We start from the raw sequence: 67,606 nt of genomic DNA on the forward strand, positions 1-67,606 counted from the left end.
TCCAAACCCGAGGCCGTTCTGCCTGTTCTCAGAAGTTGGGTCCGCTTCAAACGGGAAAACAGTGAAGCAGAGCCCGAGTGCTGAGTGGGACTGTCAGAAACATGAGTAAAGATTCTGGATTTTATTGTTAAAATGGGAAAGATTCTAGCACAGGCATGACATAACCACATAAACAGTTCTTGGAGACAATCTCAGGGAGCAATGAAAATAGCCGCTTGCTTTTGTGAGCACCGGCGTGGTGGCCTTGTTCTGGGCTCTCTGTGTGGGTGTGCGTCCTTTGTTAGATCCATTTTATAGAAGAGAATTCTGGTTTTTTTTTTTTTTTTTTTTTTTTTTTTTTTTGATAGGCAGAGTGGACAGTGAGAGAGAGAGACAGAGAGAAAGGTCTTCCTTTGCCGTTGGTTCACCCTCCAATGGCCGCCGCGGCCGGCGCACCGCGCTGATCCAGTGGCAGGAGCCAGGAGCCAGGTGCTTTTCCTGGTCTCCCATGGGGTGCAGGGCCCAAGCACCTGGGCCATCCTCCACTGCACTCCCTGGCCACAGCAGAGGGCTGGCCTGGAAGAGGGGCAACCGGGACAGAATCCGGCGCCCCGACCGGGACTAGAACCCGGTGTGCCTGCGCCGCTAGGCAGAGGATTAGCCTAGTGAGCCGCGGCGCCGGCCCAGAAGAGAATTCTGAGAGGGGCTGGCGCTGTGGCGTAGAGGGCCAAGGCTCCACCTGCTGTGCTTGCATCCCATGTGGGTGCTGGTTCGAGTCCCGGCTGCTCCACTTCTGATTCAGCTCCCTGTTGATGGCCTGGGAAAGCAGCAGAAGATGGCCCAAGTGCTTGGGCCCCTGCACCCGTGTGGGAGACCTGGAAGAAGCTCCTGGCTCCTGGCTTTGAATCTGCCCAGCTCCAGCTGTTGTGGCCATCTGGGAAGTGAACCAGCAGATGGAAGACCTCTCTCTCCGTCTCTCCGTCTCTCTCTTTAACTCTGCCTCTCAAATAAGAGAACACTGAGGCTCCAAGAGTGAATTTATCCTGTGCATGAAGGGAGGAGGGAGCTGGTTTCAGCCGGGACTGACACCGTGTCCTTCCCTACTGTTGCTCTGCCCCTGTGTTCCGGGAAGAGCTTGAGCAAAACAGGTGTGAACAGACCACGTGGGAAGCTGCTGACTTCTGAGAGAGAGAGAGATGGGCACTTGGGCTGGGTGCTGCCGAGACTGGGCTTGGGTTCGTGGCCCGGAGGTGCCCAGGAGGTGCAGTCCTTCATGTTGGAAGGATGTCGACTCTGAAACATCTGCCTAGGTTGTTTCAGGCTCATCTTCCACTGTGAAATCTAGAGAAAGAACTAACAATAAAGAACATCTGTTTGTAGGTCTTGGGGTATCTCCAAAGAGGGAGCTGGAGGCTCCTAAAAGCCAAAGAGGAAGCAAACCGAGATGGGGGTTTGCGGCCAAATGTTTGCTGGTTCTGAAAGTAAAAGCAGCAGAAGACAGAGAGCCGAGCAGAAGTGGGCTGGAGAATCGCAACAGAGAACTAGGAAATCTGAAAGCAGACCATGGGCAATCCTGGCCTCGGGAAACGTAGTGACTGAAATCGGGAGGCAGCGGGTGCAGGTAACAGCAGGCGGTAGCCGGCCGGAGGGAGATCTCAGACCACCCTGGATCAGAAGTCACTGTTGTGAGAGGGCACGGAGACCGTGGGGGGAAGGGCCCGAGACGTGTGTGGCCCAGGGGAGACGGCCGGACACGTGACATGTGTGTGACTGGAATCCCCTGAGGAGATTCCTGGAACCTGTAAAAGAGGAGGCCACGGGTTGGACACTCGGCAGGCAGCTCACGCCTGACACTCACAGCTTCCCCCAGCTCAGCCAATGAGGATTCCAGGCTTACAACACAGCAGTGGGATCTTCAACTCCTCCCTTTTCCTCAGCACCGTGCGTGGGTTTTCTTAGAAAGCCTTCCGGAAGTCCTCACTGCTCGCACCTGCACCACCTGACACTGCCCTGACCCGAGACCACTGCTCGCCGCGGCGCGGACACTGGCGCACCTGCTGGGAGTATCCCAGGAGTCCCCTGCTCACCCTTCTTGCTTCTAACCTTGCCCCTCTCCACGGGGTAGTGCTGTTGTCTTGCTCAAAACATAGCCATTCGCCCAAGCGCTAGGGCTAAACCCAGCAGCGCCAGCGCCAGCGCCAGCGCCAGCAGTGGCCTGCAGCCCGAGGCATGCTGCCCCGCCCACCCCTGTGCTGTGCCAGCTGCAGGTCCCTGGTGGGTGGGCGGATCCCGATGAGAGAGAGCAGCCGGGCAGCCTAAGGCTGTGCCTTTAGGAAACCGGTCCCTCGAGAGCCCCACTTTTATTTAACAAAAGAAGGAGGAGTTGACGAAAGGTCCCGCAGTGAGTGACGGAAAAGATGATGCGGCAGCGAGGGACACCAGCCGGGAGCTGACAGCGGTAGCTTTCAGAAACCACAGCCTCAAAGGCGGCAGCTTTGGGAAGAGCCGGCCTCGTCCTCGGCGCAGAGCGCTCCAGCGGGAGGACTGTGGTCAAGGCACAGTGCAGGCTGGGCAGGCCGGGCCCTGAGGAGCCGGGCGGGCAGGACCCGGATGCCTTCCGGGGAGGGAAGGAGGGCGATACGCTCGCAGCCCTCAGAGGGGAAGCCCGGGGGTAAAGTGGCAGTACAGTCCGGCCCATGCGACACGGCTCACGGCTGGTGACAGGTGCCGATTGCCACGCAATGGCCGTGGTAGAATCATCAGCCGCTCTGTGCCACCTCTCCCAAGGCCTCCGGGCTGCTCAAGGCTCTGTCTTCTGCCCTTACCCCACCCCATGGCTTTCCGTAGGCTGCGTGCCCTCCCACCCTCTCCTCGCTCCCTCCAGTCCAGCTGGTCCTGGGACTCGCAAGCAGGCACCTTCCTGGGGACCTTTGCGCCCGGAATGTCCCATCCCGAATGCACAGGCCCTCCTCCCCTCCTGCAGGCTGGCCGCCCACTTCCTCCCTCACTGAGGCCCTCCTGGACTCCTGTCCAACATCGCTCACTCCCTCCAGATTGTAAACCACCTCTTGCTGCCTTCCTGTCTCTTCAGTGGGTGCCGCTCACCTTGCACGCATGTCAACAATGTGTTTTGCTCTCTGTCTCACTGACTAGGACACATCTCTGTGATGCTGTGGAACCAAGCATAAAAAGCTATATAAAGGCCGGCGCCGTGGCTCACTAGGCTGATCCTCCACCTGTGGCGCCGGTACTCCAGGTTCTAGTCCTGGTTGCTCCTCTTCCAGTCCAGCTCTCTGCTGTGTCCCGGGAAGGCAGTGGAGGATGGCCCAAGTGCTTGGGCCCTGCACCCGCATGGGAGACCAGGAGGAAGCATCTGGCTCCTGGCTTCGGATCCACATAGCGCGCCGGCTGTGGTGATCATTTAGGGGGTGAACCAACAGAAGGAAGGCCTTTCTCTCTCTCTCTCTCTCTCTCTCTCTCTCTCTCTCTAACTCTGCCTGTCAAAATAAATAAATAAATGAATAAAAATTTTTAAAAAGCTATATAAAACTATATTGGAAAGAAAACAGTGAAAGATTAAAAAATATGTATTTTAATACTGAAAAGGAAGGATGGGCATTTGGATCCGCGGTCAGACCTCTTCTTGGTACACCCCCTCCCATACTGGAGTGCCTGGGTATGGGTCTCAGCTCCACTCCCAACTTCGGTTTCCTGCTAGTGCACACTCTGGGAGGCAGTGAGCCATGCTCAGAAGTTGGGTTCCTGCCACCCATTTGGGAGACCTGGATTGAGGTCGGGGCTCCCGGCTTTGGCCTGGCCCCGCCCTGGCTGTTGCATGCATGTGGGGAGTGATCCAGCAGATGCAAGATCTCCCCACCCCTCCCCCACCTTTCCCATAAAAAATAAAATATTTCAGCACAACTTATGAGTTCCAGACTTTTGGAAAAGTTAAAAAATGAGGTGAAAAGATCATATCAAGATGGCCGCTAAGGTGAAAAGTTCATGCCAAGATGGCTGCTGAGGTGAAAAGGTCACGCCAAGATGGCCACTGACAACAGAAACTGCCTGGCAACAGGCCGTGATTGGATGGCTTCGGAAACCACATGACAACAGAGGAAACCACATGACAACGGAGCCTGAATGACGGCAGGCCATGATTGGATGGTTTTAGAAACTGCCTGGCAACAAGAGCCTGACTGGCAACAGGCTGTGATTGGATGGCTTTGGAAACTGCCTGGCAACAGGCTGTGATTGGTTGGGGCATAGAGCGCCCCTTGACCAGATTGGCTGGTCTTGGCTATATAAGCTGCTGTAGCCACTGAAATAAACGAGTCTGCAGGCTGCTCGCCTCAGGCCTGCTTTCACCTGACTCCTGTGGTCTGTGTGGTGACTCTGCGCCTCTTGCCCCCACCACGCTCCTCCTCTCAGAAATGAATCCACTGCAACATTGTTGAGAAATCAACTGCAAAATAAGCAAGAGTGGTTCATATTCGATGCAATCAAAGTCAGAGGAAAAGTTTATGGCTTTGAACAGACTTTTTCAAGAAAATGTGCAATTTGGGAGAATAATTGCTGAGTGTGCAACTTGTGGGCTGGGCGTGGAAAAAGGAAGCAAGGGAGGGGGAGGGCGAATCATTGTCAAGACGTTTGTAGAAAATGGAGAAGAAAGGAAGTCACCCAGACACTTGGAGGTGAGGAAAGACAATTTTATACTAAGCATCTGTTGTCATTGTCGCATCGGACTTGTCATCGGTGGAGAAACTCGCTTTAACCTGCATGCCAACTGTGAGAGAGCTGAGTGCGATGTGAGGGATTGGGCAGGGTCAGGGGGCTGTCTGTGTCCCAGGATGTACCAGCAGGTGCCGGGCAGGGTCAGGGCCATGTCTGTATCTGCAGAATCAGATTGCCAGCCACATTTGCTCACCTGAGGACACGCTGCGGGGATGAATGAGACGGATTACAGTTGCACGTTTCTTCCCCTCTGCCCAGCTGTTGGAGCTCCACGCCTGGAAGAGCCCTGGCGGCCTCTCCCCCCTGCCCACCCTGTCCCCTTCCAGCTGGAGCAGCCCTGATCCAGCCCTTCCTCTGAGCACTGCTGTCCTAGGTACTGTCTCTGCCAAAGCCCAAGTGGGCTCCAGGCACCTCGGCTGCCCCTCCTTGTTCCCCGGGGGGCCCATGTGTTACAGGCTTGGTCCCCCAGGGCGGTACAATCTTTAGGAGGTGTGGCCTGGGGGAGGAGGGTGGTCCTTGAGTTATGGGGGGCACCTCCCGTAGAAGGGAGCTCTTGGGAAGAGGGTAGTCATGAGCTTGACTTTGGGGCCAGTGTGCCTCTGCCTCCTGGCTCCCACGTGATCCGTCCCCTGCACATGGGCCACCGCTGCATCCACCGCCCTCAGCCAAGGACATGGCGGTGGGGCCACCTGGTCTTGCACTTGAGCCTCCAAAACTGAACTGAGCAAACCCTCCCTCCTTACAAAGTTAGTTGCCTCGGGCACTTGCTGCAGCACTGAAAAGCTGGCTTATGCCACGTGTCTCCCCTGAAATCCCTCCAGTGACCTCACAGTATACTTAGAATAAACCCAAACCCACCACGAGGCCCAGAGCCCCCGGGGGCTCCCACCAGCTCTCCATGGGCCCTCAAGCTCAGCGGTCTCCCGCCGTTCTCTGAAGCTGCTGGTCCCTGCCTGCCTCGTTGCCTTTCCACCTGCTGTGTCTCCTACCGCGGGTGCTGTCACCTCCAGCTACCACAGCAGGCTGTAGGTGTCGGTTCCACGTCACCTCAGCCAGGGAGTCTGTCCCAGACCACTGTACTTATTTTTATAGAGTTACTTGTTTTACCCGAAAGGCAGTTACACAGAGAGGAGAGAGTGTGAGAGATTGATCTTCCTTCCACTGGTTCGTTCTCCAAGTGGATCCAATGGCCAGGGCTGGGCCAGACCAAAGCCAGGAGCCAGGAACTCCCTCCAGGTCTCCCACCTGGGTAGCAGGGGCCCAAGCACTTGGGCCATCTTCTGCCGCGTTTCCAGGTGCATTAGCAGGGAGCTGGATCAGAAGTGGAGCAGCCAGACTTAAGCCGGCGCTCACATGGGATGCTGGTGTCACAGTGCAGCAGCTTAACCCACAGTGCCACAGCTGCAGGCCCATCCCAGAGCATCCCCTCCAGTGCTGTGAGGCCCAGTCCTTCAGCAGGACTGCCTCTTCCCTTTTTTTTTTTTTAATTTTAAAGATTTATTTATTATTTGAAAGAGTTATAGAGAGGGGGAGAGAGAGAGAGGGAGGTGTCTTCCATCCATTGGCTCACTCCCCAAATGGTCACAATGGTCAGAGCTGGTCTGAGTTGAAGCCAGAAGCCAGAAGCATCTTCCGGGTCTCCCACGCAGGTGCAGGAGCCCAAAGACTTGGGCCATCTTCTGCTTCCCCAGGCCATAGCAGAGCTGGATCGGAAGTGGAGCAGCCAGGACTCGAACCAGCGCCCATGTGGGATGCCAGCACTGCAGGTGGTGGCTTTTCCTGCTATACCACAGCGCCGACCCCGAGGACTGTCTCTTCCTTCTAAACGTGCACCCGCTATACCACAGCGCCAGCCCTGAGGACTGTCTCTTCCTTCTAAACGTGCACCCCCTCCCATGCCTCTGCCTTTTGACTTGCACACTTTCGGTCTCCCGTGCTGGCCAGCAGCCTTGGCTGTCTGGGCACTGCTGTATCACTGGTCCTGAGAACAGCACATGACACGGTGGGTGCCCAGTAAATGCTTGTCGAACAATGACACGTGAGGGTTCAATAAATCAGGGCGCAGGCGCTGTGCAGCAGCTGTGGTTGCTGTGCCTGTATTGACAGCTTGAGGGCGCTGCTGAACAAGCAGCAGGCACACCGGGTCCACGTGGGCGTGCAGTCAGCTGTGCACACACACACCTTCATGGGAAGGACTTTCTGGGAGGAAATTTGGAATGTTCACTGCGTTAACGTCCAGCCTCGGGGGCTCCTTCATTGCTTGTGAGCCTCTTGCATTTGGACTTGTTTAGTGTGTGTGATTCTTACAACGAGGAAACAAAACTGAGGAACAAAGATCGCCACCTGTAAGGACCGGGGAGCGCCTGCTGGCTTGGGTGGGAAAGGGGGGAGTGCCTTAGGCGGCCGCGCACCTGTGAGTCTGCGCCCCTTGACCTCGTGTCCCACTTCCCCCTCCGCCGCACCCCTGCTAAGCACCTGTCCACTCTGATTCCGTGTATTCGCCTCTTTCCTAGGTTCCAGATACAAGCCAGTGCCGGCGTGGTCTCCTCGCAGCTGCCGACCCGGGACACCGCCCGGATCCACAGGTGCGAAGCAGAGGCCACGCCTCCTGGGGCTGTGGGAGTTTGGAGTGTAGCCTGGGCTCCCTCTTGTGGCACGGTGGAGAAACTCCCTTCTGAACCCCGTGTTTTCCCGCGAACAAGTCCATGTCTGCATTCAATAAGTACTTGGCTCCAGTGGGAATCCATCCCTAACCAGCCAGCCATCCCTGCCCTCCAGCGAGAGGACCCGAGCCAGGGGCAGGACACAGCAGCCCCTTACCCACAGTCCCCCCTCCCCACCGCAGTTACCCGCAGTCAACCGTGGTCTGAGAGTTTACATGTAAAATCTCAGAAATCAGCAAGTTGGAAGTTTTTAAATGAAACTTTCTATTTTTTTTAAAAAAATAAACTAATTTGAGAGACAAAAACAGAGATGGAGATCTTCCACCTGCTGGTTCACTCTCCCCAGATCCTTGGAACAGCTGGAGGTGGGGGCAGGGAGGGAGACAGAAGCTGGGAGTCTGGAACTCCATCAGGTCTCCCATGCGGGTGCAGGGGCCCAAGACTTGGGCCATCTTCTGCTGCTTTCTCAGCCGCATTAGCAGGGAACTGGATTGGAAGTGGAGCAGCTGGGACTTGAACGGTGCCTTTATGGGATGCTGGTGCTGCCAGCAGTGGCTTAACCCACTGCACCAAAACCCTGGTCCCAGTGTGGTATTTTGAGAGACCACAGCCATGCATCTTCTCTGTGGTGTATTTTTTTTTTTTAGATTTTATTTATTTATTTGAGATGTAGAATTAAAGACAGTGAGAGGGAGAGACAGAGAGATAGGTCTTCCTTCTGTTGGTTCACTCCCCAAATGGCCACAATGGCCGGAGCTGTGCTGATCCGAAGCCAGGAGCCAGGAGCTTCTTCCGGGTCTCCCATGTGGGTGCAGGGGCCCAAGGACTTGGGCTATCTTCTACTGCTTTCCCAGGACATAGCAGGGTGCTGGATGGAAGAGAAGCAGCTGGGACTCGAACTGGGGCCCACACGGGATGCTGGTGCGGCAGGCGGAGGAATAACCCACTGCGCCACAGCACCGGCCCCTATGATGTATTGTTACAATTATTCCACTTTTTCATTGTTAATCTCTTATGGTGGCTGATTTACAAACTTAACTTCATCACGGATTTGTGTGTGTAGAAAAACCCACAGCAGATACAGGGTTCCGTTCTCCACACTGTTCCAAGCATCTACAGGGGGTTCTTAGAGTGCACCCCCTGTGGGTAAGGGGCGGTGACTGTAAGAACATTCACCAGGGCTGGCGCTGTGGCATAGTGGGTAAAGCCACCGCTTTCAATGCCAGCATCCCACGTGGGCGCCGGTTCAAGTTCCGGCTGCTCCACTTCCAATCCAGCTCTCTGCTATGGCCTGGGAGAGCAGCAGCAGATGGCCCAAGTCCTTGGACCCCTGCACCCACATGGGAGACCTGGAAGAGGCTCCTGGCTCCTGGCTTTGGATCTGTGCTGCTCCAGCTGTTGTGGCCATCTGGGGAGTGAACCAGAAGATGGAAGACCTCTCTCTCTCTCTGCTTCTCCTTCTCTCTCTGTGTAACTTTGCCTTTCAAATAAATAAATCAATGTAAAAAAATTCACCATCCACCAACAAGACTTGGAACAATGAGAAGGCAGAGCAGGGGTCCAGGGCTTCTGGAGGGGGCAGAGGTCAGCCCAGGACAGCAGAGTGGCAGGTGCAGAGTGGGGGCTGCGGCAGGTGAGCTCAGAGAAGAGCGAGCGGGGGCCATGGTCCCACCCCTGAGCGGGCTGGCAGGCGGCATGCATGACCCCTGCTGAGCACGCCACACTGGGGACCATCTTCCTCCTGCCGGACAGCTGAGCTGCTTCTCCTGTTAGCCTTCAATGCCCCCGCCCTCTCAGGCCAGGGTCCCTCCTCCTGCTCCAGGCCTGCACCCACTGACCCCCAAACGCCTGCCCTAGCACCCTCCAAGGCTCCTCACACCCCCAGGGTGTGGTTTGGTGGCCCGAGTTGTGCAGTACACAACCTACACAGCTGTGCACAGCGGTCTGTGCTCATCTTCTGTTTTCCTGCTGAGTTCTGTGCTGCCTGTATCTGAACCCCACTCCCTGTAGGCTCTTTCCGGATGAGGTGGGGTCCCTGTTTCCTATCTGTCCTGGTACCCAGGGAGGGGCTGAAACCCGGGGGCCCCACTGGGCTCTACTTAGTAAAGTAGGCAGAGTGCCCTGCTGCAGGCTTGAGTGGGCTTCTCTCAAAGGCCTCGTAATCGCTGCCCAGCTCCGCTGGGGCATCAGGCACGGTGAGGGGAGCACAGCACGCAGCCTGGGCTGGGAGATGGCCCTGCAGTCGGGGGCAGCGGCAGTGATGGAAGGCCCCCCAGACGGCATCTGGAGGCAGGTAGGGGCACGCTCCCAGCATCCTGGTGCTAGAGGCCCCGGGTGTTGCCAAGCCTCCCACAACACACAGCTCCTCCTGCCCACCAGGAAAAAGAAAAAGTCACCCAGCCCCAATGGCAGAGGCACCAAGGCTGAGAAAGTTTTTTTTTTTTTAATAAAACTTTGTTTTAGAGCAGTTTAAGGTCACAGCAACACTGAGCGAAAGGAACAGAAATCCCCCACAGGTGCCCCCCCCCCGTGATCGGTGCCACCCCCACCCCCAAGGGGCACGGTTGTCGTAATCCATCAGTTTGCATGCACGCGACCGTCCCTGGGGCTCACACTTGGTCTCCAGTGGTCGGGGGGCTTGGCAGGTGTGTGGGGACAGCGGCCTCCGCACGCCGCCTGCCCATCCCCCGAGCCGTGGTCCAGGATCCCCGCCCGCGTCGGCTGGGTCTGCTGTTCACACTGGAGACTGAGGGGAAGGAGCTGGGCCCGGCTCGGGGAGGCAGCCGTGGGAGGGAAGTGGTGAGTGCCTGGGGGTAGGAGTGACCTGCAGAGGCTCTGTCCCGAGTCCCAGCTCAGGGGCTTGCACACAGCTCATGCCACAGTCAGGAGGCGACAGCTGGACTGGGCATATGGTGCCACTCACTGGGATGGACAGGAACCCGAGGCTGTGGTGCAGCGGCGGCCACCAGGACCTTGTCCTGAACCTGTTTGATCTGGTTTGATCCTGTTTGATCATTGTCTGAAGCCCAGCGGCACCCTGTGCCTCTGGCCTACTTAGGACCCCCCTCCGTGACCCAGCAATCCCGCCACCGAGTGTGTGTCTGGAGAAGTGGCAGCGCTGAAGTCAGAGGGACTCCTGTGCTCCGGGTCCCCCCCGACAGTCCCAGCGGCTGGGGCACAAGATGTGGGGCGCACACACTGTGGGGTGTTACTGAGCCGTGAAAAGGGATGGTAAATGACACGGCCAGGCACAGAAAGCCGTCGAAAAAGGCGCTCACGTGGAAGCGGCGCGAAGTGGTCGGCAGAGGCAGAGGCAGGGCGGCTGTGGCCGGGGCGGATGTTGGTCAACACATGTACCATCAGGTCAGAGGGAAGCAAATTCCAGAACCGGCAGACACAGATGCGGCAAACAGACAGTGGCTCCGGCTGACTTTGGCAGAACAAAGGGATCAATGGCGAGGCCTTGGGCAGCTCTCAGGGTCTCAGGAAAGGGCGAGAACCAAGCTCGAGCCCAGGAGGCACGGGAGGGGACCCAGAGCCGGATTCAGGCCATGGCGCAGCCCCTGGGCGCGAGCACTGCCCCCTACGTCTTGGCGGTGGTGTCTCTAGGAGGAAGAATCCACACTGGGAGGGGACGCTAAGGTCCAAGTGTGACGACACGGAATTATTGCAGAGGGCTTGCAAAGTGCAATCAAAAGATACATTTATTTTGACGCACAACAAATTTGAAATCCAGGCTGGCGCCGCGGCTCACTAGGCTAGTCCTCCGCCTTGCGGCACCGGCACACTGGGTTCTAGTCCCGGTCGGGGCGCCGGATTCTGTCCCGGTTGCCCCTCCTCCAGGCCAGCTCTCTGCTTTGGCCAGGGAGTGCAGTGGAGGATGGCCCAAGTGCTTGGGCCCTGCACCCCATGGGAGACCAGGAGAAGCACCTGGCTCCTGCCTTCGGATCAGCACGGTGTGCTGGCCACAGTGCGCCGGCCGCGGCAGCCATTGGAGGGTGAACCAACAGCAAAGGAAGACCTTTCTCTCTGTCTCTCTCTCTCTCACTGTCCACTCTGCCTGTCAAAAAAAAAATCCATGCCTAGTTTTTTTCCTGATACTCGTTTGCTCTGAGCTTTCCGAAGCTCCCTGGTGTGACAGGTGGAACTCAGGACCTGTGCCAACCCCTGGCTCAAAGGACAAGGAGAGAAAGCACAGTGGCCTCCAGGGCAGGGGGCAGAGGACCCCTGCATCCTGTATCAGAGTCTCTGGGTTCGAGTCCCAGCTCCAGTGCCCACCTAGCTTCCTGCTGATGCACACCCTTGGAGGCGGCAGTGACAGTTCAAGTACGAGGGTCCCTGCCAGCCGCGTGGGAGACCCTGATGGAGTTCCCAGCTCCTGGTTTTGTCCTGGCGCAGCCCCAGCTGTTGTGGACATCTGGGGGAGTGACCCAGTGGATGGAAGACCTCTGCCTGTCTGTTGCTCTACTTTTCAGACTTTATATATAAAGAGTTCGAACGTGGAGAGCTGAAAACGCCGCCACCGTCTGCTCTGCCACTGTGCCTCGCCGCCAAGGTGACTCTTTAAATAAAACCTCTCTTCCCACACACTTTTTGCCAGGTACCCATAGATTTTTTTGGAACTAAAAGGGACTGAAAATCCCGGGGGAGGAGATTGCCATTGGCTGAGTTTTTCTGCAGCGTTCTCTTATGGAGAACTTGAAACATACGGACCGGAAGCAATCCTACAGGGAACGCGCGCTACCCACGTTCTGCCATTCACGTCTTCAACTGTATGGAGCTGGAAGGGAGAGAGAAGGAGAGCTTTTCCACCTGCTGGTTCACTCTCCAAATGCCCCAAACATCCGGGGCTGGGCCAGGCGGGAGCTCCGAGTCCTCACGGGGCGGCAGGGACCGCCACCTGCCGCCTCCCAGGGAGCTCATCAGCAGGAAGCTGGATGGGACTGGAGCTGGGGCCTGAGGCAGGCACTCTGACAGAGGGGGCGGTGTCCCAGGCCGTGTCTCACTCACTGCGCCAAATGCCCGCCTGCTCGGCGCTGCGCTGCCTACCCGCGCAGCCACGTGTGGCGTGCTGGGTGCATCTCCAGGTCAGCCGGCGATGACGCCAGGCGGCTTCACCCTGCACACTTCCCCAGCTCCTTCAGTTCCTTTTCCTCTCGGCTACAGTTGCATGATAGGATGCACAAGCCCTCACCCCGCCGACCGACCGTCGGCTGTGTTCTCACCAGCGTGGACCCAAAGCCCCATCAGGACGCCGAGTATGGCCGTTTTCCCAGAGTTCCCGTGTGCTCCTTCCCAGGCGAACCCCTCCCGCCTGCCGCAGTGGGGTGTTCAGAGTGTCCTGGAAGCTCCTGCCCACAGAACGTGGACGCCCGGAAGGCAGCGGTCCCTCTCCGGCTCCTCGCACCAGCTTCCGTCACGCCGCGGGGCCGCCAAGGCTCTGTCCTTGTGACTGACACGCACAGTGGTAGCGTGGCTTGTTTACCCGTTCTGCGGGTGGACAGACGGACACCTGGGCCGCTCCCAGCTTGGGGCTCCCGGGGGCATTCCGTCCAGTCTCTGGCACGAGCGCCGTGTTTTTGTGTCTCGTGTGCTTCGGCTGGGACCTCAGCCGCAGTTCTCTGGATACCAAATCCCACCGTCAGTGGTGCTGGCTGCTCGTTTTGTTTTGGTTTTGTTTGTTTTTGCTTTTGTTCTAAGGAGACAAACCCACACGGCATAAAAGCATCTGCCATTTTCAGCGGGGTTTAGCACACACATGTCGTGCAACCCTTCCTCTGTCCACTTCCACGGCATGCTTGTCCCCTCAAGAGGAGACCATTGGCAGGTGCCGCGGCTCACTAGGCTAATCCTCCGTTTTGTGGCGCCGGCACACCGGGTTCTAGTCCCGGTCGGGGCGCCGGATTCTGTCCCGGTTGCCCTTCTTCCAGGCCAGCCCTCTGCTGTGGCCCGGGAAGGCAGTGGAGGATGGCCCAAGTGCTTGGGCACTGCACCCCATGGGAGACCAGGAGAAGCACCTGGCTCCTGCCTTCGGATAGGGGCGGCCGCAGCGCACTGGCTGCGGCGGCCATTGGAGGGTGAACCAAAGGCAAAGGAAGACCTTTCTCTTTGTCTCTCTCTCTCACTGTCCACTCTGCCTGTCAAAAAAAAAAAAAAAAAAAAAAAAAGAGGCCACACGCCCATCCAGCAGCCACTCCGTCTCCTGGCCGCTGGGTCCCCGGAAGGCACTGTGGACTTGCCTGCTCAGGATCTTTGTACACGGAGAGTCCCACGGCCTCTGTTGCTCAGCACGGGCTTCCGGTCTGTGGAGTCAAGAGGCTGCAGAGTCAGGCTGTGGGCGCCACTCCCCGCCCCCCGGCTCATCTTCCAGCGCTGTGACCTCAGCCCGGCCGTTCACCCGCGTGCACCTGCTTCCTCGCCCGCAGAACGGCACTGCTGCGTGTGACGGTCAGGTGCGTGAGTCCACGCCGAGCGCTGGTCACAGAGCCTGCCTCGTGGCAAGTGCCCGATCAGTGCTGCTCTCACAACGGAGGGAAGTGCTGGGGAGGCAGGCCCCGCCTCCAGTACTGCGCCGGCCGCGCAGCCCTGCCTCTGGGTCTCGGGCTTCCGGTCTGGAAAATGGAGACAGGGGTACGGCGGCGTCAGAACTGGTGGTCCCCTGCGGATGAGACGCTCGCCAGGTGCTCGGCACGGGGCGGGCGGGCTTTGGTAAGCAGTAGCCAGGCGGGAGTGATTCTCCCACTGCAGAGGGCGGAGCCGTGAGGTGCCCTGGAACTACAGGAGCCAGATAAACACAGGAGGCCCAGTCGGCTTCCTGTATCGGAGTTCAGCTCATCGGCCGATGATCTCATGAGTATAAGTACGTCCCACGCAACATCTGGGACATACTTGTATTCTACAGGATATTCGCTCTCTTTCACCTGAAATGGAGCTTTAACAGGGCCCTTGTGCTTCTGTTTGCTGAATCTGGTGACTCCGCTGAGGTCAGAGCAGGTTGAGTGGCGCCCTGATGACACTCACAGTCACTGGCTGAGCCGTGGGGCACAGTGAGGCTGTTCTACGGTGCGCCCTTGGGCCCTCAGATGCAAATCAAAACCACAGAGAGATGCCACTTCACATCCATTAGGACAGCTGTCATCGAAAACTGCAAGAAAAACAAGAAAACCCGGAACATCTACATCTCAGGCGTTGGAGAGGACGCTGAGGCGGGAGCACTGTGCCCTGTTGGTGGCAGGTGTGATAACCTGGAGAGCCCCTTGAAAGTTAAAAATAGCATCACCGCGTGGCCCAGCAAGCCCGCTCCTGGGTGTGCAGGCCGAGAACTGAGAGCAGAGACTGCGGGAGACATCTGTACACCTGCTATCCAATATCACTCGATCCAGAGTTCTCTCTGCCTTGGCCTCAAGTTAAAATGGCCCGGGTGAACCCAGCTCCGCGAGAGGGCTGCATGCCCTCCGAGCTCGCTCGCGGCAGCGCCATAGCCAAGTCTGCCCACACCCCACGTAAGGATGCTGCAGTCGGTGACGCACCTCCCACCTGGGCCCCACAGGGCTGCGAGGGAGCCGATTCTTACCCTACCCTTCCCACACCCAGATGTCTGCACACACAGACACGAGCCCTTGGGCGGCTACTGCGCACTCAGGACAGCAACCTGCTGGGCAGGTGTGTGGCCTGGGGGGACACTCCACGGTGTCCACACAAGGATCCATTTCTCGGAGCGCATCTCCGTCACCGAGCCACAGCACTGCGGGGTCTCCCGCCTCTGGAGATCAGAGGTCAAGTGCAAGGCTCCTCTGCATCCCCCCTCCCTGGCTGGCTTGCAGACAGCTGCTTCTCTGCTCCGTCTGTCCTGCCTGTGTGTGTGTCCTACTTGCAGAGGCCACCACCCCCACGGGTCGGGGTCCAGCCTGACGCCCTTCCTTTCCCTTCACCAGCTCCAGACACAGTTGCATATGAGAGGCTGTGGGCTGGTGCTCAGTGTGTGGATTAGGGCGTCACATTTCCACCCACTGCATCCTCGTAGCTAACGTGCGTGACGGCTTCCCCCCGTGGCCTGTCATCCGCAGCAGGGCTCCTGGTGACAAAAGCAGCAGCCTTGGTTTGACGCTAAATAAGGAAGGCAGGGCGGGCAAAGCAAGGGGAGGGGGCTTCCTCAGGGCCGCCACGAGACAGGACCTTCCGGCTGCACGTCCAGCCCCTACAGCGCCGTCTCCATCCTCCCAGAGCTGCAGAGCAGATGCGTCCCCCTGCGCTGGAAACAACCCCCGGGTCACATGTCGATGCCCTGGGGGGGGGGGGCTAGGAGAGGTCCTGAGGGCGGGGCCCGATGGTGGCGGTGTGAGAAGAGCCCCCCGCAAGTGCACCTGCTCCGTCTCATCGGGGACGCGCTCCGCCACATGGGGGCGCAGCAGTGAGGCCCTCACGGTGCTCCCGGGCTTTCCCAGTCCCTAAAACCCTGGACCAAGAAGTTTCTGACTCTGTGTGGTGCTCAGTCATAGCAACGGAAAACAGACTAGCACGTGGCGGGGGTGGGGGAGCCCTTGGCTCAGGCGTCCACCAGGAGAAGGGGACAGCTGTGCACTGGCCAACGCATGGACTTCCGGACAGGCTGGCCTGCTGGCCCCTGGCAGTGGGACAGCCAGGAAGTGCCTTCCTTTTTAAACTCTTCCATCACTGAACGCAATTTCAGATTGCCTTTGAAAGTAAGACTTCACATTCCGGGGTGGCTTTACGTGGACAGAAGGGCTGCGAGGGGTGCCGGGAGCTTCTGTCCTGAGCTCACGGCTCCGTCCCGGGCCCCGTCACTGATGTCAGCTGTGGGGACGTCTCCTCGCGCTCCTCTTGGTGGGGACGGCTTCTGAGACTCTTTGTCTCTGGTGACCGTGATGGGGTTGAGGGCTTCCGGTCAGGCGGCTGGGAGAGTTTGCCCGATGCTTTCTCCCCACCCCGAGGGGCCAGCCTGGCCTCCGCCCTGCCCCAGGTGTGTGTCTCAGTCTCTCAGCTTCACGTTGTCCCCCTGCTGGGCTGTGCCCTTTGGGAGGGAGTCGCTGCCCGGGACGCACTCAAGGACCGGAGTCCGCTAAGCTATTTGCCCATTCCCCCCATGGGCTACTTTCTTCACTCAGTTATTATATCACTATTATTTTTTAAGAAAGATGTGTTTGTGAGTCAGAGTTACAGGGAGAGGGGGAGACATCCACGCTCTCCAGATGGCCACAGCGGCCGGAGCTGGGCCAGGCTGGAGCCAGGAGCCAGGAGCTTCTTCCAGGTCTCCCACGTGGGTGCAGGGCCCAAGCACTTGGGCCATCTACTGCTGCTGCTTTCCTAGGCCATTAGCCGGGAGCTGAATCAGAAGTGGAGCAGCTGGGACTTGAACTGGTGCCCGTATAGGATGCCAGCACTGCAGGTGGTGACTTTACCCGCTACGCCACAGCGCTGCCCCCTTTGTCATTATTGGCTCCTAGATGTGTGTTTTTCATACTTGGGTTATAGTTCAATCGCCCTGCCCTATTCTCTTCATTTTATCCCCCAAATTAAACAGCACATTTAAAAAATCGAGAGTATTACAGTGAATATCTAGATCCCTACCACCTGGAGTCTGTCAGCATTTTGCTTTGTTGGGGGCCGGCACGGTGGTGCAGCGGGAAAAGCCACCGCCGGTGACCCTGGCATCTCATTATGGGCGCTGGTTCCAGTCCCGGCTGCTCCACCTCTGATCCAGCTCCCTGCTAGTGCGCCTGGGAAGGCATCGGAGGACGGTCCAAGTGCCAGGGCCCCTGCAGCCAAGTGGGAGGTGCGGATGGAGCTCCAGGCTCCTGGCTTCCGCCTGGCCCAGCCCCAGCCGTTGCAGCCATTAGGGGAGTGAACCCATGAAGAGGATCTGTTTCTCTGTCACTCCCTGTCACTCTGCCTTTGAAATACGTCAATCAATCAATCTTTAAACAATACTTTCCTGTGCATCACATTTCTATCTGCCATCCATTCTTTTTTTTTTTTTTTTTTTTTTTTTTTAGAAACTGCAGACAACAGCGCATCCTCCCGTGTACCGAAGCCCGCACTTCGTCAGCACGTGAGGAAAATTCGCACGCGGTGGAGCACACAAATCTCAGGTGAGCCACAGATGCAGACTGGCGCAGCCCAACCCTCACTGAGACACGAAGCAGCGCTCACCTTCGAGAGCCCCCGCAGCCCCTGGCCGGGCAGCCCTGCCCCCGCCCTCCCGGGGGACACCGCTGCTCTGGTCACGTCCAGCACCACGCGTTAGTTCTGTGGGTGCTGGAGCAGCCCCTGCATGCGGTGCGCAGCAGGTGCTTCCTGCAGTCTGGCTGCTTTGGCTCGGCACAGTACTCTGGAGCCCCGTGCCATCCACGTGCGGGATGCTGCCCCCTGTGTGGACGCACACGGGCTCACAGGCCTTCCGCCACGGGCATGTGCAGGCTGCTTCCAGCCCGGGATTCATGATGCAAATTGGCCCACACACGTATGGAGGCGAAATGGCCCTGTGACAGGCCATTTGCGAGCTGAAGAGCCGGCAGTGTGGTGTGGAGCCCGAGACCCAGGAGCTGTGGTGTCGGGGGGCAGGGAAGGATGGGGACCCAGCTCCAGAAGAGAGAGAGAGTCCCCTCCTCTGCCCGGCCAGGCCCTCAGCAGGTCGGACGACGGCCCTGCTCCGGGGAGCGCGGTTGTCTTCGCTCAGGGGCGGAATCGGAGGCCGAGCTGTTCCAGAAACATCTTCACAGAGACACAGCTGAGACGGCGTCTCTACCCGGCGTCCCGTAGGCCTAACGGACGCACTTAACCAGGACAGCAGCCCCCGAAGCCGGCTTCTTACTGTGCTTCCTCTTTCCGCCACCAGCCAGAAGCTCCACGAGACCAGGGGTGTTCATCCGTCCAGCTCCCAGCTGGCTTTGCAGGGCCTGGGCCGCCCCTGGCGGGCGGCAGGTGTCCCTGAGTCCTGCAGAATGAGGGAGTGAGTGCAGGAGTTGGCGTTTTGAATCCAGAGGCCAGGGATCGGTTAACACAGGTGCTCAACATTTAGTAGATGATGGGGGCGGGGAGAGAGAGAGACTGCTCTCTGGATGAGTGGGACCTGGCGGTGGGGCTCCATCTCTGCTCCTCCTGAACATGTTCTTATTTCCTGGTGAGCGCGCTCACCCACCCTGTCCTCCCCTGTCAGGGAGCTGGGCCCCTGCGCTGATAGCAAAGTCAGCAGGGTCAGCTGCTGGCCATCACGCACTTGCAGTGTGAACCCCTTCCACGTGCCCCTCGGTCGTCACAGTCGGTCTGTGGACGCAGCTGAGGTGGCCCGGGCACGGAGACCGAGGCGTGGAGGGGCGAGGACCGAGGATTCGCGGCGGCAGGTGCTGGCGAGGCCGGCTGTGGGGGCCCGGCCTGCTGTGAGCATCCTGCCGCCTCTCGCCTGCCCCGCCCACTCCGGGGACGCCTCTCGCCTGCCCCGCCCACTCCGGGGACGTCAGCGGCCTCGGTGGGAGGCTTCCCCAGACTGTAAGGTGTGGGACAAGCAAGGCAGCGAATCAGCGGATCAGGCCGCGGGGTTCTCATTTACCGAGGGCTAACGGTGGGCTGGGCGCGGGCCCCTTGTGACCACACTGAGTCCCTCAGCTAAGCCCTGCCCTTGCCTTCCGCCAGGAGAGGCTGGTCAGGTGGCCTCCCTGGAGGAGGTGGCGCGGCCCCTCGCCCTGGTTCCCTCGCACCTCTGGCTGCTCCTTCTCAGCCTCGCTGGGCTCCCTCCCTCCTTGGCTTGCTACGGCAGCTCAGTGCCTGGGGGCAGAGCTTCGAACAGCCAGCGTCAGCCCACAAGGCAGGCTTTATTTGGCCCACACAGTACTATTTTTTTGTATTTGAATTAGTTTTAACATTTAAGAGCTGAGGGGTTCTGCTTTTAAAAATACCCAGATTTCTGTCTTCGGGAAATTTGGAACAGCTGGTGAGGCTGGGTGCCTCTTCCCACGTGGCGAGTCTTGACTCATACCAAGGAGCAGCGACCACCTGTGCCAAGCCGGCGGCCTCGAAAGGTGCCGGGACCTGCGCAGTGCGCGCCAGCGCTGCTCTCTAGAGGGGCTTGTCTCCTGGGACCCAAACCACCCGGGCGACAGGCAGAGTGCGGGACATGGGAGCCAGGGGCAAGTGGAGAGAGGCTCAGGGCGTTCCGGTGTTTCCCGAGGGGAATGCAGGGGGCGTGTGCGTGTGTGCGGTCAGGGTGTCCAGTCCCTCCCGGGGGGGGGGGGGTCATGGGTTCTGGTGAGAGTCCACGTGGGCAGTGGCTGGGAGCGGTGACTGGCAAGGGGCAAGGGTCCGTCTACACCGAAGAAGTTCCCGAGCCGGTTTGGAGGGGCCTCGCACAGGAGGTAGGGGTCCTCACGCGGACGTGCTGAGCCTGACTCCAGGGTGAGTGTTTAAAGCTCTGTCCACACAGGGCTGTAGAAGCTGTGTCCTAGCAGGATTTTTTTTTTAAATCTGAAGGCGGCTTTTCCCCCGTGGAGGCTTCCCTCCCAGCCAAGAGCAGATCCCACACAGCAGCGGGCACTCAGCTTCTTCGTAAAGGTGCAGGGGTCCTTGTGCTGGAGGGCGGGGCAGCAGGACCGGGCCTTGGTTGGACACCTGAGCCGGCAGCAGGTGGCCGCCGCCGGGGAGGGGGTGGAGCGCCCGCAGTGCCCGCCGCGGCCGCCAGGGGCAGCACCGTCCCCGCCCGGCGCGCGCCTCCCCCCAATCTCCGCCCCCCGCCCCCTCCCTCCCCCCGCGCCCGCTCCCCAGAGCCCCGCCAGACCCCGCTCCGCCCGCGCCCCGCTCGGCTCCGGAGGCTCCGCAGCCCCGGTGTCCGCCCCGCTGCCCCCGCCCCGGGGGCCATGGGGGCGCCCCCGGGTTACCGGCCCTCGGCTTGGGTGCATCTCCTCCACCAGCTGCCCCGCGCCGACTTCCAGCTCCGCCCGGTGCCCAGCGGCTTTGCGCCCCAAGAGCAGGGATACCAGCAGGTGGGGCTGGGCTGGGGTCCTGGGGCCCGGGGCCGGGCCCGGAGCGGCCCAGGCGGGGGCGGGGGACTGGGTCGCAGACTCCTGGGTTCTCCCGGGCTGGGGGCTGGGCCAGGACTTTGGGGTATCCGAGGGAGGAGGAGTGCAGGGCACCCATACGTGAGACAAGCACAGGGGCACCAGGCGAGGGCTGGGGGCCTCGGTCCCCGAGTTCCTGAGCAGAGGTGTCTCTGAGGGCTGCCTGGGGAGCCAGCCTCGGGGGTAGGTCCTTTGGGTGTCACAGAGGAGGACCCCGCCCCCATGGGATTGGAGCAGGTAGATATGTCCCAGTTAGGGTGGGACCCAGGAGGGAGGAGGAAGGCGGGGGTACCGGCCGAGGTGGGGGAGGGTGGGGGATTAGGGCCAGGACAGGCAGTGAAGCAGGTTGGAGCCGGTCGCTCCCAGCTGTCCCAGGACGGAGGGGTGGTCAGGGGGCTGTGGGGGAGGGACGATGGACTTGGGTCCTGGAGGGTGGGAGGGCACCTTACAGAGGCCCAGGCCCCTGGGGAAGGAGCCCAGCCGCCCTGGGGGAAAGAGCTGTCCCCTGACCCAGTTTAATTCAAGACCTTGACTTTCAGATTAATGAGGAGAAGGGCTTGGCTGGACCAGGTGTGTGTGTGTAGGGAGTCCTGCTGGGCCCAGGATGGGCTCTGAGCCCTGGCTGTGGGGGCCTGAGCCCCTCCCGTCTGTCGGGTGTTGCTCCCTGGGAAAGGGGGCTGGGAATTGGAGAGCGCAGAAGGAGTGGGGGGTCCCGGGAACCGCGGCGGGGGAGGGGACGTGCGCTGTATCCTGAGCTATTTGGGTCATGGCTGGCACAGCCCTGAGCTCCTCCTGCATCCTCCACCCGCCCCCTCTCCCCACCGAGCGGGGACGGCCATCCCCTCGCCCACAGCCGCCCGTTACACAATCACAACCTCCAAGGCCGCTCCCCCAGCTCCCGGCCACACAGGGGTCCTGCGGCTCCTGGCGCCGCCTAGGGCACCCGGGGAGGTTCACTCTGCCCCCACTGTCAGGGTCACCGCCGGGGACAAGCGCACTCACACAGTCACACCGTCCCATACCAGGGGCACAGCTGGAGACACAGACACAGGCTCCACACTCGCAGTACACGTACACGGAGTCGGCTGCACTCGGCACACGCGCCCCACGCCGCACGCTCACACACACACACACACACACACACACACACACACACACGTGCATGGCCCCAGACACCGCTGGGGTGATGCAACCATGCTCGGAACACAGGTGCACTCACCTGCAGGCACAGGTGTGCCCTCGACACTCAGGTGTATCCAGATCTCGTGGCAGACAGATTCAGAGAGAAAATACCAGACTCGTGCCAGACACGCACGCGCGTGCACACACACACACTGCGAGGAGAGGTGAGCTCCTGATCCGGAGGTTGCCCTGCGTCCTGTGCAGCTCGGGGCAAACCCCGGCCCTCTCTGGGCCTGTAGGGGGGTGGGGTTGTGCAGGTGGGGGGCAGAACCCTGACCTGCAGAGAGCCCTGCTCTGGGGCGAGGCGGTTCCAATGCACAGGCCCCCTCCAGCCTCCCCCCCCCACCCCGCTCCCTGCTCTCCTCTCCATCTCTGACTTGAACCCTTTTGGTCTCTGTCTTTTTCCGTCTCTGCACCACCTCTCTGCTTGTATCCTCCCCTGTCCCCCCCCATCTTCTCTCTCTCTCTCTCTCTCTCTCTCTCTCTCTCTCTCTTCACTCAGTCTCCATCTCTGATTCTTGCACACAGCCCCAGCCCCTGGGTGACAGACACACCCTGCAGTGGGAGTGGGGAGGACAGGGAGGAGGGATGAGGAGGTGCCTTCCCCGCCCGCCGTGCACACGGCACCAGGTCTGGGGAGAGGCTCCCGGCCGCCAGGATGGGGAAAGCCAGGCCCAGAGACGGGCGGCCCCCGCTGACGGCCACACAGCCTTCGCAGGGCAGAGCAGGGCTGGAGCCCGAGTGCTCCCCCCTGCCCCAAGTCGGGAGCTCCCTCCAGCAACTCGGCACTAAATCCTGGAGCCCCGCTGCCAGCCAGGGAGAGGCTTGGCCCCAGTCTGGCCAGGCTGCCTCCCATCTCCACAGTGACACCCACCCTGGATCCGGGACTCGGGCCGTGCACGCGCCTCATGCCCCGCCCCGCCCTTCCCTAGGCCCTGTTGCTGGTGGCGGCCTTAGCAGGCCTGGGCTTGGGCCTGAGCCTCATCTTCATCGCTGTCTACCTCATCCGCTTCTGCTGCTGCCGGCCCCCAGAGCCGCCCGGGGCTAAGAGCCCCCCGCCCGGGGGAGGCTGTGTGACCTGGAGCTGCATCACCGCGCTTCTTGTCGGCTGGTAATGTGGTCCCCCGGTGGGTGGGATGTGGGGACAGGGCGCCCCCAGCCCTCCCAGCCTCCCAGCGCTGGCCTGGAGCTGAACCAGTCCTGTCTCAGTTGTCCCCATTTGATGGAAGAACAAACTAAGGCTGCAGAGGGAAGGGATGTTCCCAGGGCAGCCAGCCTGGGGGGAGGAGTCAGACTGTCTGGTTTCAGCGGCTCTGCCCCTGAACAGCTGTGCAGCCTGGGGGAGCCGTGGGAATCTCCGTGGGCCTCAGTTTCCACATCTGTGAAATGGGCCTTCTGGCACCACCCATCTGCAGTCACGGCGAAAGCAAGTGAGGCACAGTGCGTGACTCACGGCCGTCCTCATTAAGTGTGGCCTCGTGCCGCCACTCACGCATCCACTCAGCTGCTCACACGACAGCGATGTGTGTTTCCTGTGCGCCAGATCCTGAGCCAGTCAGACAAGGGACCCCTCGTGCAGCTTACGCCTGGTCAGAGAGACCCGGGCAAAGCTGAGCAGGGTGCTCCAGTCCAAGGGGTGCTGCCTAGGGTTGAGATAGGAGGGGTCGGGGAGCAGAGGAGGCAAAGTCTCCATCACACGGCGTGTGGATTCCGGCACTCGTGGTGGGGGGCTGCTTCTGTGAACTCCCAGGGGCCCTCCTGGCGGCAGCAGCCACAGGCTCTCTGGCCGCTGCCCTATGCTGCAGATTCGGGCACCGCTGGACCCCACAGGAGCCTGCACAGTGACTCCTGCAGCCGCAGCCGAGTGGCCAGCAGCCCCCCAGGCAGCCACTGTTTGTTTGGGGGGTGAGCGGGGGGCTGGGTGCCCTCTCTCCGCGATGCCACCTCATTAGGCCGTCCAGAGTGGTGGTGGATGGGGCGGTGGACAAAGGCCCAGTGGGGGAGTGACACAGCCCAGTCCCCACAGCCCGGGAACAAGAGGAGCTTTGTGGGGCTCTGAACAATGGGGTGGGGGCACTGGGCGTCCGACCCGAAGGATGGGGTGGGGGCCTGTGCAGCCCTGAGGCTGGGAACTGTGAGGGCGTCCAGCTCTCGCCCCCTCCACCGCAGGACACGGACGGGGCGTAGGGGGGTGTTCAGGCCCACAATGGAGCTCTGTGTGTTGGCTGGGCAGCCCCCTCCCTGGCCCGTCCTCCACCCTCCCTCCCACATTCCCCGCTGGCAGAGCCAAGCCTGGGAGCCCCAGGCTCTGGTGCCCAGGAGCTGGTGGTGGCTGGGAGCCCCTGCACCAGGGGAGCACTGGGGCGGTGCGGCAGGGATCACCTGTGGCCCAGGGCCGCCCGGAGCAGGTGCGCAGAACGCCAGACAGAGCAGGTGCACAGGACGCCAGACGCTTGGCAAATGGGGGGTGGGGTGGGGTGTGGGAGGAAGGGGTCACAGCAGGGCATGACCTTTCCTCCCAGGGCTGGTCGGGATGGCCCCCACTCCAGGGAGGGCGAGTTAAATGGGGCTCCCTCCCTCCCCTCCCTCTGCCACCCACCCCGCCCACCATTAGCATCACAATGACGTCCCTGCAGCGGGGGAGTGAGGTCTTCCCTGTTGCCTTGGCAACTGGTGGGGGCCTGGCTGGAGCAGATCTTTTCCCACGGCGGCTGGCTGGCGGCGGCGGACTGGACCAATGTGGGGTGGGCAGGAGCTGGGGTGGGTGGACGAGGAGGTGGGGCGGGGGCCCCTCCTAGAGTCCTGGGACATGAGATTTTCCCTCCCTCCCTTTCAGCACCGGCATTGGCATCGGTTTCTATGGCAACAGCGAGACTAGCGATGGTGTATCCCAGCTCAGCTCCGCACTGCTGCATGCCAACCACACACTCAGCGCCATTGACCACCTGGTGAGGGGGCCAGGGCCGGGCCAGACTGCAGAAAGCGGGCAGCGGGTGGGGGCGGTGGGGGCTGTGCCCAGGGACAATGGGACCCAAACTCGGAGCCAGACCCCAGCCCTGAACTCTAGGGCCCCAGACACACTCAGACCCGCAGGCCTGGGACTGCTTCCCCACCCCTGCCCTGACCAAAGACGGAGGGGGCCCCCCAGGGCCTGCAGAACCCCCACTGGGCCTGGGTCTCTCACACACCTGGCCTGGCCTGGGACTTGAGGTTGTAAACGCAGACAGAGGGCAGACACCGGAGACCCCAGCTCCTGCCCTGCAGTCAGATACAGGGGCCCAGTGCAAGGCCGAGGGCCCGCCCAGCCTCAGGATCCCAGACCCTGATGGGGCGGAGACCTTGGGCATCGGAGCCCAAGTCCCAGACTTGGGACCCCAGACCCTCCCAAGGGCTAAGACCCCCGACGTAATCCCGGTCCTGGACACCTGATCACCTGTAGCTCCTGTTGGAGGCCACAGATCTCCACCAACCGGGCCCCAGGGTTCTGCCAGACCCCAGACCCAGTGACCGCTCGCCGCTCTCCCCCGAGGCTCCCCCGCCCCTGAGGATGGCCCCCACGGCTGAGCCCTGTCCTCCCCCAGGCATCGGAGATGGTGGAGAGGCTGGGCCAGGCGGTGAGCACAGAGCTGACCACCCTGGAGGAGGTGCTCGCCCAGCGCACGGAGCTGGTGGCCGCCGCCCGCGGGGCCCGGCGGCAGGCGGAGGCAGTGGCCCTGCAGCTGCAGGGGCTGGCCTTTTGGCAGGGCGTCCCCCTGAGTCCCCTGCAGGTGGCCGAAGACGTGTCCTTCGTGGAGGAGTACAGGTGAGCGGCAGCAGGGTTCTCTCTGACACTGGGCAGTGCTGGAGCCATTTTCGGTCCTCAGCTAGGGGGAGGGGTGTGGCCCCTCCCCCAGCAGGGTAGTCCATTACCACGTGTCACTGTGATGGGATCCCTCCTCCCGCCAGGCACCCACTCCTGGCTCACTCAGCCGTGTCTCATGGAGTGACCGCCCGTGTGGCACCTGCTGGTGGGGGAGACGGCACACGCACCCCGCGGCTTCTCACAGGCCCCTCCCACCCCGTGTTAGGGTTAGGGTTTCCCCACCTGTGAAATGGTTGCCGGGAGCCTGGGAGCCGGCCTCTGTGGAGCGCCTGGGTCAGCGGCGAGCGCAGGGCAGCCGGGGTGGGGACGGAGCCACCAGCAAGTGCAGGGGGCAGTCAGCAAAGGCGTCTGGGAGAGGGCTCGAGACAACCTGAACAGGGGGTGGGGCCCAGGCCAGGCGTGCACAGGCGTGCAGGAAGGCCATGCTTCCAGGAGAGGAAGGGGCAGCCGTGCCTCCCAGCGGCCCGCAGGACCGTGTCCTCATTGCTGGCTTGCTCTCGCTCCCGCAGCGCCCTGGGGACCCTGCCCACGGGGCTCGGGCTGACACAGGGCACACTGAGGCCTGGATTCCGTGCTCCTGGGGCCGGCAGATGGAGCTGAAGGAGGCCAAGCAGAGGGTGCACCGGAGGGCATCCGACCACGGGAGGCAGGCAGGGCCTGCGCTGCAGCCACACCCGGGTGGCTGAGGAGGATGGCAGGGTGGGACGGGCCCCTCATCCCAGGGAGGGCCTTCTGGAAGCACCGGGGTAAAAGGCCCCGGCGAACAAATGCGCTGTCTCAGGGTTGCAGGCGGGGCGCCTACCCGAGAGATGCTGGTAGTTGGGCGCTTGCTTGGTGCCAGGCCAGGGGCCGCGGCATCGTGGACGTTCTCCCTTTATCACGGGGAAGTGCTCGGTCATACCTGTGTTAAGATTTTTTTTATTTATTTGAAAGAGTTACAGGGAGAGGTGGAGATAGAGAGGCCCTCCATCCGCTGGTTCACTCCCCAAATGGCCGCAAGCCGATCCGAAGTCAGGAGCCAGGAGCCTCCTCCAGCTCTTCCACATGGGTACAGGGACCGAGTGCTTGGGACGGCCTCCGTTGATTTCTCAGGTGCATCAGCAGGTAGCTGGATCAGAAGTGGAGCAGCTGGGACTTGAACCTGAGCCCATTTGGGATGCTGCCACCACAGGCCAGGGCTTTAACCCACTGAGCCACAGCGCTAGCCCCTCATATCTGATTCTTTTAAAAAAAAAAAAAAAAGATTTATTTATGTATTTGAAAGTCAGAATTAGAGAGGGAGAGAGGGAGAGGTCTTTCATCTGCTGGTTCACTTTCCAGTTGGCCACAACAGCCGGAGCTGTGCAAATCCAAAGCCAGGAGCCAGGAGTATCTTCTGGGTCTCCCACGTGGGTGCAGGAGCCCAAGAACTTGGGCCATCTTCTACTGCTTTCCCAGGCCATAGCAGAGAGCGGGATTGGAAGTGGAGCAGCCGGGTCTCGAACCGGTGCCCAAATAGGATGCCATCGCTTCAGGCCAGGGCGTCAACCTGCTGCACCACAGCGCTGGCCCCTTGTATTTGATCCTTTTTTTTTTTTTTTTTTTTTTTTGGACTGGCCGAGTTAGAGAGAGAGAGAGAGAGAGAGAGAGAGAAAGGTCTTCCTTCCATTGGTTCACCCCTTAATGGCCGCCACAGCCGGCGCTGCGCTGATCCGAAGCCAGGAGCCAGGTGCTTCTCCTGGTGTCCCATGTGGGTACAAGGCCCAAGGACTTGGGCCATCCTCCACTGCCTTCCCGGGCCACAGCAGAGAGCTGGACTGGAAGAGACCAGACCGGGACAGAACTGGCGCCCCAACTGGGACTAGAACCCGGGGTGCCAGCGCCACAGGCGGAGGATTAGCCTAGTGAGCCGCGGCGCTGGGCTTGTGTTTGACTCTTAAATGACATCTTCAGTTCCCTTACTGGTGTCCAAGCAGACACTGGTGCGCCCGTGGGCCTGTCTCCCAAGCAGATTCCGCTGTTCGCCCCTCCCTGTAAGGAGGAGCAGACCCACAGGGCTGGTTGCTGGAGGGGCCGGGGCTGCGTCTGCCCCCACCTGGGTGAGGAGATGCTGGTGCGTGCCCCACAGGGAACTGCTCTGCTCTGCAGGGCTGGGTGGGCACGGCGGGGCCCAGAGAGGCTGGATCCCGTGCGTGGTCACAGGGCTCGTGTGGGCTCCATTCAGGTGTTTGGACACCAGTACCTGGACTCTAAACTGCCCCAGTGTCCCCGTGCATCCGTGTCACAGACGCGCTGGGCTGCAGCCCACAGACACTGGGCAGCAAGGATGTTTTATAGCCAGGCTGAGCTGGGTGCACGGGGGTGTGGCTGGTGTCCCCGGGTCTGGGCTGAGCTGGGTGCACGGGGGTGTGGCTGGTGTCCCCGGGTCTGGGCTGAGCTGGGTGCACGGGGGCATGGCTGGTGTCCCGGGTCTGGGCTGAGCTGGGTGCATGGGGACCAGCTGGTGTCCCGGGTCTGGGCTGAGCTGGGTGGATGGGGCCGGCTGGTGTCCCTGGGTCTGCACTGAGCTGGGTGCACGGGGGTGTGGCTGGTGTCCCAGGTCTGGGCTGAGCTGGGTGCACGGGGGTGTGGCTGGTGTCCCCGGGTCTGCACTGAGCTGGGTGCACGGGGGTGTGGCTGGTGTCCCCGGTCTGGGCTGTTAGGTGGACGGGGCCGGCTGGTGTCCCAGGTCTGGGCTGAGCTGGGTGCACGGGGGTGTGGCTGGTGTCCCCGGGTCTGGGCTGAGCTGGGTGGACGGGGCCGACTGGTGTCCCGGGTCTGGGCTGAGCTGGGTGCACGGGGGTGTGGCTGGTGTCCCGGGTCTGGGCTGAGCTGGGTGCATGGGGGTGTGGCTGGTGTCCCGGGTCTGGGCTGAGCTGGGCGGATGGGGCCGGCTGGTGTCCCTGGGTCTGGGCTGAGCTGGGTGGACGGGGGCCAGCTGGTGTCCCCAGGTCTGGGCTGAGCTGGGTACACGGGGCCAGCTGGTGTCCCCGGATCTCGGCTGAGCTGGGTGCATGGGGGTGTGGCTGGTGTCCCCGGGTCTGGGCTGAGCTGGGTGCATGGGGGTGTGGCTGGTGTCCCAGGTCTGGGCTGAGCTGGGTGCATGGGGGTGTGGCTGGTGTCCCAGGTCTGGGCTGAGCTGGGTAGATGGGGCCGACTGGTGTACCCCGGGTCTGGGCTGAGCTGGTGGACGGGGCCGGCTGGTGTCCAGAGTCCCGCTCTGGGGGCCGGGCCCTGAGGCCGGCTCTGCTGTCCTCCCCGCAGGTGGCTGGCCTACGTCCTGCTGCTGCTGCTGGAGCTGCTGGTCTGCCTCTTCACGCTGCTGGGCCTGGCGAAGCAGAGCAAGTGGCTGGTGGTCGTGTGCGTGGGGCAGCCCCCGCCGAGGGCAGTGGGCTCCGCGGTGGGAGGGACCCTCAGGGTCCTGGCCAGGCAGGGGGACAGGAGCAGGCGGCTCTGCAGGGTGAGGCCTGCAGGCCCCGAGAGGCTCCCTGCTCACCGTGACGCCTCCTGGCCCCTCCGGTCTGGGGTCAAGGCAGACCAGCCTGTCCCTGGAGGAGCGCTGTGTTCCGCTGGTCCCGCCGCCCGCGGCCCACTGAGGCAGAAGGGTTAGGTGTGGGCAGGGCCCCCAGGGTTCCTGTGCCACTGCTGACTCCACAGCTGCCCCAGCCCCGAACCGGCCAGGAGGCAGCCTTCAGCCCAGACACTGTAGTGGGGGCAGACTGGGTGCGGTGGGGGGGCTGGCTCCTGCTGGGCCCAGGAAAGTGAGCCCAGAGTGGGCAGTTACCCCCACTCCTAGCATCCCAGGAAGGCTGAGCTGGGGTCTGGCAGCCGCAGGCCCAGGGGACACTGCCCCTCCCCACCCCTCTAGGAAGGGACCAGATGTCATCTGCCCTCAGCAGCCCCCACCCCCGCCCCTAATGCTGATCCTGGCCCCAGAGGGTGAGGGGGGATTAACAACCCCAGGCCCCTCCCCCACCCCACAGGATGACGGTGATGAGTTTCCTGGTTCTTGTGCTGAGCTGGGGCTCCATGGGCCTGGAGGCGGCCACGGCCGTGGTGAGTGCCGGGCTCTGGGGGCCCAGCTCCTGGGTCGTGGGGCAGGTGGCTGCCAGTGCCTGGGGTTTAGAGAGGACGTGGAGGATATGACTACAGTGCTGAGGCTGGGGGCAGAGGCTCAGGGGCTACACCCGTGGGTCTGAGGAGGAGGTGGGGCCTTCACCCCTGGGTCTGGGGGAGGAGGGCTGAGGCTGGACTCCAGGGTCTGGGGGAGGAAGGGCTGGGCCTGGCCCCTGGGTCTGGGGGAGGAGGGGCTGGGCCTGGTCCCCCTGGGTCTGGGGGAGGAGGGTTTGAGGGAGGAGGGGCTGGGGCTGGACCCCCAGGGCTGGGGGAGGAAGGGGCTGGGGCTGGACCCCCTGGATCTGGGGGAGGAGGGGCTGGGCCTGGCCCCTCTGGGTCTGGGGGAGGAGGGGCTGGGGCAGGGACCCCTGGGTCTGGGGGAGGAGAGGCTGGGCCTGGCCCCCGGGTCTGGGGGAGGAGGGGCCGGGCAGCCAGGTGGGAACTGGGCACGTTGGTGTCTGAGCCCCACGTCCTGCTGCTTGCTCAGGGCCTCAGCGACTTCTGCTCCAACCCAGACACCTATGTGCTGAACCTGACCCAGGAGGAGACCGGGCTGAGCTCAGGTGATGCCCGAGCCCGCGGGGCTGTGGGTGCAGGCCTGGCTTGGTGGGGGGGGGCTCCGCTCTGTGCCTCCCTGGGTGGGCCTGGGCCTTGGAGGCAGCACTTCCGTCGGGGGGAGGGAGGGCACGTGGGGTCTCAGTGCCAGGCCCTGGGGACCCCAGGAGGGTCCTGCTCACGGCCTCCCCCTCTGCTCTGCTTCAGACATCCTGAACTATTACTTCCTCTGCAACCAGGCTGTCTCCAACCCCTTCCAACAGGTTAGGGCGGGGCAAGGGCGGGGCTTGAGGGGCCCCAGGCGTGGCCGCCGCAGGGAGGGGCCCGGGGCACCGATGGCCTGGCCACCCCCCCCCCCCCCCCCGTCTTTCTGCAGAGGCTGACCCTGTCCCAGCGAGCGCTGGCCAACATCCACGCGCAGCTGCAGGGCCTGGAGCGGGAAGCCGTGCCTCAGTTTCCTTCTGCGCAGGTCAGTGGCACGCCGGCTCCGCCCTGACCTGAGTGGGTAGTGGGCGGGGCCGGGTGAGCAGGTGGGACCGCTGCCTGTCCTGCAGACGCCCCTGTTGTCCCTGGAGGAGACGCTGAACGTGACAGAAGGGAACTTCCACCAGCTGGTGGCGCTGTTGCACTGCCGCGGCCTGCACAAGGTGACCCCCTCCCTACCCCACTGCCCCGGTACCCACCCACCCGTGTTATAGCTGTCGCCTATCTATTCTCTCCCTAGCTGCCACCTGCTGTCTGTCACCTACAGCCCCTCCCTGCAGCTCCTCAGCCCTCCCCCCCTCTCCCCGCCTCCCCTGCCCCTCCCTTCCCCCCTCTCTGGAGCAAGACCGCTTGGGCCCCAGGCCTGGCTCTGGCGGGTGCCTCAACTCCTGCGTGCCCGGTGCGCACTCCCAGAGCTGGAGTTCCAGGGCCGAGCAGGCAGGAGGGAGCTCGGGGAAACAGCTGTCTGTGCTGTGGGCTGGGCGGCGGCAGGCAGGGAACGCGCCTGGCTCGCGGTGTCCCGCCTCTACCTTCTATGCTGGTCGTCTCACCCTGCTGGGGCGGCTGAGTGAGGCCTGGGCCCCCGCATGCCCGCGGCTGCCCCGCGCTCACCTGCTCTGCCGTCTTCCGCCCGCACCCCTGACTCCCCCAGCTGTGGACTTGGGAGGAGAGCGGAAGGGGTGGAGTCCGGAGTCCAGGGCGGCACACAGGGGACAGGTCCTCATGGGGGCCGCAGGGCTCCCTCCCCGGCCCCCCTTCTGCTCCAGGAAAGCCCTCATCCATCTGCCCTGTCCCCGAGGGGACCTGCACCCCGTCCTCCGCCTTCTGCTCCCGGTCTGCCACCAGCAGCAAGCCGCTGCGGGACACCCGAAGCTCCGAGACGCCCAGCGTCCCCTGGTGGACGTGGCCGCTCGGCCCTGCACGGCTGCATGTGCACCGCAGCAGCCACAAATGGGCCGCGTTCGCACCGCGAATGAGCAGAGAAAGGCTGGGGGACACCCGTGAGGCCAGGGGAACGTCTCGGTGGTCCCAGCAGAGCCGGGACAGGAACGAGGGTCCCGAGACTGCCACGTGCGGCGGGGAGATGGACTGGAATCTGCTGCCAGCAAGGCGGGCTTCAGGGCCCCCTAGGGACGCGAGGGTGGCCCTGCTGTGTGACTCTGGGCCAGTGCTGCCCCGGGCCTGCAGCTGTCTGCTGTGGGAACGCACTCGCTGCTGCCTGGCGCCCTCCAGACAACTGCCGTCGCCTGACACCGGGGCCAGGCGGGAGCTCAGCCCCAGCCCTCACGGCCTGCGAAACCCATCTGGACTCAGACCACTGTTCTCCCCTGCTGACGTCACCGGGGGCCCTCTCCCCGCCCCCTCCGCCACGCCACAGCCTACAGCCCATGGTGCTTTGGAAATGCAATCCGATCAGCTTCCTCTGCTTAAAACCCTCGAGTCCCTCTGCCCGTGGATTAAGTCCACGGCCCCTTGCCCTGGCCTGCGAGGGCCTGTGTGGCCAGCCCTGGCCATGCCTGTCTCCAGCCTCGCGCCCACACAGCCCAGGGCCCCCTTCCAGAGGGCGCACATCTGCCCGCAGCCTCCGCCCGGCTCTCTAATCCTTGCTCACGCCGGCTCCTCATCACCGGGAGTGATCTCTGGGTCCCGCGGGGGCAGGCCTTTAGTTCCTGCCTGCGCCGTGACGTCCGGTGAATGGAGCCCACCGGACTCCGGGATGATGGCCGCGGCAGCGGGGGGGGGGGGTGCACGACGTGCTGAGTGGAACTGTCCTGTTACCCTGTGTTGCGTGGTTCTTGCCCCCACACCATGCTGGCCATGTGTGGTCGCAGGTGCAGGAAGGGGCAGCTGCTGGCACCCAAGCCAGGGCCACGTGGGACCCAGCAGAGGAGCCCCTGCTCGGGCTGCCCTGTGGCCACGGCAGCGCTGCGGGGCCGTCAGCACCAGGCCGGGGGTCGCTGGGTGGCTCTGGCTGGGGGAGGGGCCCAGCTGCCCTGGGCTGACCCCCCTCCCCCACCCCCAGGACTATGGCGCTGCCCTGCGGGGCCTGTGCGAGGACGCCCTGGAGGGCCTGCTCTTCCTGCTGCTCTGCTCCCTCCTGTCGGCGGGGGCCCTGGCCACCGCCCTGTGCAGCCTGCCCCGCGCCTGGGCCCTCTTCCCGCCCAGGTCAGGAGGGGAGAGCGGGCAGAGCCCCGGGGGAGGGGACCGGCGGGCAGCACCAGGGCACCACTGCTGGGGGGGAGGCGGCCTCCTGATGGGTCCCCCATCCTGCTTCTCTGCCACGCCCCGCATCGCACCCCAGTGACGACGCCGAGGACGCGGATGACGACGACCCTTTCAACCCTCAGGTAGGGGCCGGGGCGGGGCTGGGCCGGGGGAGGAGGGCAGGCCGGGTGTGGGCAGGCCCCGCCAGCCGCTCAGGCCCTGTCTCTGGGCAGGAGTCCAAGCGCTTTGTGCAGTGGCAGTCGTCCATCTGAGCCGCTCCTCCTGGCCGGCCGGAGCCTGCCCGCCCCCTCCGGTGAGCTCCCAGGAGCGGCCCAGCCCGCGGGCACAGTGCCAGGCCGGGTGGGTGCCACCGTCCCGGCCTCCAGCCGCCTCAGGCCCCCTCTGCCTCTCTCCGCAGCTCCTCCACTGGCTGCCGGAGGAAACCCCACTAACCTGGCCTGCGGGGCTCTGACCATGGACACCCACGCCGGGCTGCCCCCTTCCGTCCCTAGCCTGGGCTCACCGAGGGGGCCGGCCGGGGACCAGGGCTGGGGGACACGAAACCCCCGGCTCTGCCGCGTCCCAGCGGGCTGTGGCCCCAGATGTGAACTTGCGGTGCCAACGCGACAAGGGCTGGTTTGAAATAAACGGGAAGACTTTTATTTCACGAGCACCTGGGCCCTTCCTGCCCTCCCCCGCCCTGCTGCCGGCCTCACCTGGACCTCTCCACACATCTGCGGTCCTGTCCATGCCGGGCGCTGGACCGCAGCCACAGAGGGGTTTACGTGTTTATTTTTAGTACCTTTCTTCCCTGGTTCTAACGCTGATCCACTTGTCCTGACTCGGGAGGAGGCAGATTCCCTGCGACAGAACAGAAGGCCCAGAAATAGCTCCCAGCGTGTGCGTGCCTCACGGAAGGTGGCCGGCGGCCGTGCGGCGGGGAGGCAGTGCTGGGCAAAGCTCTAAATGTGACGTGCGAGAACCAGGGGGCTGGCGGCTGGCGGGGCCGGAGGGTGAGCAGCACGTCACCACGGGGCTGGGAAAGGCAGCAGACTCATACTCTAGGAACCGTGTGTGTGTGTACGTGCACGTGTGTGCTTGCCTGGCACACGCGGTGATGCGTGTCTGCCCAACACACACGGTGAGGAAACGCGAGGCACTCCAGAGCGCATGGAACGTGGGATTGAAAGATCAGTTTATTCTGGTGCAAAAAAAAAATCCACACATAGCGTTGTCAAAATATGCATTTTCCATGAACTTCTTGAAAACCCATCTCCTATATTGTTCCTTTTTTTATTTAAAGATTTGTTTATTTGAAAGTTGGAGTAACACGGGGTGGGGGGTGGGGTCTTCCATCTGATGGTTCACTCCCCAATTGGCCACAATGGCCAGAGTGGCTGGAGCTGCACCAATCTGAAGCCAGGAGCCAGGAGCTTCTTCCAGGTCTCCCACATGGGTGCAGGGGCCCAAGCACTTGGGCCATCTCCTACTGCTTTCCCAGGCCACTGCAGAGAGCAGGATTGGAAGTGGAGCAGCCGGGACTAGAACTGGTGCCCATACAGGATGCCGGTGCTTCAGTCTAGGGCATTAACCCACTGGGCCACAGCACCAGCCCCTCCTATATTGTTCTTAATACAGAATGCAATCCCCAAAGTTTCTGGAGACTAAGGAAAAGACTGGTTTAAAAGCAAGCACGATGAAAACTCAATGAAGCAAAAATTCCAACGCGCACAGATAAGCGTTCAGACCCCGACGATTACAAGATGCAACCTGTGCCGACTGTAGTCTCTCTCTCCCACGTCACAGAGCGGCACCACCGTGCTGGCCAGGGCCGCGGGAGGCCGCGCCGGTCATCCCGCCCTGGGCAGTCAGGTTACAGAGAGCAGCAGGGGCTCCTGAGCACTTGGTCCAGAGCTGTGTGTGACAAGGACACCTTTATCAGCTCAGTGCCCGCGGGGGCAGGGGCTCGTGGGAGAGCTGGTGTGGCAGACAATGGCAGCAGAGGGGACCAGGGTGGGCTGGGGCCTTGCACGCCATGCCCATCACACGGGGGTCCTGAGTGCTCAAGTTCAAATCCAGGGAGCTCTGGACAGTGTCCCCGCCTCACGGAGCAGCCACTCTGGGCTTCGTGGCCGCTGGGCGCCCCGTCTCCACGGAACGCTAAGGAGGGACCTCAGACGGCCACCTGGGCATCGGGGTGTCATGCCTTTGCCATCCCAAAGCACATGTGGCCCCAGAGGCTGGGCTGTGCTGATGCCAAGTGTCTGGCTACCTTGTGCCATGTGGGGGGTGCACGCGTGTTTGTCACAGCGCTGGGGCTGCCTGGCGCGCTCGGCACCCGCCGTGCTGCCGGCCCTCACACTGTCCCCCCCCCGTGCTGGGAGCTGCTGGAGGCGCCACGGCCTGGAAAGGCCACGCGGCTGGGCTTCTGCAGAAGGGAGATCTGGCTTTTATTCTAACACTCACTCACACTTCCAGTTAACGCGGAGAAGCAGGGGCTGGGGTCACTCTCCTAGAAACACCCAAAGCAGCACACACAGGCCGCCGTGGGGGCTGAGTCCCGGGCAGGAGAGGACCTGGAGGGGAGCAGGCCGTGGGCGCCAGGGAGAAGAGGGGCTGCGAGGCGGGAGCCTGGAGATTGGGGAGGGGCCTCTAGTGTTCGTGGGGATTGGCGGGAGGGTGAGGAATGAACTCAAGGCTGTGCCCGGGACAAGACGGCCCCCCCCCATGCTGAAATCCTGGCCCCGGGTGATAGATGGGAGCTGGCTCCGGAGAGGAAGCAGGTCTCACCAGACCACGGACCTGCAGCCCCAGCACCGTGAGACTGGTGCTCTGCCAGGGAGGGGGCCAGGGAGCACCGCCCGCCCTGCGCTCACCCAGGCCTTGGCACGGGCACAGCGCCAGTCTGGGGCAACACTCGCCCAAGGCTCCGCCCTGGGAGGATTCCCATGGCCACGCCGAGATCACAGCGCCTGCTGGGCTCGGGGGCAGCCGCTGTTCTTGACGTGGGCTCAGGAATGCAGAGACAGCCGGCACCCCACGGGGCAGCTGAAAAGCCTCCGTGGTTCCCAGGAGCACCTGTGCGTCTGCTGAAGCCCTCCAGCCCTCACCACACCTCACAAACCCGCAGGGAATGCATCGAGAGCGCCCGCCTGCTGCTTTGCTCCCCAGACGGCTGCACAGGGCTGACCCAGGAGCTGGAACTCAAACCCGGCCTCGCACCTGGGCGGCAGGGACCAAGCCGCCACTGCTGTCTCCCAGGGTGCGCGTTCCCTAGGCCAGCGCCCTCCCCTGGGCAGTCTGTACGTGGCTGAGTAGTTCTCACACAGCCGAGGAGTGCAAGACCACGGCCTGCAGGGCCACCTTTGGTCCCCCCACGCTGTCCTCACCGGGCGTGGGGAGAAGCAAGCTCTCGGGACTCCGCGTGGGAAGCTTCTGCCCTGGTGACTCAGCCCCGGCCCAGCGCCAGCACACAGGGTGAGGGTTCACCGGCGGCAGTGCGGGCAGCCGAGCACGGCAGGCCACAGAGTGCTGCCGGGGCCAGGGGGACGGAGGGGCCACGTCAGACCACGGAGTGCTGCCGGGGCCAGGGGGACGGAGGGGCCACGTTGGGCCATGTCAGACCACGGAGTGCTGCCGGGGCCAGGGGGACGGGGGGGCCACGTCAGACCACGGAGTGCTGCCGGGACAGGGGGACAGGGGGCCACGTTGGGCCACGTTGGACCACGGAGTGCTGCTGGGGCCAGGGGGACGGAGGGGCCACGTCAGACCACCGAGTGCTGCCGGGCCAAGGGGACAGGGGGCCACGTCAGACCACGGAGTGCTGCCGGGGCCAGGGGGACGGAGGGACCACGTCAGACCACGAGTGCTGCCGGGGCCAGGGGGACGGAGGGGCCACGTTGGGCCATGTCAGACCACGGAGTGCTGCCGGGGCCAGGGGGACGGGGGGGGCCACGTCAGACCACGGAGTGCTGCCGGGGCCAGGGGGACGGAGGGGCCACGTTGGGCCATGTCAGACCACGGAGTGCTGCCGGGGCCAGGGGGACGGGGGGGGCCACGTCAGACCACGGAGTGCTGCCGGGGCCAGGGGGACGGAGGGGCCACGTTGGGCCACGTTGGACCACGGAGTGCTGCCGGGGCCAGGGGGATGGAGGGGCCACGTCAGACCACGGAGTGCTGCCGGGGCCAGGGGGGCGGAGGGGCCACGTCAGACCACTGCCGGGGCCAGGGGGACGGAGGGGCCACGTCAGACCATGAGTGCTGCCGGGGCCAGGGGGACAGGGGGCCACGTCAGACCACGAGTGCTGCCAGGGCCAGGGGGACAGGGGGCCACGTCAGACCACGAGTGCTGCCGGGGCCAGGGGGACGGAGGGGCCACGTCAGACCACGAGTGCTGCCGGGGCCACATTGGGCCACACCAGGCCTCGGGGTGCGGCCAGGGCCCCAGGTGCACATTCCTGAGTGAAAACAGTCCTGCATTCCCGTCGGGCGACGTGAGCCGGCTGGGGCCTGTCACAGCATCTGCAGGGACCCGCGCCCTGCAACAGGAGCTGGCAGTGCAGGGCCATGCTGGCCGCCGCGGCACATGCCGGGCTGAATGCTGGCGCTGGGGGCACTCTACTTACACAGGGTTGTGGTGAACCTAAAACTCCTAAAAATACGGCCTAGGTGGCTGCTTTGCAAGTTCAAAGCAGAACGTGGCGGGGCCAGCGTCCCACATGGACACGGGTCCCCGGCTGCTCCACTCCCGATCCAGCGCTCTGCTGTGGCCTGGGAAGGCAGTAGAAGACGGTCCAGGCCCTGGACGCTGCACCCGCCTGGGAGACCCGGGAGAAGCTCCTGGCTCCCGGCTTCGGATCGGCGCAGCCCGGGTGCTGTGGCCGTTTGGGGCGCGAACCAGCGGATGGAAGACCTCTCTGTAGCTCTGCCTCTCAAACTAAATCTTAAAAAAAAAAAAAAAAAGGCAAAAGATGGAAGCGCAAGGAGGAAGCGGAGGGAGGGAAAGGAAATGGGCTAAGCAGAAACCCGGCACAGGCCGACAGGGCTGGCAGTAACCGCCGACACCCGCAGTGCAGCCCAGTGCGCGGCGGGGCCGTGGTCGGCCCGCGGCGAGACGAGACCTGGTTCCCAAGAGTCGCCAACCGGCGAATCGCCGCCCCCGCCCCCCGCGGGGCCCACGCACGAGGTTACCTGCGAAGCTGCCACGCTCGGGGCCCGCGCTCCGGTGCCGGACGTGGCTGGTGCTTCGGGATCTGCCCGCGCCCGGCGCCACAGCCCGCTCGGCCCGCCGCGGGACCCCCACGCCGCGCCACGCCCGGCTTCCTCGGGCGCCGGGTGCGCCATCCCGGCTGCATGCGCCACCAGGGTAGCGTCCCTTCCCCTCTCCCGGCTCGTCACTCCACCTCGGTCACAACAATGGCTGACGCAAAGAAGCCTGCGCGCCGGGGCGCGGGAGCGGCCAAACGCGCCGCGCCTGTCCCCTCCGGGCCACCGTCCCCGGCCCGTCTTCCGGCTTACCTTAAAAAGCTCGCCGCGTCATCGCGTAGGCGGGGGGGCGGGCTCAAGTCAAGCTGGCGGCGTCCATTGGCTGTGCCGGGCCGATGGAGGCGGGGCCAGGCCTCCGTGTGACGTCAGGACGCGGCGGTCAGGACGTCGAAGCCCAAGGAAGACAAGAGCCAGCCGGGTCGCTGAGCGGTGTTGCGGCCGTGGTGGGATCGCCTTGGGCCGTTGCAGACGAATCTCGGGAGCGAACGGCTCTGGTAGGGATGGGGAGCGGTGGGCGGGTGGGCTGCAGCCGCCTCTCCCCTCGGACAGACGCCCCGCCGCCCCGAGGCCCTCGGCCGTCGCAGCAACGGACGTCGTGCGCGAGCGTCGCCAGGGTGTGGCGGAGCAGGGGCCGCCACTGCGCCTGCGCCCCGGCGTCGGGGGCGCGCGGCCGGCCGCCAGCGCGCGTGCGCCGCGGGCCTCGGCTCCCCGCCCCTCCCTCGGAATGCTCGGCGGCGCCCATTGACCTCGCGGTTCTAGGGTGGGGGTGGTGTCGTCCGGGCGACCGGCGGCCCGAGTGCGGTGCCCTCCGGGCGACGGGGCGCGCAGGCACGGCGTGGCGATCCGCGCGGCCTCTGGATGCAGCCGGCGCCCGCGCTTGCCTTGCGGGGCTGGCGGGTGAGCCTCGGATCCCGGGCCGCCCCAGCCTCCCCGCGGGGCCCCGGCTCCGTCTCCCCTGCCCTAGAGCTTCCCCCAGCCCCAGAGCCCCGTGCTTACCCCTCCCCTGTGAGACCTCTGGGTTCCCCAGCCGGATTCACCTTTGACCCCATCCCGGCTTCTCAGGCCCCTGGGAGTTTGGGCTCCTCCGTCCATGTGTTCTCCACCTCACTCTTTTGTTTTAAAGATTTAATTACTTGAGAGGTAGAGAGAGAGGTCTTCCACCCGCTGGCTCACTCCCCAGATGGCCTCAACGGCCGGAGCTGCACTGATCCGAAGCCGGGAGCCAGGAGCTTTTTCTGGGTCTCCCACGCGAGTGCAGGGGCCCAAGCGCTTGGGCCATCTTCTGCTGCTTTCCCAGGCCATAGCAGAGAGCTGGATGGGAAGTGGAGCAGCCGGGACTCGAACCCACGCCCACATGGGATGCTGGCACTGCAGGCGGCGGCTTTATCTGCTGTGCCACGGTGCCGGCCCCCTTCACCTCACTTCATGAAGATGTCCTGGACCTGGCCAGGCAGCCCCAAAGCCTTACCTCCTGACCGCCAGCTTGGGGGACGCCAGCTCTCACCCAGGCCTACCCCTGGTTCTCGGACACCTTCCCCCAGCTGGTCTCCTCTCCCTCCTCAGCGGGTCCTTCTGAAGTCAGTCTAGGTTTCTGTAAGGCCGGATTTCCTTACACAGGGTCCCTCCGCGCTGGGGGTGAGGCGGGGAGGTGCCCCGTGCCGTGGCCCCTGAGTCCAGGCGCTCCCGGTGCCCGCCCCTCCCCTCAGCGCTCTCAGCCTCTGCTCGTTCCAGTGTCTGCCTCCGGAACTGGGGTTCCCTGCTCCCTCGCCCCTTGACAGCCCCCAGGTGGCCCTCAGACTCGGGGGGGGGGTCTCGCTGGCTTCCCTGTGTCCACGTTGTTGCCTCCTGCGCGGCGCTCACGCAGCCCCCACTCCACAGCCGCGCTGCCCGCGTCTGCTCTGCCGCTTGTCCCCGGACAGGCTCCCGCTCCCTCATCTCCCTGACTTGTGCTTCTCCTCACAGACAGTGAAGCAGTCTGGCTCCCGAGGTCCACCCCTCGTGCCCCAAGGTCCAGATGGCGGCCAACGTGGGTGACCAGCGTGGCACGGATTGGTCAGTGGGGCTGGAGGGGCAGGTGGGGCGGGGTGGCCGCCCCGCTGTGTGCGTGCCGTGAGGAGAGGGGCCGTCTCCTGTCACGGAGCTGAGAGTCACGCAGGCCGCCATAACTGGGAAGCGGCCTCCAGTGCTCGGTACTGAGTCCCGTGTTCCCAAGACCACGGTAACCCGCCGCCTGTGCGGGCTGCCCGTGTCTGTCCTCGGCACGGCTCACCCTGGCCTGCGCGTGCTGGGCCTGGGTGGCCCCTCCCCGGGCGGTCTCTGTCCCCCACGCAGGGGTCAGGATCCGGCTGTTGCCCCTGCCTCGGCCCCTGTGTGCTGACGCGGGTCGCTTCTCCGCAGGTCCTCGCAGTACAGCATGGTGGCGGGGGCAGGCCGCGAGAATGGCATGGAGGCCCCCATGCACGAGAACCCGGAGTGGGAGAAGGCTCGCCAGGCCCTGGCCAGCATCAGCAAGGCGGGGGCCGCCGGCAGCTCCAAGGCCAGCAGCAATGGGCCTGTGACCAGCGCGCAAGTGAGAAGGCCGCACAGGGGCTGGGGACCCCCCGCGGGGGCTTGCTGTGGGGGAGCCAGGGCTTGGGGTCCTGATAGCGCTCTGGGGTACGTCACAGAGTCTGACGAGCGGGAAGCATCCAGCCGAGACGCGGTGCTGGGCAGGGCCCTGGGCGCTCCCGACAGGATGGGCTTGGTGCCGGCCTTGGCAGGGTCTCCGCCCTAGAGAGGCCGCCCTGGCGGCCGCGGGCTCACGCCGCCGGCCCTGTCTCCGCAGTACGTGGCGCAGGCGGAGGCCCTGCAGCAGCAGCACTACTACCAGTGGTACCAGCAGTACAGCTACGCCTACCCCTACGGCTACTACTACCCCATGGTGAGTGCGCCCGGCGCTGCCGCCCGCGGGCCCGGCCCGGCGGCGTGTGTGCGTGGTCTGAGTGCAGCCCTCGGGGAGGCGCGGGCTGCGCGCTCCCTTCTGTGCTCTCCTGCTGTCAGGAGAGCTGCACCCGAGCGGTTGTCGGAGCGTCCCCCGTGGGGTGACGAGGCTTCTCTGTTTCTTTTTTTTCTTGAAAACGCCCGAGGGGATTTGAGAGAGGCGAGAAAACGCCCGAGGGGCGAGGGATAGCGGAGGACCTGGGCTGTGCACGGCCCCGAGCGGGAGCGCGGGGCGGCTCGCGCGGCCCCTGATGCCTCCCCTCCCTCCCTTGGCAGAGCATGTACCAGAGCTACGGCTCCCCCTCGCAGTATGGGATGGGCAGCTCCTATGGCTCAGCCACACCCCAGCAGCCGTCAGCCCCCCAGCACCAAGGGGCTCTGAACCAGGTAACCCGCAGCCGCGCCCCGCCCCGTGCGTTTGGAGCGGACTGGTGGTGAGGAGTCGCCCGCATGATGCAGCTGCTCGGGGCCCGTGTTGTCTGGCCGAGCACCGCCCAGTCCGGGAATGAGGGCACAAAGTGACGTTCTTGGGCCCAGGGTGGATTTAGGGCTCGGGCAAGGCCAGGGCTGAGGTGTTAGAGAGAGGTCATGGGGCAGCCCGTCTCCTGTTTGCCCTGCACACTGTGCACGCGTGTGAGCCGGCTGGCGTGCAGCTCGGAGGAGAGTGGAGCTGACACCGGAGGCCAGTAGACTGGTCTGGGCCAGGCGTGCACGCACACACAGGCACACCCAGTCCGACTTAGGCCAGTAGCTGTCTGTTTCTCAGCTACGGTGGGGGGGGCGGCAGCCTCGCTGTCGCTTCACTGAGCGTCGGTGGTCACGTGTGTGTCTTGACATGACACCGCCAGTGTGGCGTGCTGTGGGTGGCTGCTAAGGTGCAGCCGGCCGTGGGGGAGTTGCCCAGTCCCTGGCCTGAGCCTTCTCAGCGCGTGGCCCTCCGCGCTGCCCAGGGTGCGGAAGGGGTCCCTGGGAAGGCCAGGCGAGCTGGGCGCTGAGGGCTGTGGGCACAGGGCAGCAGCAGGGCCTCCCCCGCATTGAGTGCCTGCTTCCTCCTGCAGCCTCCGGTCCCCGGCCTAGAGGAGAGCATGGGCTACCAGGCCCCACCGCAGCAGCTGCCGGCCGCCCAGCCCCCGCAGCCCTCCAACCCCTCGCATGGGGCGCACGCCTTGAGCAGCGGCCCTCAGCCCGGCACAGCCCCCACCACACAGCACAGCCAGGCGGGGCCCGCCGTGGGCCAGGCCTATGGGCCACACAACTACACGGAGCCAGCCAAGCCCAAGAAGGGGCAGCAGCTGTGGAACCGCATGAAGCGTGAGTTGGCGACCAGGGAGGCAGGGGCGACACAGCGGCGTGCCGGGCTGAGCTGCTCTGGCGCTGCGCTTGGCGCAGGGAGGCTGTCCTGCTCTTGGCCTTCCGCCCGTCCTCGCAGGGTCCATTCTGCGTTTCCCAGGAGCCCCCCGCCCCATGCGTGTGCGTGCGTGTGCGCATGCATGTGGGTGTGCGCGGCTGATCTTAGCTCCTGCTGCCCTTACAGCAGCCCCTGGGACTGGAGGCCTCAAGTTCAACATCCAGAAGCGGCCGTTTGCCGTCACCAACCAGAGCTTCGGCTCCAGCGCCGAGGCCCAGCACAGCGGCTTCGGCCCCCAGCCCAGCCCTGAGAAAGCTCAGAACCACAGGTGACGCCCCGCCCGCCCCCCGCAGGCCCTCGGGTCGGCTGCAGCCCAGCAGCCGGCTTCCCACCTCGAGCCCCGCTGTGGGGACGGGAGAGGGTCCTCCCCGCGTCCCTGTGCGCGCTGAGACAGAGCCGCGGCCACCTGGGTGCTTTGGCACGGGTCGGCCCCCACTGAGTGCATGACCGCTCTGGCCCGCAGCGGGCCCGCCGCCCGGGGCGGCCTGTCCGGGAAGCCCGACGACTGGCCACAGGACATGAAGGAGTACGTGGAGCGCTGCTTCACCGCCTGCGAGTCGGAGGAGGACAAGGACCGCACGGAGAAGCTGCTCAAGGAGGTGCTGCAGGCCCGGCTGCAGGACGGCTCGGCCTACACCATCGACTGGAGCCGCGAGCCGCTGCCAGGGTGAGTGCCGCAGCTCCAGCGGGGGCCGAGGCCAGGGAGGGCCCCAAGGGGGCTTCCTGGGTGGGGACCCTGGGTACAGGGCTGCTGGTGCGGTGGGCGGGGCTCCTGCAGGTGCTGCCGGCCTGGTGACGCCCCGCCCTGCTGTGTCCTCAGGCTGACGCGGGAGCCTGTGGCTGAGAGCCCCAAGAAGAAGCGGTGGGAAGCCCCTAGCAGCCTTCACCCTCCCCGCGGGGCAGGCTCAGCGGCAAGGGGCGGGGGTGCCCAGGCCCAGCGAGGGACCCCGGGGGCTGGGGGCGCTGGCCGGCCCCGGGGCAGCAGCTTCGCCAAGTTCGGCAACCGCAACGTGTTCATGAAGGACAACAGCTCCTCCTCCAGCACGGACTCCCGCTCCCGCTCCTCCTCCCGCTCCCCGGCCCGCCACTTCCGCAGAAGGTACGGGGGCTCCCGGGGTGTGCGGGCCTGACCTCGGACTCCCGCTCCTCCCGCCCGGTTCCTGGCCCGCCACTTCCGCAGAAAGTGGGAGGTCTCCCGGCGGGCTGGGGGTGCGCAGCGGGCCTGACCTCCGACTTCTCCCCCAGCGACTCCCACTCAGACTCCGACAGCTCCTACTCGGGGAACGAGTGCCACCCTGTGGGCCGCAGGAACCCACCCGCCAAGGGCCGGGGCGGGCGGGGCGCCCACATGGACCGGGGCCGAGGCCGGGCGCAGCGTGGGAAGAGGTGAGCCTGCAGAGGAGGGCTGGGGGGCAGAGGCAAGGGGCAGCTGGCCGTGCCTGCCCCTCACCCGCTTGCCTTCCTCCCAGGCACGACCTTGCGCCCACCAAGCGCAGCCGCAAAAAGATGGCCGCGCTGGAGTGTGAGGACCCGGAGCGGGAGCTGAAGAAGCAGAGGCGCGCGGCGCGCTTTCAGCACGGGCACTCGCGCCGCCTGCGCCTGGAGCCCCTGGTGCTGCAGATGGGCAGCCTGGAGAGCGGCGGGGCCGACCCCGACTGGCAGGAGCTGCAGATCGTGGGCACGTGCCCCGACATCACCAAGCACTACCTGCGACTCACCTGTGCCCCGGACCCTTCCACCGTGCGCCCTGTGGCGGTGAGTGGGGGGGCGCGGGCCTGGCCTGAGGCATGTAGCCCCTGGAGTCACAGAGGTGGCGGGGGGCAGCCACGTGCCTGGCTTCCTGCAGCTGGGGTGCCGCCGAATTGCAGGGTCACCTGTTCCCTCCGGTCCTGGCCTGCCTGCCTGCGAGGGGGTTCCCGTGTGATGCACACTCAGCTGTGGGGTCGCAGTTGTCCTTCTGTGGGTTTGTGTGGGAGTGTGCCACGCGCGGGTGCCCGCCCTCCCCTGAAGCTGCCGCCTGAGCTGTCGTGGGCCCCTCCCAGGTCCTGAAGAAGTCGCTGTGCATGGTCAAGGCGCACTGGAAGGAGAAGCAGGACTACGCGTTTGCCTGCGAGCAGATGAAGTCCATCCGGCAGGACCTGACGGTGAGGCAGGGGCCCAGCGGCTGGCGGCGGCCGTCCTACCCCTGCACCGCTCGGCCTCACCCACGCGCTCTCCCCTGCCCCAGGTGCAAGGCGTCCGCACCGAGTTCACGGTAGAAGTGTACGAGACCCACGCCCGCATTGCCTTGGAGAAGGTGAGCTGGCGGTACGGGCCTGCCCCTGCGCTGCTGCGGCCCCTGCGCTGCTGTGGCCTCAGCTGCTGCCCGTGCCCCTCCACGCCCCTGCCCTCCAGGGTGACCACGAAGAGTTTAACCAGTGCCAGACACAGCTCAAGTCGCTGTACGCAGAGAACCTGCCGGGCAACGTGGGTGAGTTCACGGCCTACCGGATCCTCTACTACATCTTCACCAAGAACTCAGGAGGTGAGAGGCGCGGCCCTGGACAGGGTGTGTGGGAGACTGGTGTGTGTGGTTGTGTGTGTGTATGACGGGTGTGGTGTGTGTGTGTGTGCGGTGTCTGTGGTGTGTGGGGTATGTGTGCACATGTGTGTGTTGGGTGTGCATGCACATGCTTGTGTGCGGTGTGTGCTTGTGTGTCTGTGTGTCTGTGTGCATGTGCCCGCAGGGCCCAGGGCGAGCCCGGCCCAGTGTGTGTGTGTGGGTGCCCGCAGGGCCCAGGGCGAGCCCGGCCCAGTGTGTGTGTGTGGGTGCCCGCAGGGCCCAGGGCGAGCCCGGCCCAGTGTGTGTGTGTGTGGGTGCCCGCAGGGCCCAGGGCGAGCCCGGCCCAGTGTGTGTGTGTGGGTGCACGCAGGGCCCAGGGCGAGCCTGGCCCAGTGTTTGTGGGTGCACGCAGGGCCCAGGGCGAGCCCGGCTAGCTGCGCTTCCTTTGTCTTGGGCCCAGTGTGTCTGTGTGTGTGGGGGGGGTGTCTGTGCGTGCAGGGCCCAGGCGAGCCCTGCTGAGCTGCGCCCCCTCTGTCCTGGCGCAGACATCACCACGGAGCTGGCGTACCTCACGCGGGAGCTGAAGGCAGACCCTTGCGTGGCTCACGCCCTGGCGCTGCGGGCAGCCTGGGCCCTGGGCAATTATCACCGCTTCTTCCGGCTCCACGGCCGCGCGCCCTGTATGTCTGGCTACCTGGTGGACAAGTTTGCAGACCGGGAGCGCAAAGCTGCCCTCAAGGCAATGATCAAAACGTATGTGGCACTGCGCCCTCCTGCCCTCTGCCCTCGTGGCCCCGCGGCCTCTGGTCCCCCGAACCTGTCGTTGACGACTCCTGGCCCGCTGGCCTCCCCGCTGCTCTGTCAGCTCTCCCTCCTCACCGCTTCCTTCCACGTGGGCCTCTGGACGCCCGCCTCCTGCGTCCTGGGCCCCCTCCCCCACTTGTCTGCCCCTCCCTTCCTCCTGTTCCGGGCAGCCTGCACCTGCTGTGTTGTCTTCCCTGTGAGATCTGCCCGGTCTCATGCAGCCTATGGCTAACCCCCACTCTAGAGAGAAACCAGACCAGGCGACCCCTGCTCCCGGCTGCTTCTGGTCCCATGGGGCCAGGCCCTGTTCCCTCTCCCTGTGAGAGTGCCAGAAAAGTGTAGGGACATGGATGGGATGCGGGCCAGCCACACCGCGGGCAGTGGGGATGGCCAGTGATGGGCCGGGCCCCGCCCACTGAGCCCGACCTGTGTTCACTGGGCTTTGGTGTCTGGGGTGGGGCCTCGGGGGCCGGGTGGAAAGGCGTGACTCCTGTTGAGAGCCAGGGTTGTCAGCCCCGGGGACGCCGGGCAATGTCAGGACACACTTCTGTTGTCTCAGCTGGGGAGGTGACACCGTGTCCATGCAGAGTCCGCTGGCCTGCCTGTGGTTTGCTGAGGTTAGCAGCCCTGGCCAGAGGCTGGTGGCTGCTCCGGGGGCCCCTGAATGCCAGCTGGCTGGCCTGGCCTTTCCAGGAAGGGATTAGGGAGCCACAGCATGGCCTAGAGCCGCCGTGCAGGATCTCGCCTGGGAGACACAGAGCCAGGGTTGGGGCCACCAGTACACGGCCTTCCGCGTGCCTCCTTTGTGTGCGGCTGCCTTGGCCGGCCACACAGCCACGAGTGTCCCCTGTGGTGGAGTCCTGGTCCGTCCTGGACCGTGCTCTCCCAGCGCCCTTCCACTTGGGGCGTGCCTGTGACCACTCCTGCTGGGGCCCAGAGGCTGGCGTGGGCAGGGTGGGAGTGGGCCCTCCTGTCCCAGGGCCACGGCGAAGCCTGGGCTTTGCCGGCGGGTGCACGGCCACCCCCGAGTCCTGGGCCGGGTGGCCATGTGCCATCGTAGGCCAGGAACCCGAGTTAGCGGCAGCTCAGGGAACTGCTGCTGCCCAGCCCCTGGCGAGTGAGCATCCAGACCCGCCGTCCCCTGCCCGCCCCCTTTCCTCCTGGCCCCCTGCGCAGGTAAGTGAGGGCGAGGGGGGGCACAGCTGGGGACTGGGGCCGCCAGCCCCACCCCGGGCCCCCCCGAGCCCCGAGGTGGGGAGGTGGGGTGGCTGGGCAGCAGAGCACAGTGTGCTGAGTCCCGGGGGGCCCGAATGGGGGGCGCCCATCCCTGCCGGTGGGGCCCTCCCCCGCTCCTGCCCGCCTCATCACGTTCTCCTCTTGTCTCCGTAGCTTCCGCCCTGCGCTGCCTGTCTCCTACCTGCAGGCCGAGCTGGCCTTCGAGGGCGAGGCCGCCTGCCAGGCCTTCCTAGAGCCCCTGGGCCTGGCCTACACGGGCCCCGACAACTCCAGCATCGACTGCCGCCTCAGCCTGGCGCAGCTGTCCGCCTTCTGAGCACACACCGGCGCGGGGCGGGGGCGGGCACGGCCCCCCAGCGCCACCCCGCAGATTTTGCTTTTGAGCCATGGACTTGGGTTGTAAATTAAGTCGTGGGGCGCAGGCTCCAGGATGAGCGGCTGCCCCGCCCCGCCTCGGGGCGTCTGTACAGAGATTTTTTCTACGTTTTTATTTTTTGCCTCCAGGGGTGGGGTTGCGGGAGGAGGGCGGGCGGCGGGCGGGTGTGGTCTGCAGGCCGCTGCCCGCCTTCGGCCTCCACTAATGCTGTCTCAGTGTTTTCTCTCTCTCTTTCTCGAGCTGCACTCCGGCACGCGGCCGTCGCCCGGCCCGTCCCACGCCGGGGGGCCAGCGGGAAGAAGACAGGCCGTCCAGCCCGGCCCGCTCGGCGGGGGCGCCCGCAAACCAGCCCACCGCCCGCCTCGTCACAGACTCTTGTTGCCAGCCCTCCGGGGCCTCAGCGTTTGGGGTGAGGGGAGCTGCGTAGAGACTGTGCCCCACCCTCGCCCCCACCCCAGAAACGCCGCTGCCGCCACCGCCGCCGCCACCGTCACCGTCGCCGCGCACGGAGGACCCCGGAGGCCATCGCGGGAGCTCGCCGGCCGGGCCGCCTCGTCTCAAGTTGTATTAAGTTGTCTCCGTGTCCCCCTCCCCCGCCCCAATGTCTCTTCTGATTTCTCCCTCCCCTCCCTCCCCCCCTCCCTCGGTTCAGCACAGGTAAAGCGGCTCCCCCCCCTCCATGGATCACCGCTCACGTCATGTTTCCTTCTCTTTCTTTATGTGTGTGTTGATTTCAGTTGTTTTTTCTTCTCCCTCCCCTTTCTTTTGGCCCTCCCTCCCTCTTCCGCCATGTAACGGAGGCGCGAGCTTGCAAACCGGGCTGCCTCCTCCGGACGGCCGCCGCCGCCTCCGCCTCCCCCCCCACCCCCCCTCCATTCTTCCCTTGGAGCGCTGCACACCGTTTGGAAGCTTGAGAGAAACCAAATTAAAGAGAAAGAGAGAGAGCGCGCTTTGCCCCTTCCAGTGTGAGGGCCCCCCAGGTCAGCCGAGGGGGATCTCAGCCAGGGGCTGGTAGGCGCCCCCCGCCCTGCCCATGCGGCACAGGCAGAGTGTCCGCAGGGGCCGGCTCCACAGCTCCCGGCTCAGGCTGCAGCCGGGCCCCACGAGCGGGAGGCGGGCGCTGCACCCCCTGGGCACCTTGGCTAGGGTGAGGTGGGGGCGCAGGCCCCCCGGAGGCTGCAGTACCCGAAGCCCGTCGGCCTCCAGCCTCCGGCTCAGAGCTTGCGCCATGCTGTCCAGAGGGGGGTCGGGCAGGGCACAGAGCACATGGTGGCCCAGGAGCACCGGGTCGCCAAAAGTCAGCTGTGGCGGTGCCTGAAGGCCTGGGGCTGCCAGCGCCCGCCTCAGAGCGCCCGTCGCTGCCGCCTCCTCCCCCGTGCCCACCAGTCGCAGCAGGGCCACGGTCAGGTGCAGGGCCTGTGTGGGCACCAGGAACGGGGCGCAGGACGGGGCCACTTGGAGCAGCTGCTGCTGGGCCTTGGCCACCGCGTCCTGTAGCCCGGGCTCGGTCACCATGAGGGCCACGAAGTGCGTGGGGCGGGGCTGACGAGGCGCTGCTGCACTAGCCACACCGGTGTCTCCGACGTCCATGAGCCAGGCCTCCGAACCCCACCCCCGGGCCGCCGGGGCCTGCGTCTCCTCCAGGCCTGGGAGCTCCGCGCTCGGTGTCTGAGCTTGGGTTCCGGGGTCGTGAACCCTGCCCGGCCCGCACTCCCAGAGCGCTGTCCAGGCTGGCTTTCTACTCCCTCCACCCTGGGCAACCTGGGCCTCCGGTCCCGCGGGCCCAGCGGCGTTCCCCTGTTTGTTCAGGGCCGCACGCGCGCCCCCGCCGTCTTGGGCAGCCGTGCCTCCGTGCGCGTCCCCGCCGTCTTGGGCGTCCGTGTTCTGCCGCACGCCCCCGCCGTCCTGGGCGTCTGTGCCTTCGCGCTCGTCCCCGTCTTCGTGCCCGCTCGCGCCGTCCGGGGCGTCCGCGTCCTGTTGCGCGCCCCCGCCGTCCGGGGCGTCCGTGTCCTGTTGCGCGCCCCCGCCGTCCGGGGCGTCTGTGTCCTGTTGCGCGTCCCCACTGTCCTGGGCGTCCGTGTCCTGTTGCGCGCTCCCGCCGTCCTGGGCGTCCCCGCCTTCACGCTCGTCCCCGCCGGCGTCTAGCGCGTCGAGGATGGTGGGCCCGCGGCCGGCCGCCGCGCCGGACCCGAACACCAGGTCGGTGCGCGAGGCGCGGTCCCACACGGTGCGGCCGCGGAAGCGGAAGTAGCGCACGCGGTGCTGCGGCACGGCCAGCACGCCCGGCCCGAGCGCGGCCAGCGGCTCGTCCCAGCAGAAGGCAGTGAAGGGCTCCTCGCGCACGCCCAGAAAGCGGTCGGCGTAGCCCACCGTGAAGTCAGCGGGGTCGAGGCGCGGGTCCCAGCGGATGCGCTGGACGACGGCCGCGGCCGTGCGCATGGGCGGCTTCTTGGCCCCAGCCTCGGCCCCGGCCTGCGGCTCGCGGCTGGGCGGCGCCGGCGCGCCGGGGTGCGGCTGGCGGCAGCGGGCGCCGAAGCGGCAGCGGCCCTCCAGGAAGAAGCGGCAGGCGGGCGGCGCGGGCTCGGCGGAGGCCGCCGCCATGGTGCTGGCGCGCGCAGGCCGTCCGGGCGCTCGCGGGACTCTGACCCCGTCGGCCCCTCGCGGAGGAGCCGCCTGCGCCGCCCGGGTCCTCCGCCCCAGGGCTGTCCCCGCGCCCCGCCCCCTGGGGCGCACCGATGACAGCCCCGCCCCCTGGGGGCCGCCCCAGCTGGGCCCCGCCTCGTTCCCAGTGGCGTATGCGCGCCCCGCCCCCTGGGGGCCGCCCCAGCCTGGCCCCGCCCCAACCCTGCTGTTTTACGTGCGCCCCGCCCCCACTCAGGCGTTCACCTGTGCGCCCCGCCCGTCCCGGCCTGCGGGGCGGGGGACGTTAACCTGCCCAGGTAAGTCTACTCGCCGCCCTCCCCAGCCAGGCCAGAGTTCTTGGCTTTTCCCCGTGAGCTGCACCGGGCAGGAGGCCGGCGGGACATAGTCCTCGGCTGGCCCCAGGCGTCCAGCCCGCAGTGCGAACCCGGGACCCCGTGCGGCCCAGGGCGGCGCTGGGCCAGCATCCGAGACTTCACTGTGTAGCCACGCCGCTGCCGCCTGGCCGCGCCCTCGGTTGGACCACCACATGACCACGCCCCCAGGAGAACCACCGTGTGACCACGCCCCCGCCGGCCTGGCCACGCCCTCAGGGAGGGCACCAACTGGCTACGCCCTGATCACGCCCTGACCAGCAAAGCTCTGAGCGTCTCTGCGGGCCGGGCGGCCGCATCGTCCCTCACGAACCCCCGGGGCGCACCCCCAGACGGACGGAGTGGAGCGGCGGCCGGGGCGCGCGCGCAGACGCACGCCCTCAGGCACGCGCACGCACGGGCTGCCCGCGCACGCCCGCGAGCCCGGCTTCCCCGCGTCTGTGGAGAGCCGCGAGGCCCGGACCGGCGCGAGCGTCCCCGGCGGCCGGGGCTCTGCGCTGTCGCGCGGGGACGCCTCCCAGACGGCGGCGGAGCGTGCCGGCGCGGCTTGCCCCAGGCCGGGGCGCGGGCTCCGTGGCTTCTCCTGTGCTTCATGGTCGTCTTGTGCAGCGCTGGGCTCGCTCGCTGGTGACCTCGGGCCGCCGTTGCCACGAGCGTGCGCCGCGGTGGGTCCGGAAGGCCGTGCCGGACACTGGGCTGGGCAGGGGCGTGGCCGACCCACTCCCTGGCCTGGGAGGTGGGAGACGCCCGTGGGGATGGCCCCTAGGCCGCGCGTGGGGCGACATCAGTGGCTCGGGGCGTCCCCGTCGCAGTGCCCGGGTCCCAGCTGCCCACCCGGCTTCCAGCTGGCTTGGGCCCCGCCGCACACGCGGGACACCTGCGCTGTGCTCCGGATGTTGGGGGCGCGTGGGGAGTGAACCAGCGGGTGAAAGGTGGAGCGCTCTCACTGTTTCTCTGCCTTTAAAATAAAGTGAAATAGCTAACTAACTAACTAACTTGCTTTACAGGTAAGTTAATTCTGGTGCAAAAGAATTTTGAAATCCATGTGTAGCTTTTCCTAATACGCATTTTCCATAAACTTTTTAAAAGATCTGTGTATGTGTAGATGTCTTTCTTTTTAAGATTTATTTATTTATTTTAAAGAGTTACACAGAGAGGAAGAGAGCCAGAGCCAGAGAGAGAGAAAGGTCTTCCATCCGATGGTTCACTCCCCAAATGGCCGGAGCTGCACCGATCCAAAGTCAGGAGCCAGGAGCTTCTTCCAGGTCTCCCACGCGGGTGCAGGGGCCCAAGGACTTGGGCCATCGTCCACTGCCTTCCCAGGCTAGATCAGAAGTGGAGCAGCTGGGACTCGAACCAGCGCCCATATGGGATGCCAGCACTGCAGGTGGTGGCTTTACCCGCTACGCCACAGCACCAGCCCCCTGGCCGGTTCCTTCCCTGTGTGGGGGTGACCTCAGTGTGAGCCCCTCTCAGGGGCCCATGGGGCACCAGGCACCCAGGAACGCGGAGTCCCCCAGGCTGCGAGGGCAAAAGCACAGGCCCCCCAGCCTTCCTAGCCCTTCAGAGTTCACCTCTAGGATCGGAAGCTGGGAAAGCCGGGGCTCGGGGCTGGGCTGGGTGGACCGGCCGTGCAGAGGGCGGGGCTGGATGGGGCGGAGCTTCAGTCTGGCCCGGGAGCCGCCGGGTCAGCACATGTGTTGGACCTTGCTGGCCGGGAGCCAGGCGGGCCCCGGGCTGGACTCAGCACCCAGAGCGCACGGTGTCTGCAAGTTGCAGTCTCTCTTAAGTACTTGTGACTGATGTGAAAGGAGACCCTCCACGCTGTCTCCCCAGCCCAGAGATGGAGCCCGTGCCGGCTTCACGCCCCGTGCAGCCCTGCGAGCCGGCTTCTCTGCTGTCTTCCAGGTTCAGTCACACGGCAGCGTGTGTGGGGGCCGCGCACACGCATGTTGACATCCACGCAGAGCTGAGGAGCGTGGCGGACAGCGCGGGGGTGGCGGTCCTGTCCAGTAAGCTTGGACTCCACGTGGCAGCTGGAAACCGAGGCTGAGTGAGGCTCACAGCCTCGACTGCGTGTGCAGCCACCTTGCGGTGTGGCAGAGTGCTCCCGGGACTCCCAGGGGTGGGGGCACTGTGCCCCTCACAGTGACCTCCAGGTCAGGGGCGGAATGGCGGTGCAGCAGGGGTCCAGCCCTGGTCCCACTCGCAGAAGGGCCAGGCCGTTTAATGCCGGACAGACGCCCATTTGAAATTTGTCATCATTTGGAAGGAGAGACCATTGTCCAGGCTCATTTGATGTGGACCCCACAGGTAAGTCATCAGTTCCAGAGGGAAGTGCGGGGGGGACAGAGGCCTGGGACAAAGCTCACCGTCTGCGAGAACAGAAGAAGGGGTAGGGGGGAGTCACTGAGGGCAGGAGAGGGGGTGGGGGAGTCACAGAGGCAGGAGAGGAGGTGGGAGGTCACTGGAGGCAAGAGAGGGGGTGGGGGTCACAGAGAGCAGGAGGGGGGGTGCGGGGGTCACTGGAGGCAGGAGAGGGGGTGGGGGTCACAGAGGCAGGAGGGGGGTGGGGCTCACAGAGGGTAGGAGAGGGGGGAGTCACAGAGGCAGGAGAGGGGGTGGGGGTCACAGAGGGCAGGAGAGGGGGTGAGGGAGTCCCTGAGGATGGGAGAGGGGGTGGGGAGTCACTTGAGGCGGGAGAGGGGGTGGGAGGACACTGGAGGCAAGAGAGGGGGTGGGGGTCATAGAGAGCAGGAGGGGATATGGGGGTCAATGGAGGCAGGAGAGGGGGTGAGGGAGTCCCTGAGGACAGGAGAGGGGGTGGGGGTCACTGGAGGCAGGAGAGGGGGTGGGGGGATCACTGGAGGCAGGAGAGGGGTTGGGGTCACTGGAGGCGTTAGAGGGGTTGGGGGTCACTGGAGGCGGGAGAGGGGGTGGGGGTCACTGGAGGCGGGAGAGGGGGTGGGGGTCACTGGAGGCGGGAGAGGGGTTGGGGGTCACTGGAGGCAGGAGGGGGGTTGGGGGTCACTGGAAGCGTTAGAGGGGTTGGGGGGTCACTGGAGGCGGGAGAGGGGGTGTGGGATTGGTTTTCACTGAAGCCTGGGGCGATGCACAGCCCCTTCGTGCGGTCGGGGTTCAGGCCAGGTGTGCCTGAGCACAGATGCTGGCTGGCTGGAGTCCAGCGCAGGGAGGCACTGGTTCCCTGACTGGGGGCCCAGGGGCGGGGTTGGGTGCCGGTGGCTCAGGCAGCCCCTGTGAAGGGGGCTCCCGGGGCTGTGTGCAAGGGTGGGCGGGAGAGCAGCTTTGTTTCTTTTGGTTCTGCCCACATTGATACCATGTTGTTTTAAAGGAACTTGGCTTGAAACAAATGATACAAGGAGACTTCCTCCCTGTGAAGGGAGGAGGGGGGTTCACAAGGCTCCGGTGGCCTCCTCACGTGCCCTGGGGTTGGTTTGGGCGTGCGCTTGCCCACCTGGGCTGGGCCACCAGGGCTGGGCGGCACAGAACCCGCCCCACCCACGCAGGCGCGCCCCAGAGCCCCCTGGGGCCTGGGAGCAGCAGGATTTGTCTCTGGCCGTGCTGGGGCTGGGCAGAGATGGAGGCTTTGGCAGATTCGGGGTCTGGCCAGGGCTGCCTCCTGTGGACAGCTGTCTTCTGGCGGGGTCTGCTCACAGTGCGAATGGCAGGGGGTCTTTCTGGGGTCTCCTTAGGAGCCCCACCCCCATCACCAGAGAGAGCATTTCAGCGTGGGGGTGGGGCACAGCCATCGGCCCAACACCCCTGGGTGGGAGAATCTGCCCTGCGGAGAGCCAGCACGGCAGACACTGCTCAAAGAGCCGTGCCACACTAAAGGCCCACCTGCCATGGGCTGGGGCGGTTGGGAGTCCAGCCTTGCTTCTGTGCTGTTTTGGCTTTGTTGTTGCTACTCACAGATTTTCAAAGGCGCTGAGCCTGTCTCAGCATTGGGCGATAGCATTCGTCAAGGGCTCCAGTGTTCCAGGACCTACCGGAAGCCCTCTCCAGAGAACCCCCCCTCTGCAGGAGGGTGTGGGAGTCAGGGTTATTCCCCTGCTACAGTGGGGAAACAGGCACAGGAGTGTACGCGTGGCAGTTTAGCTAGTGCCTGAGTTGTGGGGTTTGAAGTCAGGCTGGCTGGCCTCCACAGAGATGGAGGGGTACCAGGGAGACATGTGTGGGGCAGAGAAGACAGGGACTAGCCCACTAGAATGTGCTGGAATGGTGGGAGTCTAGGGTGCAACACCACACTCACCATGGCTGTCGATCACCTCCAGTGTGGCTAGTGGGATGGAGGAGCTGACATTTTAATTGTACTTAACTTTGGTTGCCTTGATTTGGAATAGCCACCAGTAGGCAGTAGCACCCACGCTGGCCAGCCTGGGTCTTGAGGAGGGTTTAGCCCAGGGACTGCCGGACAGCCCCACCTCTTTGGGGTGGGCCCCAGCAACGTGGGAGGCTGGAGCGGGTGGGACCAAGCTTCAGGTCAGCAGGGCTGGGAGGGAGGGGACGCTGGCTGGGCCCCAGCCCAGGTCCGCAGGGCGCTGAGCACTTGCTGCAAGCTGGCCATGGTGCAGTCCTCACTGTGACCCCACCCTGAGCTGATGGCCAGAAGCTGCAGTGAGCGACGGCCAAGGGCTTTTCCCCAGTAGCCCCAAGGAGTCGAGGAAGAGGCCAAGAAAGAGGTCGCTGAGTGTGGGGCTCACCCAGCGTTGCAAAGTGGGCGAGAGAGGAGGGGAGGGAGTGAGGAGGGGCAGGGAGAGGACAGTGAGCGCTGGCTGGTGCCCTGGTTCCTTGCTCCTTCCTGCTTCCTGGGCGCTGGGCCATCTGGGCTTCCCCCCTCCACGCACCCCACCCCAGTCCAGTCCCATCAGGAAAAGTTCCTGGGAGCCCACGGCAGGTGCAGTGAGGGCAGGGAGTGTCGCTGGTGGCAGGAGCAGCCGAGGAGGCAGAGGGGAACTCCAGCCCCCGTGCCACGAGCCTCAGGCTCCTGGCTGTGGATGGTGGAGGGGGCCCCAGAATCCTGCCTGTCCAAGTCCTGGCTGAGTGACCCCAGGCTGGTCACCATCCAGCTTAGCCTCAGCCTTCCCATCTGTAAAGTGAGAAAACTCCTAAGGATTTGTTGTGAGGCTTCAGTGAGAGATAAACTACCGAGGGCACCCAACTAGTACGAATCAATTAGGACGATTTGGGAGGTGAGCATCTGAGAGGACTGGGAGAACTCCCTGTGAGACCAGAGACTCAGGTATGTGGGGGGAGGGGCAGGCGGGCTAGTACTCAGAACTGCTCTGGGGGTGCCAGTGCTGCCCCCGCGGGGCTGGGACACTCAGCTGCTCTGTGCTGGTGCCAGGGGCATGGCAGGAGGAATTTGCCACAGGTGCGTTTGAGAACTGGGCCTCAGTGCTTCTGTCCCGAGGGATTCTGTGTGGGGTTTAGTTCTCCAGGGCACGAACGTCCACAGACGCCTCACTGCGTACATTCTCATTGAGAGATGCAGGTTGCAGCCCGCACCTTTCCTGCAGGGGGCGCTGGGGAGGTGAGCTTGCAAGGTGTAGACTCAGCAAGTATAGACGGGTGGCCAAAAGTGTGGGTGTCCACCCCAGGTGCTTGTGGAGACTCCGCCCCTTCCTGCCTCCTCCTCCCTGGGCTCTCTCCGCCCTCGCTCCTCCTCTGTCCACCTGCTCTGATTCTTCCCTTGAAGAATGTGCTACTGACCACGTCCATAATGGAAGTCAGTGTCCAGTGTCCCCTCGCATGGCCTCCTGGGTATTCTGCCTGGAGTGGGCCAGCCACACTTGGCTTCTTCCCTCCTGGATGGTCATGAAGTCTTTTCTGCTTCTGCCTCTGACCACGTCCTCCTCTCTTTCTCAGTGCCATCTGCCCTTAACCAGGCCCAAGCCTCTCCCACCCGGACCCTTGGCCAGCACTTCTCTGAGCCCCTGGCCCACTATTTGCTCCAGACATGCTTTTCTCTATAGCTGGACCTGAGCGTGTTTGGCTCAGATCGTGTCCAGAGCCCCCTGGTGCCCACAGGATGAAACCCACGTGCCCTGGGATGCCAGCGTGTATCCAGCAGGTATCCCGTGTGGAGTGGATTCTGTGTGGCGCTCACTGTTGGGACCTCTGTCACAGCAGCACTGGGGTATCTCCCTCCCAATGCTCAGCCCTCCCATGGAAAATGGCAGAAACCTCGCTTAACACCTAAGACCCAGCAGATCACTCTGGCACCGTCTTCCTCAGTTTTCCCTCCTGTTGGAAGCCCCGCCACTCCTGCCCCAAACCCGCCAAGCCCTTGCGCGTAAGGGGCGCTCTCTGCCCTCCCTCCCTGAGCCGCCTGTTTCTCCTCCTGGGATCATCCGAGAAGCTGTCATTCCTGAGAAGCCTTCCCTCTCCCTTGGGGAAATTCAATGACTTGCGTTTCAGGAGCCCCGGGCTTCTGGCATCACCTGCGGATCCTGTCAAGGCAGGGGTTTTTGTCTCCTTATATTCTCATTAGGAGATAGAAGGGGACCAGCAGGGATCTTCCAAGGTGATCTGGGTGGATTGATCTGCTCATGGGATCGACAGGCTAATGGATTAATGGGTCATTTCCAGAGTGGGTCTGTCTGAAAGCCAGCTTGGGTAGATCTCTCCTACTCCCTGTCTCTTACTGTGTGGTGTCCTGAGCTCCCTTGGGGGTCTGCCGGCAGCACGACCATCACCAGGTGCAGTGCCTCGGCCTTGAACCACAACCGTGTGCCAAAGTAAACCTCTTCTCTTTATAACTTACCCAGTCTGTGCCACAGAGAATAGACCGAGACAGGAGCAAACACCCTGAGCCGCTGAGCTCTGTTCAGAGCCTGTGGGGTGTGTGGGGAGTTTGGATCCAGGTTAGCTGTGGGCACCCCTTAGCCTAGCATCTGATGGATGCTATGATCTGGCTAGATATTGTTTATTAGAGCCTAAGGGAGACCCTTTGTCAGAGGAGCAAAGATGGGAACCCCAAACTTGGCCACGGAGAGACCAGGAAATGGTGGACTCTGGCCATGGTGCTGAACTAGGGTTGGGTGTTAACTCCCCACCAGCACTATGGACAGCAGCCCCAGTAGACACTGTCCTAGGGCAGGGTCCCCACCAACAGACAGGAAGGTTTCTAAATCATGAGAATTATCCTGGGGACATCAGAGAAGGAGCCAGGGTCAGCAGGAGGCATAGACAAGGCCCAGAGGGACCTTGGGTTATTGCTGTCCAGGGGAGGTCATTTCTCCTCTGCATTGGAGCAGGTGGAGAGGGAGCAGGCAGAGATACACTGCTGGCTTGGCATGGGTGTGGAGCATTGTGCTGTGTGTGTGTGCTGTGAGAGCAATAACACACCACAGAACACGCCCGGCCTTTGCTGCCTGCCGGCACATATCACATCGGCTTTTCTTTGTTGTGGTGAAGTTCACATAAAGTGGAATTAACCATTAACCACTTAAAACTACACAGCTCCATGGCACTTAGTGCATTCAGTCTCATGCAACCATCAAGTTTTTCTGGTTCCAGGACATTCCATCACCCCAAAAGGAAACCCCACACTCACTGTGTAAGTGACGGCTCTCCAGAGAAGTATTGTGTATGTGTGTGTGTGCACACATGCATGTGCACTTATCATGCTAACATTTATTATTACATATTTTTTAAGATTTATTTATTTGAAAGGCAGAGTTACAGAGAGACAGAGGCAGAGAGAGAGAGGGAGAGAGAAAAGTCTTCCATCTGCTGGTTCACGCCCCAGATGACAGCAACGGCCAGAGCTGAGCTGATCCGAAGCCAGGAGCCAGGAGCTTCCTCCAGGTCTCCCATGCAGGTGCAGGGGCCCTAGGACTTGGGCATCTTCTACTGCTTTCCCAGGGCATAGCAGAGAGCTGGATTGGAAGTGGAGCAGCTGGGACTAGAACCGGTGCCCATAGGGGATGCTGGCACTGTGGGCGGCAGCTTTACCCACTACACCACAGAGCTAGCTCCAAAATATTAATATTTTACTTGTTATTTATTGCTGCATAATGTCCATCTTTTTAAAAAAGATGTACTTATTTATTTGAAAGGCAGAGTTATAGATAGAGGTAGAGGCAGAGAGAGAGAGAGACTTCTACCCACTGGTTCACTCCCCAAATGGCCACAATTTCTGAAGCTGGGCCAATCTGAAGCCAGGAGCCAGAGCTTCTTCCAGGTCTCCCACGTGGGTGCAGGGCCATCTTCCCCTGCTTTCCCAGGCCATAGCGGAGAGCTGGACTGGAAGTGGAGAAGCCTGGGCTTGAACTGGTGCCCATATGGGATGCTGGCACTGCAGGTGGCAGCATTACTTGCTACGCCACAGCCCTGGCCCCACGTCCATCTTTCTTATAACAGCAAGTTGACTCGATATAGGCAAGTTCTTTGGCAGTTTTTCATTTTTTTTCTGGCACATCTGATGTAGCAAGAATCCTGACACAGACGTTAGGTGCTCGGGCAGCCTATGAGTAACATGTGTCTCCACTTCCTCCAGGCTCACTTCTAGCACTGGGACTGTTTGACCATGTTGGTTCTTGTATTTATTTATTTATTTATTTAAGACTATTTGAGAGGGAGAGACGGAGAGAAAGTTCTTTTTGTGTTGCCTTTTGTGCCGAGTTCTCGAAATTGGAAAATAATGATTTGGGAGGCACAGCCCCAAGGCTGACCGGAAGCACAGCCTGGCCTATGCTCACCTTCCTTTTCTCATGTCTTTGGCCCCAGGTCCCAGCCACACATGCCATTCGCAGCTGGTCTCTCCCAAGCAGCTCAGCCCTGTTTTCCCTGGTTCTCATAAGCGCTGTCTCCATTGCTATCTCTGTCCCTCTCTTTTTCTGTCAATTGGTTAACCACAAATAACAGCTCTAAGTAGCTTTCAGTAATCCGAACACTTCGCCGATGGTTTCCTGGGATTATCTCAAGTCCCCGCGCAGACACTGTCACCTCACCTCTGGCAAGGAGGGGACCCCACGCGCCCAAGCTTTAATCTGGAGGGGAGGGTGCCCCCTTTTGTATGCGTGCTCTGTGACCGTGGCACTCCAGCAGGAAACGCACAGGGTGCGTGGACATTTTAAGTAGAAAGCCACGTGGTTAAGGACTAGAACATTTGTCGTGAAAGATATCCCTCCCCACCCACCATGGTCAGGACTGGGCTTAGGAAGACCAGGGAGCAGGCGACTTTCCCGAGGATCCCTGAGCCTCCCCGTCCAGGGTGCCCGACACCTCTTTTGTGCCTTCCCCGCCATAGCGGGGTTAGAGAGTACATTGCTTATCCGCACATACATTGTTGGTCAAATGATTGGAGTGTCGAGGTGCCGCATGCAGGATGGTGGCTTGTCTGCATTTCCTTGGGACTTATTCACATCTGTTTTCTTGCAATATTTGTTCCACGTTTGTATAGTTGCGTGGTTCATTTGTATGATAGCACATTTTCATAAGTTTTTCCACTGCAGTTTCAAAGGTAACATCATCTCTGTGGGGAGCAACTTGGACTAGACTAAGTTACTGGAATTAAGACTTATTCTATGCATCTGCTCTCCCACAATATGGCGCTGGGAGAGGAGTAAACAACTTCTACGCAGCTACCTCTCGCCAACTTGAGTGATGACCTGCAGGAGCTGATCCTGCTCCTGATTGGAGGAGAGCAGCGTACTCGGCGTGTGGGTAGCAGAGTTGGGATTGGTGGAAGAGGACTATAAAGGAGGAGAGAGACAACATGCACCAGGAACATCTAAGGGGAACATCCGGATAACATCTGAGCAGCCCCCGAGAGAGCCGGCCGGCGGTGTGCTGCTCCCCCGCGGAAGTGGGGAAAGTGGCAGGGGGAACCACCCTTCCACGGAGGTGGAAGGGATGGTAGCCAAACTGGGAAGAACCAGCAGCAAACCCGGGAAGGGCCGAGCAGACGAAAGAACAACGCAGGGTCCTGTGTCGTTCCTCCATGAAGAGGGGGAGCGACAATCTCTAAAAAAGTCTGTAATCTGTGGTTTTACTTGGCTTGTGTGTGTTTTCAAAACTCACAACTATTAACCAAACACACTTTGTTTTACGTAGCAATTAGCAATTTAGTTAGCGACTATGCAGGGGTTACTTCCAAAGATTAAAAAGGTGACTTTGTGACTGCCAGGACGTACGTCTGTGCCTTTCTCTTCCTTTCTGCCTCTCGGTTGTATTTCGGAGAGATTTTGAACTTCTACAAATGGTGGCGTTCAGCCAAGTCGTCCTGTTTCTAGTTCCTTTCCGCGTGCTGGAAAGAGCGCCCCTTGGAACTGGAGAGCAAGAACGGCAGTGCAGTGCAGGAGGTAGCGCTTTCTTGGCGTTTCTCAGGTACCTTCAATTCTGAGATCGGGAGGGAGCGGTCCGTCCATCTCGTCCAAGGACCAGGTGCGTGTCGTTGGTGTGCCTTGGCACCGCTTCAGCGTGCGTATGCACGGAGCAGAGCTCGATGCTGCGATGTCTGTGCAGCGTGAAGCAACCATTGCAGCGAGGTGACTGGCACAGCTCGCGGGCGGGCGTGGGCGTGGGCGTGGGCGTGGGCGTGGGCGTGGTGGGAGCACCAGGCATTTCTCCTGCACGCCAAGGCGTTGCTGGCTGCAGTCCCCGTGCTGCGTCTCCAGGTTCACCCACCAGGGAAAATGGGGTCCTTGTGGCCCTCGGCCATGCCTCCAGTATCTCCTCTGCACGGATGGGCTCTTTATTAACCCAGGCTGGGTGGGGCCCGGCCTTCCTCACCAGGGGCATTCCTGCTCCCGGGCCTGCGTTGGGCGGCCCTGCCCGCTGCACGGGCCTCGAGCTCCGCTCGCTGGACGACAACGCGGTCCTTTCTTTAACGGGGTCCCTCTGCCAGCGGCAGCGGGGCGGGGGGGGGGGGGTCAGGGCTGACGTCTCTCCCGGTTGAGTCTGGGCGTCACTTCGTCTTCTGTTCACATAGAGCGTCCTCCTCAGCGGCGTCCAGGCCCCAGCTCCTCTGGGAGGCCGGAGGTCAGAATGGGAGCAGAGGGTCCTCCGGCTTTGCTCTCCCCCTGCTGCGTCCCGCATCTTGTGTGGAACGCGGCCTTGTCAGGTGTGGGGCTCCCGCTGGGGACACCGGCGGCTCCTGCCTCGCTGCCTGGCTGTGCTTGGGCCTCGCGGTCTTGGTCCTGCGCGGGGGTGACGCATTCACAGCAGCGGCCGCCGCATGTCCAGCTTGTGGGGAGCGCATCCGTCCCCTGTCGCACGCTGTCTTCTGTGTTGTCGTTTCTAGAGCTCAGACCCGGAACCCCAGCCTGGGGTCCTGGGCCCCTCCTCCCTGGTGTTCAACCCCAGCGACACCGGCCTCTGCTTCTGCCAGATGAGGGGGACGAGCGTCCATGTGTGGCCCCTGCGCGTCCCTGCAGAGCGCGTGCGTTCATCGGGTTGCCTCCTGCCGCTATCTGTAAGCTCGGCCGTTGCGCAGTTAGTGTGTGAGGACGCTGAGAATAAGCGTCCATGAGTGATGGTAACTGTGGCCTCCTTTTGCTTGTCTGCTGTTGAAGAAACATGATGTGGGGGACCGGCATCATGGCATAGTGACGCAGCAGGGCCGGCATCCCATATGGGTACTGGTTTGCGTCCCGATTGCTCCACTTCTGATCCAGCTCCCTGCCAATGTCCCTGGGAACAGCAGCAGTGGCTCCTGCACCCATGTGGGAGACCCGGATGAGGCTCCTGGCTCCTGGCTGTAGCCTGGCCCAGTGCTGGCCACTGGCTATCTGGGCAGTGAACCAGCAGATGGAAGATAGTCTCTCTCTCTCTCTCGGGAACTCTGCCTTTCAAATAAATAAATAAATAAATAAATACATCTTTTTTTAAAGAGTTTATCGTGTTCATTCTATATGAGCGTGATAGACTTTGGGATTTAGACTTCAGTCTCATGTTCTTCAGTAAAATTTTCACATATCCCCCACAGAGAGTTTCAACATATTTATTTGCTAATGTATTGGAAGTATTTATATATTTTTGGCATTGTTGACATTTTGCATGATTTTTTTTCTGTTAGATTTTTTAAATTATTTATTTGTAAGGCAGAGAAACAGACCCATCCACTGGTGTGCTCTTCAGATGCCCACAACAGTCAGGGAGGAGCCAGCCAGAGCCGGAAGCCAGGAGCTCAGTCTAGGTCTCCGACCGGGCGGCAGGCACCCGCTGCGTGAGCCGTCACCTGCTGCCTCCCGGGGTGCACATGAGCAGGAAGCCGGATCTGGAGCAGAGGAGCCGGGGTGCGAAGCCAGGCACTTTGAGGCGGGTGCTGAACACCTGCCTCCGACTTGGCTCTCTGCTCAGCTGACCCTGAGGGCCCTCGCGGAGTTCTCTGGCCCCCTTGAGCCGGTGTGCACGTGGGAGGTGAGGGCTGAGCCCAGTTCTCTCACTCAGGTTTTACTCTGCACATCAGTAAATATTTCGCTGGGTCCTGGCACGCAGGTCCCGGCAACCCCTCTGTGCCACCAGTTGTTGGAAGCCGACCGGGGACAAGAGCGTCAGCAGGTGTCAGGCTCTCTTCTTTCAGCTCCATTTCATTGACAGGGATCGTCTATAATCACAGCATGCAGCAGTCAGATTGACTGGCACATCCACCCCCTGGACTTGCTCATCTCGTGACTGAATGTTGGGGTCCGCGGCGTGTGATGGAGGGTGTGTGTGGTGGGGATGGAGGAAGGGGAGGCTGGGAGGATGCCCCGCTGACCTGTACCTGCACACGTGTGTGCACACACGCACACGCACACACACAGACACTAACACATACACACACACCCACAGGTATTCACACATGCATACACACACATGAGTGCACATAAATGCAAACACGCAGGCACACGTGCACACATGTGCACACACAGACACTAACATACACACACACCCACAGGTATTCACACATGCATACACACACACAAGTACACACAAGTGCAAACACGCAGGCACACGTGCACACATGTGCACACACAGACACTAACACATACATACACATCCACAGGTATTCACACGTGCATACACACACACAAGTACACACAAGTGCAAACACGCAGGCACACATGCACACATGTGCACACACAGACACTAACACATACATACACATCCACAGGTATTCACACGTGCACACACACACAAGTACACACAAGTGCAAACACGCAGGCACACATGCACACATGTGCACACACAGACACTAACACATACATATCCACAGGTATTCACACGTGCATACACACACAAGTACACACAAGTGTAAACATGCAGGCACACGTGCACACATGTGCACGCACACACACACACACAAGGAACGCTCTGAGTCCACCGTGGGCTGGAATGTGTGTGCTCCCTTTACAGATTCAGGGTGCTGCCCTCACTGGGATTAAACAGAAAATTTCCCTGCCGACCAGTAGGGGGCGAGAGTGTCGTCTTGATGAATTTGGGTATGGGAAAGAACGCCGCATGCCAAGCGCAGGCTGGTGCTGGGAATGTTACACATGGTGTATGCGTGAGATGTGTTCTAAGAATAAAACAGGATTCACGAAGCAGAGCGCATGCTGTTTCAGTCCTACGCAAACAGGAGTGCGTTCTTCCCCCCTCAGCCCTCCAGGGCTGCCGTCCTGATTGCCCCCATTTCACTCAGAGAAGCGAGGCTCCCATGGTGGGGGCCAGGGCTGGCCACCTGCTGGGCTGAAGTTTCTGCTCTGGCCAGCAGAGTGGATGCCCTGGCTCCTACCCACCTCTAACTTGCACTGCACTTCCATTTCCCATTCGAGTGCAAGCTTAATTTCTCGAGGGATCAGCTTCCCAGCCCTGTGTCTTCATCTCTGTTTTCCTTTTACATATGGTCAAGTTGCTCTGTTCCGTGTGACCCTGTTACTCCACATCTCCACCTCTGTGTGTCTCTCTCTGTCTCTTTGTCTATTTTACTCTTCTACTGCCCATCCCTGACATCCTCCTGTGAGGCCTGGGGGTGGGGTCTGGGCAGATGCAAGGGTGACACATGAGCCCTGTGACCAAGGGAGGCAGCCTGGCAGGCAGAGCCTGGACTTGGGCTGGTGACCAGGGCGGGTTCACCCATGGGAGGTCACCCAGCAAGGCTGGGTGGAAGTTGCAGGGGGGAGGCAGGGCTGTGGGATGAATGGATGGCTGAGTAGTTAGGTGATTGGGTGAATGGATGGATGGATGGGTGGGTGGATGGATGGATAGTTGGGTGGATGGATGGATGGATGGATAGTTAGATGGATGGATGGATGGATAGTTGGGTGGATGGATGAATAATTGGGTGGATGGATGGATGGATGGATAGTTGGATGGATAGTTGGATGGATGGATGGATAGTTAGGTGGATGGATAGTTGGATAGATGGATAGTTAGGTGGATGGATGGGTGGATGGATGGATGGATAGTTGGATGTATGGATAGATAGATAGTTGGGTGGATAGATAAATAGTTGGGTGGATGGATGGATGGATGGATAGTTAGATGGATGGATGGATGAATAGTTGGGTGGATGGATGAATAGTTGGGTGAATGGATGGATAGTTAGGTGGATGGATGGATAAATAGTTGGATGGATGGATAGTTGGGTGGATGGATGAATAGTTGGGTGGATGGATGGATGGATAGTTGGATGGATGGATGGATGGATAGTTGGGTGGATGGATGAATAGTTGGGTGGATGGATGAATAGTTGGGTGGATGGATGGATGGATAGTTGGGTAGATGGATGGATGGATAGTTGGATGGATGGATGGATGGATGGATAGATGGATAGGTGGGTGGATGGATGGATAGTTAGATGGATAGATATTTGGGTGGATGGATGAATAATTGAGTGAATGGATGGATGGATAGTTAGGTGGATGGATGGATAGTTGGATGGATGGATAGTTAGGTGGATGGATAGTTGGATGGGTGGATAGTTGGGTAGATGGATGAATATTCTGGAGGTTCTCAAGTAACACATTTTCACAGAAACATGGTTCCCTTCATGCCCAGGGAAATATGAAATTCTCGCAGTGCCTTTGTGTGACCTCACCTGTGAGGTGCACAACGCAGACTGTGGCACCAGAGTTCAATGTGGATATTGCCAACCAGGTGTCATCCATTCCTGAGTCCTGCCAGCCACATGTGAGGACAGGGACTCCCCCACAGCCCTCCCAGTGCTGTTTGTGGGCGGGGCTTTGAAACGCTGCCAGTCGGAGGTAGGAAGCCATTCCCCAGGGCAGCTTTCCCAGTGTCTCCCGGCATGCATGCATCTGAGCAGCTGTTTGGATGACTACATGTTTTCACATGGACCGCTGTTGATGCCTTTTCCTTTTGGTAACAGCTTCTCAGGGCTATAATTTACCCATCACGTGACTCACCGGTTTTATTTGTTTTACTTACTCTTTATTGAGGCTACACAAAAGGAATTGCCCAAAAGCAAAGAAATGTATTACACACAAAAGCACTTTCCCCTGGCAGGAAGGCTCTGCCTTCTCTCCTCACACCCAATGCCTTCAGTGTGGCTCCAGCCCCACTGTCCCCTCCATTGCCCCTCGGCCTTCGGCTTGCTTCTCAGCCTCCTCCGTGTTTTCCGGCGCTTCCTTTCCACTGGGGACAGCATCCCCACTGCCTGCGTTCCCCTCCGGCTCTTGTCTGGCTTTCCTCGCCCTCCTCTCCCGGGGGCTCTCTTCCTCTGGTTTCTCTCCCTGACAAGGCCGGCAGTCTCAGGCACAGCTCTGAGGCAGAACTCCACCTGTCGGCTTCCTGGGGCAGTCACGGAGACGGAGGAGCCCCCTCCACTGGACGCGGAACCGAGGTCGACCTCCCCCGTGGAACAGCTTTCAGAATCCCGCTGTGCTGGGATTCCTCTGCGTCTCCTGTCTTCTCTCTGATCTGGTGTTAACTAATCCAGCTTTTTCTTGCTTTGCCATGGACGTGATTGCCTTGTGTGCTACGAAAGAGGCCACACCCGGGATGGTTTCTGAGTCTAACTGTCGCTCCCCCACTCGCGGAGGAACGACACCGGACCCTGCGCTGTTCTTTTTGCCTGGCCCTTCCCGGGTTTGCTGCCTGTCCCCCCACTCGCAGAGGAACGACGCCGTCCCAGGTTAGCTGCCGGCCCCCCCACCTCCGCAGAGGGGCGGCACCCCTGCCACTTTCCCCGCTTCCGCGGAGGAGTGGCACACCGCCGGCCGGCTCTCTCAGGGGTTGCTCAGATGTTCCTCAGATGTTCCTGGTGCATGCTGTCTCTCTCCTCCTTTACAGTCCTCTTCCACCAGTCCCAACTCTGCTGGCGTTCTCTCCGCACGTGCTGAACACGCTGCTCTCCTCCAATCAGGGGCAGGATCAGCTCCTGCAGCTTGTTAGTTGAATTGGTGAGGCAGCTGTGTGGAAGTTGTTTGCTCTCTCTCAGCGCCATATGGTGGGAGATCAGATGCATAGAATTAGTCCTAGGCCGGCGCCGCGGCTCACTAGGCTAATCCTCCGCCTTGCGGCGCCGGCACACCGGGTTCTAGTCCCGGTCGGGGCGCCGGATTCTGTCCCGGTTGCCCCTCTTCCAGGCCAGCCCTCTGCTGTGGCCAGGGAGTGCAGTGGAGGATGGCCCAGGTGCTTGGGCCCTGCACCCCATGGGAGACCAGGAAAAGCACCCGGCTCCTGGCTCCTGCCATCGGATCAGCGCGGTGCGCCGGCCGCAGCGCAGCGGCCATTGGAGGGTGAACCAACGGCAAAAGGAAGACCTTTCTCTCTGTCTCTCTCTCTCTCACTGTCCACTCTGCCTGTCAAAAAAAAAAAAAAAAAAAAAAAAAGAATTAGTCCTAGCAGTTCCAGTAATTTAGTCTAGTCTCGTTGCTCCCCACATCTAACATCCTGGCAGACATCGTCAGGTGGCGCCCACCAGACAGCTCCCCAGTGCTGTGTGTTAGAATCAGGTCACCCAGCGTCACAGTTGGAGAGCCAGCGCTTTGTAACTCCCTCCGAATGGGCCCCGCCAACCCTGGGCTCTCCCTGTAGGAGTTCTGTGTACAGGGGCTGATACGATTCTTCCAGTGTCGTTCCTCTCCCCTGCTGTTTCCATCACACCAGGTCCTCTGAGTTTCCATGGAAATTTTATAATCAGCT

General features: G+C 62.8%; 3 protein-coding genes and 1 long non-coding RNA gene across 12 annotated transcripts; 2 read left to right on the plus strand and 2 right to left on the minus strand.

Annotated features, from left to right (window-relative positions):
• Positions 1-13,612: 13,612 nt before the first annotated feature.
• On the minus strand, positions 13,613-22,555 carry LOC138846413 (uncharacterized). The gene is made up of 2 exons (XR_011383887.1): positions 21,660-22,555; positions 13,613-18,327 (listed from the first exon to the last, which is right to left on the minus strand). It is a non-coding gene; the product is annotated as an uncharacterized lncRNA (long non-coding RNA).
• TTYH1 (tweety family member 1) lies at positions 20,131-33,523 on the plus strand. Of its 4 annotated transcripts, XM_070061841.1 has the most exons (14): positions 20,132-20,365; positions 22,555-22,733; positions 24,459-24,570; positions 25,204-25,424; positions 28,767-28,862; positions 29,486-29,558; positions 30,106-30,181; positions 30,381-30,436; positions 30,550-30,642; positions 30,728-30,820; positions 32,680-32,822; positions 32,959-33,004; positions 33,095-33,174; positions 33,280-33,523. In XM_070061841.1, the coding sequence occupies exons 1-13, from the start codon at positions 20,240-20,242 to the stop codon at positions 33,131-33,133; spliced, it is 1,353 nt and encodes a 450-aa protein (XP_069917942.1). In that variant the 5' UTR covers positions 20,132-20,239; the 3' UTR covers positions 33,134-33,174; positions 33,280-33,523.
• Positions 33,524-38,485: 4,962 nt separating this feature from the next.
• Positions 38,486-48,416, plus strand: LENG8 (leukocyte receptor cluster member 8). 6 transcript variants are annotated; one of them, XM_070061845.1, is made up of 16 exons: positions 38,487-38,620; positions 40,089-40,178; positions 40,524-40,695; positions 40,951-41,046; positions 41,382-41,492; positions 42,164-42,416; positions 42,640-42,781; positions 42,977-43,180; positions 43,334-43,612; positions 43,759-43,899; positions 43,983-44,268; positions 44,556-44,657; positions 44,741-44,809; positions 44,908-45,037; positions 45,601-45,808; positions 47,249-48,416. In XM_070061845.1, the coding sequence occupies exons 2-16, from the start codon at positions 40,141-40,143 to the stop codon at positions 47,409-47,411; spliced, it is 2,394 nt and encodes a 797-aa protein (XP_069917946.1). In that variant the 5' UTR covers positions 38,487-38,620; positions 40,089-40,140; the 3' UTR covers positions 47,412-48,416.
• Positions 48,329-50,191, minus strand: LENG9 (leukocyte receptor cluster member 9). The gene has a single exon (XM_070062017.1). It carries the CDS (start codon positions 50,070-50,072, stop codon positions 48,453-48,455), a length of 1,620 nt encoding a protein of 539 aa, XP_069918118.1. The 5' UTR covers positions 50,073-50,191; the 3' UTR covers positions 48,329-48,452.
• Positions 50,192-67,606: the final 17,415 nt, after the last annotated feature.

Source organism: Oryctolagus cuniculus, chromosome 18 (assembly GCF_964237555.1).
Source record: "Oryctolagus cuniculus chromosome 18, mOryCun1.1, whole genome shotgun sequence".
Lineage (NCBI taxonomy): Eukaryota > Metazoa > Chordata > Mammalia > Lagomorpha > Leporidae > Oryctolagus > Oryctolagus cuniculus.

Coding starts and splice junctions, on each gene's coding strand:
- TTYH1 (XM_070061840.1), top strand. CDS start 20,240: ATGGGGGCGCCCCCGGGTTACCGGCCCTCGGCTTGGGTGCATCTCCTC. Junction 24,571..25,203: donor TCAGCGCCATTGACCACCTG/GTGAGGGGGCCA, acceptor GTCCTCCCCCAG/GCATCGGAGATGGTGGAGAG. Junction 28,863..29,485: donor AGCAAGTGGCTGGTGGTCGT/GTGCGTGGGGCA, acceptor CCCACCCCACAG/GATGACGGTGATGAGTTTCC.
- LENG8 (XM_070061842.1), top strand. CDS start 40,141: ATGGCGGCCAACGTGGGTGACCAGCGTGGCACGGATTG. Junction 40,179..40,523: donor GACCAGCGTGGCACGGATTG/GTCAGTGGGGCT, acceptor GCTTCTCCGCAG/GTCCTCGCAGTACAGCATGG. Junction 41,493..42,163: donor ACCAAGGGGCTCTGAACCAG/GTAACCCGCAGC, acceptor TTCCTCCTGCAG/CCTCCGGTCCCCGGCCTAGA.
- LENG9 (XM_070062017.1), bottom strand. CDS start 50,072: ATGGCGGCGGCCTCCGCCGAGCCCGCGCCGCCCGCCTGCCGCTTCTTC.